This window comes from Rhinolophus sinicus, chromosome 1, assembly GCF_057876585.1.
Source record: "Rhinolophus sinicus isolate RSI-liver-muscle chromosome 1, RSI-T2T, whole genome shotgun sequence".
In the NCBI taxonomy this organism is placed as follows: Eukaryota; Metazoa; Chordata; class Mammalia; order Chiroptera; family Rhinolophidae; genus Rhinolophus; species Rhinolophus sinicus.
This window is the reverse complement of record NC_142501.1, coordinates 66494225-66555172: the sequence shown is the minus strand read 5'-3', so window position 1 is coordinate 66555172 and position 60948 is coordinate 66494225. Positions and strand designations below refer to the sequence as shown.

Genomic DNA, 60948 nt, shown 5'->3' with positions numbered 1-60948 from the left:
GTTTGGTGAATCTCAAGCCCATGTCAGCCCTCCAAATCTCCCCAGGTGGAATGTACATAAGCTGATTCAGTCTCTGAGCCATCACTGCAGTGATGAGTCTGTTACTGCTCATTCAAGTGTTAAAAGGTTCAAGGATTGTCCTAGAATGTTAAAAAGAAAGACATTTCATAAATTCCACTGAAGGTTTTGCCATTCCATCCGATGTGCAGAAAGTCCCTGTAAAGGTCGTTTTTCTCTTTTGGCAACCAAATGTCTTCCCCCTTCCAAGTGGCACTCCTTGTTTTCTTTTGGAGAATCTCATCATCCTCAATATGTGCAATCAGGCTAGTAAATTTGGGTTTCCTGTGCTCCCGTTACAAAATCCACAGGAGTACCAGGCATATCCTTCTACCAGATTTCTTTTTTTCCTAATCACTATATAAGATTGACTGCCAAGTGACAGTCAACTGACCCAACATCAGCCAATATGACTCAGGGTTTGATTCTGGAGCGGGGAGGCAAAGATAGGAACAAAAGCATCAGAGCTTACTGATTCATTCAGAGTTCACTGATTCATTCATTCAGTGCCCTACAGGAAGGTTGAGCAGTTTGGGGCTGAGACATTCTGGCATTGCCAGGTTCAGCTTATCTGTTTTGCACATGGTTCTTCAGCTTTGCCATCCATCCACTAGCTCCTCCATATACCTTCAATAAATTATCTTTTAACTAAAATTTGAGTTGTTTTAATGTTTGACAAACTACCCTAAATGATATATTAAATACGTCAAGCTTTCAGGACAAAAGTAGAGAGCAGTAGCCATTCATGACCAAGTGCTAGCTGGCTTGGTTAGAACAGAGGGTTAAGAGCACAAGCAGAGGATTCAGCCATACCTGGCTCAGTGACTTTGGACAAGTCATTTAATCTCTTCAGAAGCCTCATTTTTCTCCTCTAAAGACTGCAAAAGGTTATCTTCCTTAGATGGTTGTCATAATTAAATGAGGTGATGCACATAAGTACTTACCATGGATAGCTAGTACTTACTGTCGTTTCCCTGAAAATAAGACCTAGCTGGACCATCAGCTCTAATGCGTCTTTTGGAGCAAAAATTTATATAAGACCCAGTCTTATATAATATTATTATATTATATTATAAAGACTGGGTCTTATAGTAAAACAAGACTGGGTCTTATACTAATTTTTGCTCCAAAAGACACATTAGAGCTGATTGTCCGGCTAGGTCTTATTTTCAGGGAAACACGGTGTTAGGTACCATTATTTTTATTGGAAGAAATACTTGGCTACAACACCTCTTATCGTTAAGCTCCATTTCCCTGAGGCTAAATACAGCTTTATTGAGATTTTCTGAGACTTTGTAGTCTTCACATTGAGGTTAGAAGCCTTCAATTTACATACTAGTTTGACTTGTAATGGCCTCAACTAATTTGAGAAATTGTAGCATATAGGTGAGGCTCACCCTTTGGAAGACAACAAAATAGCAATACTGATTACATTTAAGCAATAGTTTTAAAAATCATATCTACTTGTATCAATGTAATACATGTACAGGCATGGCTGCTTTAATACATCTGTTGAAAACCTCATGTCCTGCAAAATCTTAACCTGAAAATAACAGGGCTGATGTTCTGTGGACATCTAGGTTTGAGTCAGTCCGTCTAATACCTCTAAAACTTACAATCAGAGCATTAACAAAAACAACTAACATTTTAATCAAAGTACCAGCATTGTCTTTCGTAGTCTTTCAGCTTGGGCTGCAGCAGTTTTCTGCGAGATGTGGGACCCAAGGACATTTGCCTTTGATGGAGACCATTTTCACCCCAATTAAAAAGCCCATCTGAGGTGCAACCACTTTAATTAATCCATTATTTTTAACCAGCAGGGAAGTCTTTTCAGCTTCTTCATCTGCACTTGCTGCTTCCCAGATCATGGAAAGCTTAGCAATTCTCGAATCCACAAAACCAACCACTACTTGCATTAAAGTCAAAACACTTCTGTTAACTTTTTGATTTTTTCCTTAAGGTCTTCAAATATTGCTAAGGCTTTCTCCTAATGGTGAGAAAACTTGTATTTGAATGTCTTAAAGCATTAACATGCTGGGAAAAATCTAGTATGAATCAAAATGAATTCTGCGTTTTGCCAATATAGTCCTCTTATTTGTCAGTTGGCTATGAAGTAATTATATCAACACGTTACAGCAGAACAAATTATATAAATAAAAAGAAAAAAAATCAAACAATACTGTGCAGTAATGAATTGACTTTGTCCAAAGAGAGATGTGACCTTTTCCTTTACTGCTGAGAGGTAACCTCTAAGCCCTTGGACTCATGCCTGATAAGAGTATCATTGCTTAGCTGGGGGCCTTGGGCCATAGGTATCAACTTGACCTCTGGAAGGGCTGTTGACTAAGGTTACCTATGCGGGCAGTCAACTATGTCTAGGCAACCAGGCCCCAATACAAACTGTGGACACTAAGGCGTGGGTGATATTCCCTGGTTGACAATACTCCATGCATGTTGTCACACATCGTTACTGGGAAAAGTTTGTACTGTTCATGCTTCCACTGGGAGAGGACAACAGAAGTTCTGAGCATGGTACTCTTCTGGACCCTGCCCTGTGTGCCTCTTCCCTCTGCTGGTTTTAATCTCTATTTTTTTTTTTTTTTTTTGCTGTAATAGACTATAACCATGAATATATTGCCTTTTCTGACTTCTGTGAGTCCTTCTAGCAAACTATTGAATCTGGGGGTGGCCTGGGGACTACTGAACTTGCAGTTGGTGTTGGAAATGAGGATGGTCTTGGGGATTCCAAAACTTTGCAAATAGTATAAAGCTCACAATAGAAAACCAGCAGCTCTCTGATCCATTTCCATTTCTTAAACATACTTCTCCAAGGTAATCACTTTCAATTTGTTTAGCTTTGGTTCTTAGCTCAATTTCTTCTTAGTTCTGTATCACTAAAAAATTTCTTAACGTTACATTTTTCCCATTTTAGTTAGCATCTACACACTTTTGACTATAGACAATTGTGACTGGCTTATATTTATATAAAACCTTTAAATATATATATATATATTTAAAGGTTTTATATAAATATATATATATATATATATATAAAATTAAATATATATATATAAAACCTTAATACTTTCTCATTATTGCTGAGTAAAGTTTACATTATTATGATTAGGTAAATATGGCACAATATGTGTTGTATATTTTTACATTTTTTTGGTTGCACAATGTTTGTTTTTCCTGTAGTTAATAATTGGTGTTGTTTAGTTCACTTTCTTAGTTTTCCATATACCCATCATGAATTTACCATCTCCCAACACCAATTTCTGATAGGGGAGAAATTTCTTTGTAGAATAGGCAAACACATATTACTTGCATTTTTTTTTCTTGGAGATATCCCTCAGGGACTCCTCAGTCTTTCAGTTCCAACAAGTGCCGGTTACTTTGTGGGTCTGCTGCACAACTATCTTTTTGGGGCTACGTACCTATGCTGGAAAATCTCCGTGCTTTTTACCTCTGATGGATCCTTTGTTTCCTGAATCCCAGGTCTTTTTCCTTTCATTTTTTAAAGGATTTTTATTAAAATATTGCTAACATAATGTTATATTAATTTCTGGTATACACTATAGTTATTCAACATGTATATACCTAAAGATCATCACCATGATAAGTCCAGCAACCATCTGCCACCGTACCTGCTATCACAGTATTATTGACTATATTTCCTATGCTGTACATTACATCCCCATGACTTATTTGTTTCATATCTAGAAATTTGAACCTCTTATTTTCCTTCACTTTTCCCCACGCTTTTTAATTTTTCAATTAAAGTTGATATTCAGTATTATTTTATATTAATTTCAGGTGTAAAGCTTGGTGCTTGGACATTTATATAATTTAAGAAGTGATCCCCCTGACTAGTGTAGTACCCACCTGGCACTATACATAGTTATGACCATATTATTTACTATATTCCCTATGCTTTCATTTACATCCCCATAGTTATTTTGTAACTACCAATTTGTACTTCTTAATCCCTTCCCCTTTTCACCCTGTCCGCAAACCCCCTCCCATCTATCACCGTGATAAACCTAGTACCCATATGACACCATACATAGTTATAATATTATTGACTGTATTCCTTATGCTGTACCCTACATCCCCATGGCTACTTTGTAACAATGAATTTGTCCTTCTTAAGTCCTTCTCCTTTTTCACGCATCTCCCCAACCCTTCTCCCATCTGGCAACCGTCAAAATGTCCTCTGTATTGATGAGTTTCTGTTTTGTTTGTTTGTTTATTTTGTTCTTTAGATTCCACATATAAGCAAAATCACATCACATCTGTCTCTGTCTGATACACTCCACTCAGCACAATATCCTCCAGGTCCATCCATGCTGCCACAGACGGCAAGAACACATTCCCTTCCCTGGCCGAACAATACTCCATTGTAAATATGTGCCACCTCTTCTTTATCCATTCACCCACTGATGGACACCCAGGCTGCCTCAACATGTTGGCTATTGTAAACAATGCTGCAATGAACATATGGATGCACACGTCCTCTTGAAGTAGCATTTTGGGTTTCTTTGGATAAATACCCAGAAGTGGGATTACTGGGTCATTTTTTGTCTCCTGTTATAGCCTTTGTTTTAAAGTTTATTTCGTCTGGTATAAGTATTGCTACCACAGCTTTTTTGTTTGTTTCCATTTTCATGAACTATCTTTTTTCATCCTTTTACTTTCAGTCTGTGTATATTGTTCAATTTGAAGTGAGTCTGTTGTAGGCAGTATATGTAAGAGTCTTGTTTTCTTATCTATTCAGCCACCCTGTCTTTTGATTGGAGCACTTAATTCATTTACATTTAAAGTAATTTTTGATAGATATGTAGTTATTGACATTTTATTATTCATATTTTTGATAATTTTTTTTTTCTTAAAGAAGACCTTCTGACATTTTGTGTAATACTGATTTGGTGTTGATGAATTCCTTTAGCTTTTTCTTGTTTGGGAAACTTTTTATCTGTCTTTTGATTCTAAATGACAGCTTTGCTACGTACAGTAATCTTGGTTGTATGTCCTTCTAGGTAACTAACTGCTTTTCTCTTGCTGTTTTTAAGATTTTCTCAATGTCTTTAACCTTTGGCATTTTAATTTTGATGTATCTTGGTGTGGGCCTCTTGGGGTTCATCTTGCATGGAACTCTCGGCTATCTGGGATTGCATGTCTATTTCCTTCACCAGGTTACAGAAGTTTTCTGTCATTATAATTTGAAATAGGTTTTCAATTCCTTACTCTCTCTCTTCTCCTTCTGGTACGCCTATGATGGGAATGTTGGTATGCTTGATATTGTCCCAGATGACAAACTATTATTTTCTAAATTCTTTTTTCTTCGTGCTGTTTTGATTAGATGTTTTCTGTTACTTTATCTTCTAAATTGCTGGTTTGGTCCTCTGCTTCATTCAACCTACTGTTGACTCCCTCTAATGTATTCTTCATTTCAGTTATTATATTCTTTATTTCTGACTTGTTCTTTTTTATGTTTTTTATGTCCATTTTTATCTTTCCTTTGTTGCTGTTGTTGTTGTTGTTGTTGTTGAAGTTCTTTCTGAGATCACTGAGCGTCTTTATAATTGGTGTTTTGAACTCTGCATCTGGTAGATTGCTTCTCTCCATTTTGTGTAGTTCTTTTTCTGGAGCTCTGCTCTATTCTATTTTACTTGGGACATGTTTCTTTGTATCCCATTTTGGCTGCCTCCCTATGTTTCTTTCTATATATTAGGTAGGGTTGCTCTGTCCCCCAGTCCTAATAGAGGTGACTTTATGTAGTAGGTGTCCTGTGGGGCCCAGTGGTACAGTCTCCCTGATTACCTGAGTTGGGTGCTCCAGTTGTGTCCCTTGTGTGGGTTGTGTGTCCCCTCCTATTGTAGTTGAGCCTTGGTTGCTATTTGCATGTCAATGGGAGGGACTGACCCTTGGGATGTTTGATTGTGACTACAGTGGAGGAGCTGTGGTGCAGGGGCTGACCCTACAGAACATGATTTTTTTAGCAGGGCTCTGGTGCCTGCCCATTCTGCTTTTGGGTATGTCATCCTTGGAGATGACCAGGTGATGTTCTGGCTTGGTCCAAAGCTGAACTCTGGGCATGCCATCCCCAGGACTTCCTGGGAGAGGTTCTGCCACAGGCCAAGCTCAGCTGAAGACTGTGCCCTGCCTTGGGCCACCTAGAATGAGCCACAAAGGAATCCACAGATGGCCACCTGCTGTGCTGGATTTGGAGGTCCCTTGAAAGGCCAAGCTGTAAACCAAGTCTGGCTGTCACTAGTGCCAGGCTTAGGACTGCTCAGCAGGAGGTATGGGACATGTCAAAGCTAGATGCTACTTGTTTGGGTTTTGTGAACCTTTGAGAGATTTTAGGAAAGTCCACAGCATGAACCAAGACATGCCATTTGTATGAAAAAGCCACTGGCTTGGGTGTGCCTGAAAGTTGGGTGGAGCAGGGTCTCAAGAAATCACCAGGGCTGGGAGAAGGAATGGTGTTAGCCAGGTTGACAGAGACTCAGATATGGCGTCCAACCGCATTTGCACACTGAGTGGGGGGAGGGCTCAACAAAGAAACAATGGCTTCTGTCAGCTCCTCTGTCTGGGAGAAAGCTGCCCTTCTAGTCCTTAACCTGAAGCCAGACAACTCAGTTTTTCCCCATTCTTTGGTGCCTTTTGAGCTGCTGCCCCAGTGCTAGAGCTCAGAGCAAGTGAGTCTGTGCACAGGCCCTTTAAAAGGAAAGCCTGAGATTGCAGCCACTCTTGTCTCACTCAGCCATAATTTCCACTGGTTTTCACAGCCAGAAGTTATGGAAGCTTCTTTCCCTGTCACTGGAACCTTGGGCTGGGGAGCCTGGTGTAGGGTTGGGACCCTTTGCTCCTCTGGGGGCACCTTTGCAGCCAAGATATCCCTCCCATTTTTTTAATGGTCACACATAGGTGTGGGTCCAGCCTATTTCATGTCTCTGTCTCTCCTACCAATCTCAATGTGACTTGTCTGTGTGTTCTTAGTTGTAGGGCTTCGATTCAGCTAGACTTCAGGAAATTCTCAGTGATGGTTTTTCTGCAGTTTAGTTGTAATTTTGATGTAATGTGAGAGGAGGAAGCGCAGTGTTTACCTATTCCACCATTTGACAGGATCATCTCTCGGGTCTTTTTCCTTGATTTATTTTTCACTTTGGTTACTTTCTCAATTTTCAAGATGCTTCATGAGAAAGAGTATCTTGGAAATAAAGTTATGGTATTTTTGTATGAATGAAAAATGTCCTTATCCTAACAGTTGATTAATAGTTTGACTGAATATGAAATTCTAGTCTGGACATTATTTTATTCATATATTTTCAGATGATTGGAACTATTTATCCATCAATATCTAGCTTCCAGAATTGTTATTGAGAAGTTTAATGACATTCTCTTTCCTCATCCTTTGTATGTGACCTGGTTTTCTCTCTTGAACTTTGAGCATCTTCTCTGTATCTCAGATTTCTCTGAAATTTACCCTGAGATCTGTCTTTTTTACTCATTTGGCTGGGAATTCATTTGGCTTTTTACTTTGGAAACTCATATTCTTCAGCTATGGGAGATTTTCTTGATAATTTTCTTCCTTCAATTATGTCTTTTCTCTTTCTGGAGCTGTTATTTATTATTTAGACGTCCTGAATCAAATCTTTAGTTTTCCTAATTTTCTTTATATTTTCCCTGTTCTTGATCATTTTCTTCTTTCTTGGAGATTTCTTCAACTTTATCTTTGAACTCCTCTATTGCTTTTTAAACTTCTGTTGCTATGGTTTTAAATTCTAAAAGATTCTTATTCTCTAAATGTTGTTTCATGAATCTTCTCTTTTTTAAAAATTTTTTTCCCACTGTATTGTTTTTTATTTACTCTGCTTTCTCTCTATTTTTTTTTCTGTATAATTTTTTTAACGTTGTCTTTTACCCTAAAGTGTTTTCTGAAGTGCTTTGTGGTCATTCATGTTTTTATATTTAATGAAGTCCTATTGTTGGAATCTGTACATTATATGCTTAGATAGAGCTTCCTGATTACAAACATTCTAGTAGGGTGATACTTGAAACTGGTGTGTTTTCATTGGGAGAAACCCCAAATGTCAGTATATCTTTTCCTTTGAGTTGGTTAGTTTTCCTAAAGGTGAATCTTCTAGTTACCTGTCTGGAGATAATAATAAAGATAGTATGAAGTAAGTATTTTGGAAGCCAATGGTCTCATTGTTCAGTATGATGACTTTTAATTAAATCCTAATCTTATCAGGACAGTTAATTTCCTCCTCAGCTGTGCTAGATATCTAGAACCTTTCTGGAAAGTAAACTTCCAACTTTGAAACAGGCATGACAGACAGGTAGTGGCCTGGCAGGGATGTAACTGCATCATATGTGTGTGTGTGTGAACACACACACACACACACACACACACACACACACATATATATAAATTCTTATTTTTTATTAGTTTCAGTTATACAAAACAATGTAATAGATATTTATCATTTATATCCCTCACAAAGTGATAACCCCCCTCCACCAATCTACTACCCCTCTGACATCACATACAGCTGTTATATTTCCACTGTCTCTATTCCTAATGCTATACTCCACTTCTTGTAACTATATATAAACCAGGTGTCCTATTTTCAATCCTAAACTTCCTGTTTCAGAGGTTGTTGGTAGACCAGTTACTGAATCTTCTGCAGATCTACAGTGTGAAGTGATTTTCATCTGCTTGAATTCCTTTACTTGGGTACTTATCACAAAAAACAGGGGGAAAAAAAGGAAAGAAAAGAAAATTAAAAAAAAAACAAGTTGAAATCAGTTGTTATTTGTTCATCTCTTTCCATCTTCCATAACTGTATTGACATTTCTCTTTTCCTCCTCCTCCTCCTCCTTCTCTCTTTCTCTCTCTCGCTCTCTCTCTCTGGCTTTATTACCTTTTTATCTCTTTATTATTATTATAAGCGTTCTGAAAGAAAGTAGAGGAAACACATGTACTTGATCTTCCTTTTCTCATATCCTTAAAACATATGACCTCCAACACCACTGCAGCAAGGGAAGAGAGAACTGGAAGTCTTTGCAGTGGCTTTACTTAGCCTTTGGCTCAGAAATAACACACATTATTTAGACTCAAAATAAATTCACCAGTTCCCATTTAATGGCAAGAAGCTGTGAAGTGTTTTATTCCATGTGCCAGGAAGAAGACTAGCCTGGATATTTGTAGACACTAATAATGTTGACCACACATTTATTGAGTTCTTACTATATGTCAGGCATTGCACCATTACACATATTAATCTAACTTACACTCATGAAATCCTTTGAGATAACTATTATTTATGTCATCTTTTTATTTATGAGGAAACTGAAGCACAGAGAAGTAACTCACTTCCACTCAACAAATAATGAGGAGCAAAGTCATGATTGGAACCCAGGTGGTCTGACTCTAGAGCCTTTGGACTTAACTACTGAGCTGTTTTTCCTTATATTTAATTAATCCACACAAGTTTATTAAGGAATAATTTTGTGCCAGACACTGTGTTAGGTATATAAAAAAATATGAGAGAATTTGTGACAAAATGCTAATTCTTTACTTATGAATAGTGAAATCAGGGGTGATTTTTTTCTTTTCTTTTGCTCTTCTGGATTATCTGATTTTTCATTTAAAGAAATCCACATAATTTTATAATCAGTAAAAACTTTCCAGTTTCAAAACAGATGGACGGGAATTTGCTTCAGGTACTTTACGAATTAGTTCAAGGAGTAAGGACACAGGAATAATGGCTTATCAAATTCTGGTTAAAAAATTATTATTTATTGGGTGGCTATTGATTCAGATTTCCTCCTTGAGGCAGCCTGGGAAAAATCTAAATCTACTGTATGGAACTTTTATGATGGGACAATGAAGGGTAAGTCTCCTTTATAAAAATCCACATATTTTGAAAGCTTAGTGCCATTTCAGGGGCCACCTGGAGGACAACTCACTACTTGAGATCATTGGGAAAATAAGCACATGGCCTGAAGGATTAAGTACAAGCTGTAAAGGTTTATTCTTTATCTGACTTTACAAATTATATAAATATTTCCAGGCTTAATTTAAATTCAAAGCTCAAATTCAACTTAAATTCAAAACTCAGGTCATTCATGAAATCCTTCAACTTTTCCATCATTCAGACAATTATTTCTCTTTGAATTCCAGAGTCTGTTGGAGTCGCTATCTCATGTAAACTCAGTTCTAGTAATGTCTTATATTCTTCATAAATCATAGTCATAGACACATAGACTGTTAGAAATGAAAGGAAACACAATTCATTGGATCCAACTCTTTTTTCTAAGATGATGTAGCTGAGATGTAAGGCATAGATAAAGGATTTGCTAAAAATCCTACCACATACTAGTAGTAGATCTAAGACCAGAATTTAGGACTTCTTCCACTTAGGCCAAAGGTCTTTCCCCTATATTACTTCATGGATTGTAATTTTGTTTTTTTTAAGTACTAATATTCTTGGAGAAAGAGATCATGTCTTTTACTTCTCTGTAATTTGAAAAAATTCATTTACCAAATCTATGTAAAGGGCATAGCAACCTTAGCATAGTAAACCTTAGCTCCAAGAGTGAAAATAGATGAATGAAACTTTAATTGATATTATCTTTCTAGATTTCAGTGTTGAAAAGGATTCAGAAGCTACATCTAAATTGGGTAGGAAAGAATGCTGTGACTGACTAGTGACATTTGCCATGGGTATTGGAGGAGACTATGTGATACATGTGTCAAATATATGGGTTTCCCTCTGCTAAATAATCAATGCTCTGCAACTATATGAAACCCCTGGGAAGGATGTACATGGAGAAAATAAGTGGAATATTGATACCTACTCAGTAACCAGAACAGAAGCATCAATACTAGCTACTAATGTGATGATATATGCTCTAGCCAGATTGTTTCAGTGTTAACGTCTTTATAAACCCTAAAGCTATAGGCATATAGTAAGTGCTCAATAAGGACTTACTAATTGATTGAAATTAGGCTATAAACACTCTCACAAAGCTATATACATATAGTAAGTGCTCAAAAAGGACTTACTAATTGATTGAAATTAGGCAATAAATACTCTCACCACACAACTGTCCCATCCTTCTTTGGTAACCCTAGGTCAATCATAATAGTTGGCACTTAGCAGGTGCTTTAAAATTCCGTGTAGAATTAAAAATATGACCTTTAAATCATGACCATGAATTATAGATTACCAATGCACAATCCCATCTGACATAAAATTAAAAATATTATAAGCCGGTGACTGTACTACATGAGTATAGTATTTTCTATATTCTTTGAATCACCTCTCAAAGTTGACCAGATAGCATGAAAGAAAAAGGGGGATTCAGAAAACTCTCCTTTAACATATAGGATTTTATGAGTCAAATTACGGGGAAAAACTGACTCCGCGTGGACTTCCATTTTGTATGTCATTCTTCTTCCGTAGGCTCAGCCTGCGTGATGTCAGGAGTTCCGGAAGTCAAAATAGCGTGGGGGCATGGATCCAATATTGAGTCATACTCGGTGGAAGAAATCTACACCGAAGTCTGGATGAGATAATTTGGTTGTGAGTGTTAGGGATATGACTGCTGATCACAGAGGAAAAAGGGCAACCAAGGTGTAAGTTTTGTCTTACGATTACTTACTCACTGAAGACTTGAGGATAGCAAGAGATACCATCGAAAATCTTGCTGACGCTTAATGCATAATCAGAGCCAGTTTTCAGAAAGAAAGTCTAGCTGAAAAGAAAAAAGAAAGTTTTTAGCCCCTTTAGTTTAGTAATACGGTCACACTTTGGCTCCTGGTGGGTTTGCAAACCTTTGAAAGGATATCTTGGTGGTGAATTATTCTGCAGTCTCAGTGTTGGCTGAACCAACAAAGTGTGAAACCTCTAGTTTGCATGTGCAACCTAAGGTGTTTTACAAGCAGAAAAGAGAGAGAAATATCTTCTTTGGTAAAGTTGACGAGACAGGAAAAGATTGTAAAAGGATATACTATTGTAGTGACAACATTCTGAACCAAAGAATTGTATGTTGAAAGAGGAAAATCTAATAGCATATGATTCACTTCTAGCCTGAGATGCAGGACCAGTTACAAAATTTGCAGGAACCAGTGCAAAATGAAAGTGGAGCCCCTTTCTAAAAAATTATTAGGAATTTCAAGAAGGTAACAACAGAGCATTACACTAAATGTGGGCTGTTCCAAGTTTGGGGTCTGGGATACATGGTGCAGGTCTCATGTCCATGAATTTGGGCCTGCTTGAATGTCTAGTAAGAATTTTAAAACTTTTATTTTCATTCTCACTATTTTGTAAGGAATGTAAGAGTGAGTATTATCTCGCAAATTCTATGGAAAAAAATAAAATCTCGGAAACCAAATCCTGAGAAGATGTGATTATTTGAATTCGCATATCTAGCACAGTTTTAAGGCACATACAATAGTCTTAATGGGTACTGATTGATTGGGGGACAGGTGTATTAGGGAAATGGCCTTGGTTCTAGACTCAGCTTTGCATTATCCAGTTGAATGAATTTCAGCATAGCACTTTGTTTTCTTGGGTCTTGATTTACAAATCTAAAACGTAAGGGATTAGATCATAGATAATCTCTATAATTTCATAATTCTGTGATGTGCTTGGTCATGCCATCAAGAGTTATTAGACCCTGGATTTTAACCATATAGTTACTAATCTAAACATCTGGCCATATTGTAAACATAATCATAATATATATCTATTATTTTGAATAGGCACTCTCAATTTATAAATGCCCAGATAATATGTAATTTCCAGTTGTGTATCTCACTATTCTTAATTCCTTACCTCCAACACCGTATTTCAGTGGATAAATGAAGAGATGGGCAGAACCAATTTTTATTCCTTTCCAGAAAATTGGCAATATTTCTTCCAGTAACTTGGAGTTTGGCCAGTGGTTTCCTGGATGGTATTGGGTGCCTGCAGTGTGTCTTCAGCTTTGATAAGGGTTTCTTGTCACTGTGTCACCTTAAGCACACTGCCTGGGCCATATTTTTCCTTGAGGAGAGCCACACTGGAGCTTTGTGGGCAGTGGCATGTTTTCTACACTTTTCCCTGGCCTAACATGAGGCTTTGGTCCTGCAGATACGTTTTGATCTTGTTTATTCTTTGGGAAGAAAGCTCCTCAAAGAGTGTTCTGGCTTTTTGCACAAAATAATACACGGAATTATCCCAGGAAGCAGGATTTGGCTAAAAACATAGCATCATGTTTCCAACATAATCATAAATCTTATTTAATTAAAAACTAGTTTCTTACAGTTAGAGCTGATAACATTGGAATTAGACCAAACTTGAGGGGAAAAAAAACTCAAAGTAAATCCTTCATTGAGCATTCAAATTCTCATTTATTCAGTGTTGTCTGTGGGCAGATCTCCAGGTTAAAAGTTTTTAGGGAAGAACAGGATGTCAGAGAAGCAATGAAACAATTTCTGATTTTATGGAACTCAGTCTAAAATGGGAGACAACACATGAGTAACTAATTCAAACGTGAGATTGAGGGACCAGGACTCTAAAGTATAAACCAAGTGCTAGGCCTGTAGAGGGGACGTGAGATTAATTTTGAGGCGGACAATTTTGGGAGAAGTGATGGAGATAACGGCTTTTAGGCTGGGCTTGGATGAATGAGCACCACCCTCAGGGGCACAGATGAGGGGAAAGAAAACGCAAGGCCAAAGGAATAGCATAAGCATAAGTTCAGGGTGTGTTTGTATAGGAATGACTAGTCAAGTAACATGCCTAAATAACAATAGATAACTATTGAATGCTTACGACATGCCAGGCAGAATTTTTAGCACTTTATATGTACCATGTGATTTCATTTTTAACAGAAGCCTGGAAGGGGATACTAATATTAGGCCCATTTCTGAGTCACAGAGGAGTTAAGGAGCTTGCTCAAAATCACATAGGTAGATAGTTTCCAGGGTTCAACGTTGCATCCATAAACACAATGCTCTCGTGCCTACAGTGCAGGTTGAAACGCAAGAGCCTGGAACCAGAGAGTGGTGGGCCTTCCGTGCCGTCCCCACATGTTTTACCTCATAAATAAATTACTAAGGGAGGAGGAAGAATCCTATTTCTTTGTATTTGGAAGGAAAAGAAATAAAAAAAGTAAAAACAACTCTCCGTTGTTAATGATTATTTAGAACAATTGATCATCTAGAGCTGTACTATTCAGCACAGTAGCCCCAGCCATATGTGGCTACTGAGCATTTGAAATATGAATAGTCTTAAATTGAGATGTGCTGTAGGTATAAAACGCATACCGGATTGCCAGGATTTGGTATGAGAAAAAGAATGTGAAATAATAATGTGGTGTATTGATACATATGGAAATGCTCTTTTGGACATACTGGTTGAAATACAATATATTTTCAAATTATTTTTATTTAGTTAGTTTTTTACTTTTATTCATGGAGCTACTAGAAAATTTAAATTTATCTATTTGGCTTGCCTTATCTTTCTATTGGGCAGTGTTGGCCCAGAGCAATTTCAAGCTGTGGTAGAATATTGTACTAACCCTGGTGAAGGACTTCTTCCCCACATTGGCTTTTCTTTTAGCCACACTCTTTCCTTGCTTTCTAGCCATTTGCAAGAAAAAATTTAAAAGGCACCCCCTTTGTAAAGGATTGAGAGCCCCTAGAATTTCCTTTTCATTTGCTCCCAACCACAAACAAATGATCAATATGCTCTGTCAACACTTTGGAGTCAGCATTTTACAAGGGCAAAGGGAGGAGGTGCAAAAAAAAAATTCCAATCCCTGAATAGTGTGAAGTAAAAGTGCTTTCAGAGGATCCCACAAGAATGGCACTGGTGGGCATAATGGGTCTGTCTCATCGTCAAAAGACCCAAGGAGTTGAAAGGAAACTCTAACTACAACACCAAAATGCCACAAACCATCGTTATTAATACAAACTAACTAGCATCTCTGTCTATCTGTCACCATCTCATCTTAAAAAACTTGTGAAAATACGTAATCCTGATGAGACTCAAATTAGGTATAAATACCAGCAGCAAAAGGAGATGCAGTACTTTTTCTGATCATCTGTGGATTGGCTATTAGAGGAGAAAGATCAGCTAAGTCCTTCGGATCTGATCAACTTAGTACAGGAGCTACTGATTTCATCAACTTCGGCTTAACTCTCGCCAAAACAATGAATTATACAGGTTATAGCTTAGCTTTTCAGCTTTGCGTGATTTTCGGTTCTTTTGGCTGTTACTGCCAGGCCATACCTGTAAAAGAAATAGCTAACCTAAGGACGTATATTGTGAGTATGACCTTTTAATAATACTTGCTTGTGGGAGAGATGAATGAACATTGACTTGGAGTTGTGTCTATGATAGGCTTTCGTCACAGTCATCTTGAGAAAGCTTGGTGTTATTTTGACTATTGACTAGATGAGTTTTTGACTAAATGATCTAGATTTTGCTTTAGCCCTCTACTCAATTTGTTATAGAGATTAAGAGGTCATTCATAAATCTTTCACAAGATGCGCATAATATGGGTATAAAGCAGGATGATGTTGATAATTTTTTGGTGAGAATCCATTCAATTGTCATGTCAAGTAGTATCTGTATTGAAAAAAATGACTGGCTTTTAGTTTCGGATTTCTCAGACTACCATGATGGTGATAGTAAAGACTCAAGATTAGCATTAAAAATGATAATCTGAAATAATCAATTAAAGAAGGTGAGATCCTTAAAGCTTTGGCTTAAAAAAAATCATTTATAGGTGTTTTTCTCCAAAAAACACCTGGTTTTAAAATTCTACTACTCCATCTAGGTCATCTGTGAATTACCCCTGAACTCAGTCACTTGCTGAGATTCTGTAGGAGTTATAATCTGGCTTATTTTCAAAAATATTTTTTTGTTTGTTTCATTATATGAGTTTCTTTTAAAATTTTACTTAATGGTTAATTAAAATAGTTTTTGCATTTTAAATATTTTATTATTTGTTCAAAATTTAGCTATTATAATTATAGTTGTTATACATATGTTCAAGCCTTCACAAACTATTTTATTCTCATAACATCAAATCAAATCTCACACACACAGCTGGAACTAACTATCTTTTAAAGCTGACATAATATGGTATTAAGAGGACACAGGTAGATGTTATAAAGATCTTTACCATAAGGGGGCAGTATTTTATAGTTGGAAGGCTGCTGGTTTCCTTTCTTTGTTTTAAGTAGGCTTGAGAACACGTTTTTAAAACTAGTTATTTGGGACAATTGAAGTATCATCAATCTTGTTGAATTTATTTGTCATATTGCAATTTAAGGGTTATACTAGAAAATAAGAAAGTTAAAATAGCGTGGTAGTCTTTGGTTACGTCCAACATAATAACTTTTGGGAATACTTGGTAGAAGTAAGGAGAGGGTTGAAAAGAAAATCTGTGAACCTTGTCAGCATCTGAGTGCAATAAAACTTGAAGTACACTTTTAGGGCAATTCATGGACTAATTGTAAACCAATTTTTCCTTTTTTTTTTCCAGAATGCTAGTAATCCAGATGTAGCGGATGGTGGGCATCTTTTTTTGGATATTTTGAAGAATTGGAGAGAGGTAAGCTGATTATTTCTATTTGGCTAATTTTCCTGTTGCTTATTTTCTGATGGATAAATTCAGACTAACGTCTCTTTGTGTTCTTTCATCCCAAGGAGAGTGACAAAAAAATAATTCAGAGCCAGGTTGTTTCCTTCTACTTCAAACTCTTTGACAGCTTAAAAGACAACCAGCACATTAAGAGCAGCATGGAAGCGATCAAGGAAGACCTGAGTGTTAAGTTCTTCAATAGCAGCAGCAGTAAATTGGAAGACTTCAAGAAACTGATTCAAATTTCGGTGAGAGGATATTAATTCTTTCTTTGGTTTCATTATAGAGGCTCTTCAAAAAGTACTTTAGTTCCCCCAAAGTAGAAATTAGCTACTGGGTACAGTTGTTCAAATTGTGAAATACACGCATGGCCCAAACTCCTCCTTACTAAGCTCATTCATGCTTTTAGGTGATTTTGTCAGGTCACTATGGAGATTAATTTTGTGATTTGAGAAAATACTGGCATTATGACTATTGTACAGACAGGTGAATGCACAAATCCAGTGAGGAGGAAGTGGTGAATCAGTTGAGGGAAGTATTGAGAAGCAGTTCTCTCATTGCCCCTTGTTGGTGTGACGGAGAGGCTGCCTGTCTTAATGGAAAGAGCAGTGGGAGGGGAAAGAAGATTGGTGCTCTCCTCCCAGCTTGGTTAACAAGGAACTGTGTGAACTCAGATGAATCATAGGCTTGGCTCAGTTTCTTCATTTTAAAGGGAGCCTATTGGTTTCTAACTTCTATGGTCTCCTTTGCTCTCAAACTCTACGATGGCATATATAAAAAGTGAGAATGAGGTAGGAGAGAGCTATGGCCTTTGACGAGGCATTAGGGGCATTGCGCTGCCAGGCTCTGGTCAACCTCTCATATTGTGCAGCCCAAGTGTTTGTTTGCTTGCTTTTAGGAAAGAAAAAAGTTAGAATTTATATCTTATGAAATAATTGCTTTATCAATTTTTGGATACTAGAATATCTCAGCTGGAGAAATCCTTAGGCTCCTAAGCTTTAGCTCATGAAATTGTCTTGAATCTTTAAAGCTTGAGTCTAGAAGCTGTAAGATAACTTTGAAGCATAAAGACAAGTCACAGTTTTCAAAATTTTATCTAGGCAACAAAGGCCTCCAGATTCCTTTGGGTTTGGCTTTGATATAAACATGAGAAAGGCAGGGGTCCTGGTGTGACCTGTGCTCTCAGGATTTGCACCCAGCTCTCACTATACCTGGGTCGGCCTCTTGTCCCTTTCAGATCAGCCCCTAGGAACTGACATAAGTGCTTGTTCTTCAGTATTTCTCTAGTCCCCAATGTATTAGATCGTGCAAACGTGACTTGGAAAAATTAATGTTAATTAATTACTTTCCATTGATAGTGTTTTCCAGTGTTCAGCAGATCTCCTTTGCCACAGTCTGAGACTGAAAGAGCACTTGTTCCTAACTCAGTGCTGCCTCTGGCTTGCTGTTCAGTGCTGGATAAGTCTCATAGTTTCTTGGTGATGCTTTCAACACTGGAAAGTAAAATTTATCTCTTACAAACACACAGCTGATAGAAACTTTTTTCTACTCTGCTGTAACTGGGCCTTGAAAAAAATCTCTTGGTCTTATCCTTCTGGAAACTCCAAGCGTCCTGCTTCATATGGCAATGTTGAGTGAGCTCTCAATGATTGTCCTCGTTTGCTCAACTGCTAATATATTTAAGGCATGTTATGCCTTTTAGTGATTAGTTCTGCAGCCTAGAATCTCCCTAGTCATTCTCAGAAATGTGGTAAGGTGGAAGAAAGAAACATAGTGGCAAAACCAAGATGAAAGCAAATGGTCCTCATTTTAGTAAGCATGAGTTCATATAAATGTTCCTATTGGTTACAGTGAGGAAATAGTTCAATTTGCTGGAATAGAAGGCAGAGTACAGGGAAATTTGCTGCAATTCTCAATTTTAAATGTTTTTACCAGTAATTAATTATTGCCACATAAAAATGATTCATTTTTATTTTTAATCCCATTATGGAAATGATGATGCTTACCTAATTTGGGGGAAAATTAAAACTCATAGTATTCATTGGTCTTGGACTTGGTAATTTACAAAGCACTAAACCTGTATAAGTGATTCTCAAACTTTGATGGATATCAGCATCACCTGGGGAGCTTAGTGACCACACACTGGCCTAGGCCTCCTCTGATTTCATGCACCTGGGTCTCTGAGTTCTTTCTTAGGTCTCCAGGTTATTCTGCTGCACATAAAAGGGGAGCACCATTGACCTATAGTGACTTATTTGGTACTTACAGCAAAGACTAAAATACAAAGTGATTGAATTGGTAGAGAGCCTAGAAGTCCTCTAAACAATGTCCTCATTGTTGGGATGAGCAAACAGAGACTTCACAGAGGCTCAGTGACTGGTTCAAAATCAAAGTTATTGCACACACAGGATTCAAACCCACAATTTTGTCATTCCACTTCAGGGCTCTTTTCACTATATAATTTTGAGAATTCTATAGCAGTAAATTTAAGGATACATCATGTGTCCCACCATGTTACAGCACAAGTAGCAATTTAATTATCATTTTAGTCTTAACTGCTGCAGACCATTACATATTAAGGTAATACATTGCCAGTAAAAATTATGTTTTTAAAGCAATGCTTCCATTTTCATTGACTATGACATTAACAACAGAATATCCTGATGGCCTGCACGCCCGAAATTAATTTTGCTGTGTTCTTTCCCAATAGGTAAATGATGTGAGGGTCCAGCGCAAAGCCATAAGTGAACTCAGCAATGTGATGCTTGACCTGTCACCAAAAACTAACCAAAGGAAGAGAAAAAGGAGTCAGGGTCCGTTTCGTGGCTGGAGAGCCTCGAAATAATCATCATCCTGCCTGCAATATTTGAATTTTAAAATCTAAATCTATTTATTAATATTTAATATTTTACATTATTTATATGGGGAATATATTTTAAACTCATCAAAGTATTTATAATTGCAACTTTTATGTGATAAAAATGAATATCTAGTAATATATGTATTATTTATAATTCCTGTATCCTGTGACAATTTCACTTGACCTTTTTTTTTTTTTCTGACTAACTAGGCAAGACTATGTGATCACAAGGCTTTATCTCAGGGGCCAACTAGGCAGCCAACCTAACAAGATGCTATGAGTTGTGCATTTAGTACAGTTGACGATAAAGTGAACACTTATAAATTAAATGATGCCATCCAATCACTGTGTGTTTGAAATCATGTCTGCATTCTGAGCCACTACTTTCATGGCATGTCACACAGCACTTGAAGGTGTCAGGTCATACGACTTGTCCCCTGATAAAAGCATAGCATCTCATCTCCTGCCTGGTGCTTCAGAATATCACTGACAACTGTGACTGTACCCAAATGCAGAGTATTTCATTTGTTTAGTTCATCAATATTTAATATATATGAATAAAGTATAATTTCATAACTATTTATGTTGTGTCTAACTTTTTCTAAATGAGGACTATGGTAAATGCACTACGTACTAATGTATTATAGGAGGAAAGTCATTTTCAGCTGTGGAAATCTAAAAGTTGGATTATGTCCCATTAAATGTGGTACCACTGGCAATTTATCAGCTTCCACTGCTCCATTTAGCAGCTGTTTGAGTTATCTTTTCAAAGTATAGATTTAACTTTGTCACCATTTACCTCAGAGCTTCTGCTATGGGAGGTAGTCCAAATTGTTTAGCCGGGCACACAGAGATTTATTTATACCTCCTCCCTCAACTCCCCATTGCATCCCTCATCTTGGTATTCCCCATGTCCTTGTCCACCTCAGACAAACATCACTGGGTGTGAAATAGGCAGTGTGAGCTTTAGGGAGAGAGTCTTGGATTGGAATCTTTGTTCTGCCATTATAAGTAACGGGACTTTTAATGAATTACTTATATTCTCTAAGCTTCAGTCTTCTCATCTGACAAAGAATAATAATTGTGCCTTCCTCACAATATTGTGGCGAGAGTTCATTTTTTTCAGTCAACCAATATTTATTGAGGTACCTACTATGTACCTGGTGCTGTTCTAGGCACTTCAGATACCTTTGTGAACAAAAACAGACAAGGGTCCCTGCCCTTGAGGAATTTAAAATTTAGGAAGGGGGGAGACAGAAAATAAACAATACAGAGTATGTTAGTGAATTGCATGGTGAGTTCGAAAGTGATAGGTGCTATGGAAACAAAGTAAAGCAAGGTGGGGGAATTGGGAAAACTGTAAATGGGGTAGAGTGGGTGGGCTAGAGGTTTAAATGGAGTAATTGTAGTTGGCTTCATTGAAGAGATGACATTTGAGGAAGCACTTACAAGAAGTAAAGGAGGTAGCTATTTGGATTCCAGGCAAGGGAAACATCCTTTCAAAGGCTTTAAATTAGAGACTTGCCTTGCATGGTAAAAGAAGAGCCAGCAGACCAGCATGATTGGAGCAAAGTGAATCAAGAATAACTCCAACTTTTTAGCTGAGCAACTGTGGGGACAGAGTCCCAGAGAGCAGATTCTAGGCTCTCGGCCTCATGTGGAAAGGTGCTGGCTCGAAAAAAATGGCCATCAACTGTGATCGGATGGCCATCAGCTGTGGCTAGTTGGCCGTCAGCTGTAGCCAGTGAGCCACTGGCCACTAATATAACTGCTGTGGCTACACTAGCAGCAGATGGTGGCTGGCAAGCATGGATTGCAGCTAGCAAGTGAGGGGGGTTGGCAGAGAAGCGGACGGCAGTCTGCAGATCGTGTGGCTCCTGCTCCCTGTGTCTCCAACCCAGCTGCCAGCGAGACTATAGTGGTATGACTCCCCTATCTATGGCTCCGTGGGTGTTCCTTTTTGGCCTCGCCATATCCTGCGTTCTTGTGCAGGGAGTGGGACTAGAGACCCCGCATGACACCCCGTGTGACAGCAACTAAAAAGATGAACTTGTTATTAACTGAGGTGGAGAAACTGGACTCAATAGGCTTGGGGAGGAAAATCAGAAGTTTAATTTTGAACATTAAGTCCATTAGACTTCAAAGTAGGGATGTTGAGTAGGCAATTGGCTAGATCAATCTTGAGCTGAGAGAGAAGCTTGGACAGTTGGCATAAATTTGGGAATTGAGGCACATAAAGAAGGTATTTAAAGACTTAATGGCCATTGAACTCATGAAGGTCATGGGTTTACATTGAAGAGAAGGAAAGCACATGGTTGAGTCTTCAAGCATGACATCATTAAGAGGCTAGGGAGAGACCAGCAAAGGAGACTGGAAAGAAACAGCCAGTGAAATAAGAGGACAACCCAAAACATGAACTCCTCTGATAGCTAAGTGAAGAAAGTGTTTCAGGAACAAACCGTGTCAAGTGCAGATAAGCCTAGTCAGACGAGGACTGAGAACTAATCACTGGGTTTAACAAGAGGAGGCCATTGGTCATCTTGGAGAAGAGCAACTCTGATATGGACGGAGGGTGAAAGCCTGATTGAAATGGGATTAAGAGAGACATTAGAGAAAACACATGGGTAACTCTTTTTAGAAGTTATATTGTGAAGGAGAGGAAAGAATGGGGTAGCTCCCAGGATAAAAGCAAGCAAAACAATTTTTAGTTTTTTGGGGGTTTTTGCTTTTAAGATAGGAGAAGAAACAGCATGTTTATGTGTTCGTGGACATGATTTAACTAAAAGAAAAGCAATATATGATGTAGGAGAGAGGGGGAAGAACTGCAGAGTGCTTCTATGAGTAAGTAAGAATGGTCAGCTGAGGATAAACGATGAAATGGCTTTAGGCAGGTACACAGAAAGTTTATCTTTGTTAATAGGTTGGAAGGTAGATTCTGTGAATTCTGATGTTGGTAGGTGGGTGAATGTGGTGGTGAGAATATTCCACTGATTGTTCAAAGTTTCCTCAGGAAAATAGGAAGCTGAGAGTGAAGTTCAAGAAGAAAGTGTTGGAGGCTTGGAAGGAGCAGAAGAATGATTGGGTCAGGGCAGTGTGATGTGGGTTGCCAGGCAGCTTTAAGGGTCCACTTGAGGTCAGTGGTCATGAAGTTAAGGGACACCAGTTGGTGTAGTTGAGTGTTTGTCTCTATCCATATAGAGCTGTGGGTGAAGATACACAGAAGGCAGAGAGTAGTATTTAGCAGACTTTAATTTAGCTAAGCAAGTAGGACAGAGGGAGAGAGGACAAGAAAGTCATGGGGATATACAAGGGTGTACTCGTAATGGTTAGTGAACTGATGAGAAACTCTAAGCTAGTGAAGGAGGGGAAAGAGTATATACAAGGATGCTGAAGGAGGGTAAAGGAGTGTTTGGATGAAAGAATATCTGCCCCATCTCTGGCCCAAAAGATGAAAGAGAGAAAAACAGCCACCACTTGAAAGAGATATAGGGGAAGCAGTGTCCTTACGAGAGAATCAGTTTATCTTTTGAGTATGAGGAAGTTGAGGCATGATGGGTTTCGTTAGTGCTGGATTGTGAATCCCAGACAACCCAGTGAGTGTAGGAAAGAGAGGCGATCATGATGGGGAAGGCGTGTAGGGGTGTGTTGTGAGTCTGGGGCTTCTTATGATCACAGACGTAAACAAGGAAAATGGATGTAACGAGATTAATTCTGCTGGCTTTGGGCCATATAGTGGTGGCAAAATTGTGAGGACAGAAAGGATTAGGTGCCTGGGCTTCCTTTAAACTATCTCCCTTAACCCTTCCATGACAGTTGGGTTAAGTGAAATAGTTCATGTGAAGGAGTAAGTAGAATCCTTGACAATAACCATTTGGCATTATTTTGATTATTGGATAGCTAAGTAAGGGTGGGTGAGACTTGGTTCTTGAAAACTTTTGAATCTTTGATGAGGCAAGTTTGACAAGAAATTGGGCTGATCTTGGCACAACTGCAACTGATATGAGCTGCTGTCGGTGTCACCACTCTTGTTAATATTTAAGGTTGATGCAGATTTTAAGATATCTACAGATGGAGGGCTGCTGTGATAATCCTGTCTGGTCCATAGAATCAGACCATACCTCTGTGGAAGGGATTGGAAATTTCTACTGTTAATTGTCTTGAGAAGTCTTTAATCGTGAAATGGGAAATGAAGGCCCAGGAGGTGAGCCTTGGCCTAGCTACGTACGTAATCCATTCCCCTCTCTGAGAATGGTATTAGTTTGGCACAGGTTTTGAGACATGGAGAGATATAGACCATATTAAGTAAAGTGATTGAAACTTGAATGAGACAGGAAGAAGACCCTTTAAGAGAAATTGAGTTGAGTCTGCCTATGCAGTAGTTATAAATTTTTTTCTATATTGTATATTCCCTCCCTTATGTACAAACTTACTTTCAGAAGAGTTTTTTGTGGGACTTAGGGAAGGAGCTAGGGGACAGCACCAGTAGGGGCAGTTATTGCCCTGGACTCATGAGCAATAGGGTCAGCAGCTAGTAGGTCAGCAGCTAGGGCATGCAGTGGGAGAACCCTCTAGTATAATATCCCACCATTGGTGACTCAGAAATAGCTGGTACACCTTTGCTGGCAGGGTGATTTTGATGATTAGGCAATTGAAACTTGAGCATTAATAGTCAATGAGTTTTCCTGTTTTTTTCTGTTCATCTTTTCATTTTTTCTATCCTTTCCCATCCGGAACAATATAATCAAAGCAATTTGGTGCATCTGAATAAGGTAGGCCACTATGGGGAGTCAAATTCCAAGTAAGGTGTATATGCAGAGGGAAAATCTGATGTGAAAGGTGTCGGAGCCTGAGCAGAATGAGGAGATTGTCCAAGAAGGAATAGAGGGGAGTATATTAGTTTTCTGATGCTGTCATAATGAGTGACCACAAACTTAGTTGCTTAAAACAGTACAAATTTTGTTGTCTTATCGTTTTGGAGGTCAGAAGTCCACAATTAGTCTCAGTGGGTAAAATCAGGGCATCATCATTGGTGCATTCCTTCAGGAGACTGTAGGGGAGTGTCTAGTATTTCCTTGTCTTTTCTGGCTTCTAGAGGCCACCTGCATTCTTCAGCTAGTGGCCTCCCCTTGTTTCTTTAAAGCCAGCAGCATAGCATCTTCCAATCTCTCTCTCTCTCTTATTCTGTCATTTCTGCCTCCTTCTGATAAAGACCTTTGTGATTACATCGGGCTCTTAGATAATTCGGATAATGTCTCCATCTCAAGATTATTAGTTTAATCATTTGTGAAAAGTTCCTTGGCCATATAAATTATCATTCATTAATTCTAGGAATTAGGATGTGAGCATCTATGGGGGGACTATTAGTTAGCCTACCACAGGGAGGCGGCCTGACATGGAGAGTCTGAACTGCAGCGACCGATGAAGTTGTCCATGTGGAAGAATGACCTGGAGGCGGATGTCAGAGTTCACACAAGATGCGGAGAACATCCATGGAGGGGGGTAGCTCAGCATGGGGAATCAGAGTGAAGTAAGAACAGCATTCAGACAGGGGAACTATACTAGTGTAGATGGGAAATTGGTTACTTACAGGGGGATTGATTAAGTACGTAAATATATTAAAAATAATATATTAAAAATAATATATAAAGGTAATATATAAAGGTAAATATAATACATAACACAGTCTGAAGAGAAAAGGCAAGCATCAGAACCAAATTCAGATATGACACAGATGTTGGAATTATCAAGCAGAAAATTTAAAGGAACTGCAATTAATATGTTAAGGGCTCTAGTGGAAAAAGTAGGCAATATGAAAAAGCATATGGGTAATGTCACAGACAGATGGAAATTCTAAGAAAGAATCAAAAGGAAATGCTATAAATAAAAAACACAGTAACAGAAATGAAGAATGCCTTTAATGGGCTTATCAGTAGACTTGACACAGATAAAGACAGACTCAGTAAACTTGGAGACAAATAAATAAAAACTTCCCAAACAAAAATGCAGAGAAAAAGGTGGGGGAGGGGACAGGGAAAGCAAAACCTCAGAATGAAACATCGAAGATCTGGGGGACCATTTCAAAAAATGTAACAAAATCACAGATCGTCAAGAACATCAAGCAGAACAAATTCCCAGAAAACCATGCCTAGGAATATCATATTCAAGCTACAGAAAAGCAAAAAGCAAAAAGAAAATCTTGAAAGAGGTAAAGGGAAAATACACCTTGCCTATGGGAGAACACAAAAAAAATACAATGGACTTCATGTCAGAAGACATGTGCTATTAGTTTCCTATGGCTGCTGTAATAAATTACCAAAAACTTGCTGGCTTAAAACAACACAGATTTATTATTTTACAGGTCTGAAGGATGGGAGTCCAAAATCAGTCTCAGTGAGCTAAAATCAAGGTGTTGGCAGGGCTGTGTTTGATCTGAAAGTTCTAAAAGAGAATCTATTTCCTTGCCTTTGTTAACCTTTAGAGGCTGCCTGCATTCTTTGACTCATGGCCCCTTTCCTTTATCTTCAAAGCCTGAAACAATGGGCGGAGTTCTTCTCATTCAGCCATCTTCCTAGTTCTCTGTCTTCTGCCTCCCGTTTCTGCTGATAAAAACCTGTGCTTACATTGGCCTATTCAGATATTCGAGGATAATTTCTTCATCTCGAGATCATCTGACAACCAATCTTAGTTCCATCTGCAACCTTAATTTTCATCTTTCATTTAATCTAACAAATTCACAGAAGGAGACAAAATGTATACAGATTGGAAAGGAAGAAATAAAACCGCAGATGACCTAATTGTCTATGCAGAAAATCTTAAGGAATTAGCAACAAACTCCTGGAACTAGTAAGTGCGTATAGTAAGCTTGCAGAATACAGGTTAATATGCAAAAGTCGGTTCCTTTTCTATATACCAACAATGAACAATACAATTTTGAAATTTAAAATAATACTATTTATAATAGCACCTCAAAAATGAAATAAGTATAAAGCTAATAAACTATATACATGACCTATATTAGGAACACTATGAAGCACTGATGAAAAACATCAAAGATCTAAATAAATAGAGAAATATTCTATGTTCATGGATTGGAAGACTCAATATTATTAAGATGTCAATTTTTCCTAACTTGATTCAACACCATCCCAATCAAAATCCCGGCAAATATTTTAATTCTAAAGGTTATATGAAAAGGGAAAATACCCAGTATAGCTAACACAATCCTGAAGAACAAAGTTGGAGAACTCACACCTGATTTCAAGACTTACTATAAGGTAATAGTAATGAGTACAGCATGGTATTGGTAAAAGAATAGACATATATAGATCAATGGAACAGAATAGAGAGCCTAGAAAGAGACCCACATAAATATAGTCAACTGATCTTTGACAAAGGAGTAAAGGCAATTCAGTGGAGAAAGAATAGTGTTTTCAACAAATAATGTGAGAACAATTGGATGTCCACATAAAAAAAATATCCTCGACAAATCAGCATGGGTACTCATAAAAATGAAAAATTTAGATTCAATGTCAGACTTGTTATTTTTTTCTCTCTCTTGCTTTGTCTGTTAATTACATGAGACCTTTTCTTGGACACTAGTTTGATGCTCCTTTGGAGGGAGATGGGTGCTTGACTAATAGTGATGGGCTGGATCATCTGGATGATGCTGACTTGGCAGCCAACTCGGGAGGATGATACTGCAATTTCCATTCCTGCCCGAAATGACCATATGTAACATGGCACACCAACACCAATAAAAGAAAAATTGGATTATAAACTCTTGCTTATGAGAAAAGGAAAATAAACAATTAAGTTGGAAATAACATGGAATCATGACTTAAAAAAAGATCGATAGTCTTTCTGCTCTCAGTACAAGGGTCATTTCTTTGAAGTCGCTCTGTCCTGTCCTAAGTATTCATCTAAAACAATTCATTATGCACCTCTAGTATCTATTTTGGTGTTTTTCACTTAAAAAAAAAGAAAAGAAATAAAAAGAAAGAAAATCAAGGGCTCCTTGAAGAGACATTTACACCATATTTGGGATGGAAAATGTTAAGTTGAGCTCAGGATATTTTATAGCCTGTTATTTGTTGCCTAATATTTTGTTGCTATCACTATCATTCTTGTAACTGCTATACAAGTAGATTTTATGCTGCCTCGTCTATTGAATATTTAGTATATGCCAGACTCTGCACTACACCCTGTATTATTATTGTCAACTCTTGACTGACCCAGAGGAAAGTGATTGTTGACTAACCAAAGCTAAGTTCATTAAACTCACTGCAGTAAGGGATTGAAATCTTGACAAAGTCTTACTAATGTCTCAGAAAGGAGAAGTCAAAGGTGGATATTAATAGAACGTGGAATGGGGTATGGGATGTATGGAGAGTCTTTCAATGAAGGGAGATTGAGCTTGGGAAATTTTGTGATATTTGTGTGTGATGTGTTTTGGTCTAGTGGAAACAGCAAGGCAAGATTCTTGAAGAAAGTCTTGATATATAAGCAGTTATTTGATAATCTCTTTACTCGGCAACATATTGTCTTGAGAAGGAGGTTGCTTGTCCAATTAAGCAAACTTTTTAAGATAAATTGATTTTCAATAATTTCCTGAAGCAAACACTGAAGTGATGTACTGTTTAGTCTTATTTTCCTGGGAAAGAATTTCCTGGAACAAGTCGTTCAGTCACCTTGACCCAGGAGGTTTCAGGTCTCAGTACTGCTAGGTGAGCTATGTGGATGCAGGTGGTCTGACTGTGACCTAGATATCAACCTGTCCTATGACCCCTGACTCCTGCGTTGATGTGTGAGGTCTATTTTTGACATATTCGAACCCAGACATAGAACTTCGCTCCTCAAAATAACACACTCACACCAACACATTAATACTGATTAATTTGGAATGCTTTCTAAAGGTTTCCTAGAGCGTTAAAGGCAAGATCAACTGTCACTGTCAAGAGAGTTCTGTTTTCTGAAGTTTTTCATTAGCTATACAATCACAGAGGATTGATATTTTTCTCTTTTCTCCACACAGTACCCAGTTTCTTTCCTCTACCAGGATATCCTTCTAGGAAATTCCCATTACCTCACTCTTTTATTATACAGAGTGGTTTCCCCTTTTCCTTTAACTTTGACTGGAATGGAATCCATTTCCTGGGACTCAGCTTCCAGTCTAAGGTTTATCAATCATTCCCAACAAAGTCAGGCTTCCCCATTAAAAAAAAAATCAAAAAAAAAAAATCGCTATACCAGCTACTAAAAAGAACACATTTTTTCTTTTTTAGTTTTATTATCTTCTTTTATTTTTAACAAGACTTTTATGTGTTAGATATTATCAAATAGTTTCACTGAATGGATGGATGATTGAAAGAATTGGAGAGGACTGAGATAATCTTGGTTTCTTTAGAATGGATTTGGCATCTGAGTGCTGGGAGGGGAAGAAAAAAAATTTTTTTTTCTCAATCCTGGACAGGAACACCCCCTGGTTAACAAAAGACAGATTAACAAGAGAAAAAGCATACACATTTATTTAAATTTTATGTGACACAAGAGTCTTCATAGAAAATAAAGACCTGAAGAATCTGTTATACTTGAATGTTTTTATTCCAGGTTTGGTGAAGAGTGGAAAATCCTGGGAAAATATCAAGCACAAAGGTGAGTTAAGTGTAGTAAACTGGGGGAAACTTAGGAAGGCTTGTTCACATTCGTTTCTGTGTTCCTTGTCTTCAGAGATAAGGATGCCTTTTCCTCCATGTATAGGGTTTTACGATCTGCTTCAGGAGAAGGTCAGAAAGTCCTTCCTGCACATGCCTTCTCAAATTCCTTCAGCATGAAATATTCAAAATATCAAGGTGCTATATTTTGGGATCACATGTCCTGAAACTTGTCATATAGGAGAAAATATAAGGACAAAAGTTTCTCATCCTGCTCTTCTTACCTAGAATGAAAATCTGGCAGCCCTATGACAAGTCTTCTTTCAGGCAGATGTTGTTGGAGGATCAAAGGTGAAAGTGCTATCACCATCTGAGCTGCAGACATAAAGCCACATCAGAGAGCCATTGACATCCTGGGTATGGCCACCCTGTTGGATGTGTAATGGACTTGTGCAAACTAATACTAACGAGCAACTAGTGAACATGTGCTGTAGTTAAGAGCCCTTGTTCAGAATTCAGTTAGACCTAGATTTCATTAGTTGCAAAACTTTAGGAATGTTATTTACTGTCTTCAAGCCTCATTTCTTTCATCTGTGAAATAGGTCATTCTGAGGATTAAATTTAAAAACACATGTAAGATGCTTGGGAGAGAGAAAATGCTGTGTAAATTGTAACTATTATTATTATTGCTATTTTTGTTGACTAAATCACTGAATCATTGTCATTAGCTTTCCCGTGATGACAAGTGCTCTTTAATTTTCCTTGATCAGAGAGCTATTCCACTTCTAGAAGAAGAATGGAGAGAGGAAGCTATATTAGCAAAGGAAGTCAGTCAGTCAGAAGCCGTTGATACTGCTTTGTTTTCGTTGTGATTTCATTGGTGTCACTTATTATTACTTAGGATAATATGTAAGTTTCGTGAGGTTTTATGTATCGGGTTCATCGGAGAGAAGTGAAATTTGGGACTGAGGTGTACCCGGCTTGTAAAACTGACCTAGCTTCAGGTCTTCAGGTCAGGAGGTGCAGAGCATTCTGGAAGTCAATCAGCGGCTGTGACATGGCAGTTTGGGGAGGAAGGCTGTGTGTGTGTGCGTGTGGGGGGGCATCTAGACTATAATCCAAACCTTGGGGATTGGTGTGGCAAGTGTTATTTTCAGAAATCTGTCCATAAAAGACTGGACCCCCACTGGTGAGCTGGGTCTCCATGGCAGCATCTAGTCCTGAGCAGGGAGCTGGCCTGTGGGTGTAGGGGGTCAGGACCTCTGGTCAAGTGCACTAGAACAACTAGGAAAGGTGAAGGGCCAGGGAGTCTTGGGGCTTGAGAGGTCAAAGGGGTATCAGAAATCTTTGTCACATCAGCTCCCTGCTAAACTGAGGTCAAAGGGTATCAGAATTCTTCTGTCACATCAGACCCCTGCTAAGCTGTTGGATGTAAAAATGATATGGCTATTAAATCCTATCAGTATTGGCCAATGCCCTGGGGTACGGAGAGGCTGAGACTGAAACCAGAGAGCTGGAAAGGGCCAAGATTGGGACCTGACAGCATTCTTTACATCGGAAAAGAATCATGAATTGTGAAGAGCTTTGTAAGAAGTCCTAATGAATCAGTGGGTACTTTTGGATAAAAACTCTATCTGACTGAGGTTATGATCCTTCTTGGAGCACTCACTTTTCAGAAATAGCAAATATTTTTGAAGATCTGGTATGGTCACTCATCAGCTGTGTGACCTTAGCTAACTCAGAAGGTACTGGGGAAGATAAAATGATGTAATGTTTGTTACTGTCAATTGCAAAGTTCTATGTGAATGTGAGATATTATGAAGCTAACACAATTCCTGGGAGGAGCCCTGTAATATTCTGGGTGCCAAAATTCAAAAACTGTATGAGATGAGGAAATATAGTAGATTTTTTGACTCCTTGAGTTTCTTTGGTGCTTAAATGATCAATTAAAGTTTAATTTCTTGAATCTCTTCAAAGCTTTTCCGCTGTTACAAAACTTGCCTTAAAAGGAAAGGATTTTGTGGTTCATGTTAAGAATGTGTAGTGGAATTGTTTTGAATCTTTAACTGATTTGTTTTCTCTGTATTTGTTGACTTTGAACCTTTTCCCTTGCATTGAAACAGACCATTCTGTGCTGTTGTCAAAGAGAAGTGATGTAACAATGGAAAATAGAGAGAACCTAATCTTCACTTGAGTTTCAAAAGCCTAGGACGTTAAAAAAAAATATAATAGAGACAAACAGCTTGAGAGGGGAAGCATCATGAACTAGAGGAAGAAGTCTTACCTCAACCCTGAGACCCATCAGGGACTCCCCTGGCTAGAAGGCATAGGGAGAACGAGAAATAAAGTGAAGGGATTGGAATTGGTGAGCTCTGGGATTACAAAGAATCTGAGTAAACCATTTAACCCAGACCAGAATCTCTATCTATAGGTCAGCCAGATTCTGCTTGAACAAAGTAACCACACATCACCTAGACTCACACAAATAGCATTTTTTCTAAGGGATCTTTTCCTTGAATTTCACAAGGGATTCTGGGAAGCTAACTCTTTCAGGCTAGAAAAATCGGTCGACGTCTCACCAAATACTAGTATATGATTTTGTTTTCTATTTATTTGTTTATATTTTAATGAGTATTTTTGACATACTTCTTACTGATTGCCACAGCAGCAGTTGAAAAATAGTACAATGAATGCAAACATGCAAGACTAGGAATAATACACTTTGCTCTTTAATCAAGAGAAAAATATTAATGATTAATGAAAAACGAAAACTGAAATTTCTGTATGTGTATGTAATGTACACATACTGCTGTGAGTGCATCAAGACATTTAGCAGCATAGATGGAAAAAAAACCCAAAAAAACAAAAAACAACCCAGGACAGCAAACAGCAGCAGAATTGTGGATAGAAATATGATCATTCTTCTGCCTGGTAGAAGCTTTTGTGGGCTGAAGTCTGATTTTGGTAGACTCCATGGCAATGTTTATAAATCTGTCTCTTGTCATCCATCCTACCTGGGGACACCCACTAGCAGATTCTTCAATTCACCATTACCTGCAAATCTTTAGTGTTAGGAAAGTGAGCGTGCTGCTCTCTAGAAAGTACTGGTTATTAGCATATTCACTGGGACCTGGGCAACTCAGCATCCAAACATATTACTTCCGAGGCTTTACAAATAGGCTGATCCTTTTGCTGCTCAAGTGTGCTGAGGATTCTGCCTAGACTAGCAGAAATCTTTCAAAAAAATTAAATCATCCATTGGTGAGCTAATAGAGAGCTAATAAACGATCTACAATGTAGGCCTTCAGGTGCAGGGAAAATGAGCCACTATTGTGTATTGTGGGAAACTTTAAAAAAAATGCTAAACAAATTTAAGGGAGCAAGTAGCGTTCCATGGTTACGTGGGTGGTCCTACTTTATCTCAGGTTGGTGAAGTCAGAGTTGTCTTTAGCTTTGAAGAGGAGACCACATAAACAAAGAAGTCTCAGCAGAATAGACTTCAAACGTGGGAATGTGGAGTAAGCTGATTCAAGGGAAAAGCAAACTCAGTTTGTTGCTAAGGTGAGGGTACCCAATCAAGCACAGACCTCATACGAGGAGTGAGAAGAGCACCAATCAATTTAATGGAAGTTGTTTACTAATTGCTGATATAGCAATTACCCAGTTCACTTTAGTTACAATGTTTGGATATTAACATACATGTGGGTAAGCAGATGCCATTTTTATTTCTTTTTTTCAAACTTACATTATTTTTACATGACTATGGAATTAAACACTTTGACACCATGCTGCTTCCAAACACCCAGGAAATGAGAAAATGTTTCCACTGTAGGTCATTCAAAGACCACAATTATTTGTGGTTAAACCAAATAGGACTCAATATTTGTCCTAATACATATGCTGTCATGAAAACAATTTACCTGGGCCTATTATTCACATTTGTTCCCCGAGGGTGGAGGGGCACCAGGGAGCCCCGAGCCCCGATGGACACTAGGAGACGTGGTGGTCGCTCCCTCTGGGCCTATTATTCAATGCCTAAAACCTACCACGTGCAAAGAAAGGAAAGCTTACCAAGGTATAGCCTATTTATTCACATATTCATACAGTTAAGAAAATAGGAACATTTTAAATTGGTGGGAGGAAAAATAAATGCATCTTTTGTATCTCACAAAATTTTACCTTGTGATTTAAAAATAAGTGGGAAGTAGGAAGAGTGTTCCCGGCGCCTCACAAAGGATAAGGTATGCCAATTGGATAATGGCTCCAAATTACTTTAACACATTTGTGAGCTTTCCATAAACTTCCAAGAAATTTTCTCCGATTTTACAAAAAATATATTTTTTCCACTTGAAAATAACATGAGTAATTAATCTTTGAGTTTTTCTAGGAGGTTACTGATGTCCAAAATGATTTCTGACTACCTTAGGTGGTGAATCACCTTTGATATATAGTGAAGTTCTCTAGAGAGAGTCTTTACATGCCCGGTGGTTATGTGAAGCCAAAGGAATCGAAAGAGGGATACTATCTGGATTCGTTGAAACAGAATGATCAATTCTAGGGATAGAGAGTTTAAAGCAATTAGGGACAATCAGCCTCTTCATTTAGTTTGTCAGATGGGGATACAAGTAATAGCTATAGAGTCATTGCATAAATTAAGGGAGATAACGTAAGTAAGTTGCATGGGACATGGGGCAATTCTTCATTGCACAGAACTGTCTCATGCACTGCAGGACTTCTAAAATCCCTGGTCTCTCCACCCACGAAATTGCAGTAGAACCTCTGGAATCATTGTGACAATTTAAATAGCCTATGTACATTTCCAAAATTACTTTGGCCTTGGGGAGGAAAGCAGATGGGTGTGACTCATTTAGCCCTAGATTGTTTGAACTAAGTGAATTTTAAAGAGACTTGCAGATCTGTGCATGTATGAAATCACAACTTTACATCATTGCCTTTCTCTTGTTGCTAATCAATGATATATTATTAATACTCCAATGTGTTTGGCAAGAACATTTAAAATATTTCCCATTCCATTTTAATTCATTGACAGTACTATACACTGAGTAATACACATTGAAGTTACCAGACACTGAAAACATCACGGGAAAAGGAATCGTGAATATGAGTAACTGCTCTTGGGTTAGTTGGGCGACACCAGAAATCTTGGGTAACTGAGATAGCTATTTTTGTTTTTATCATTAAGTTGAAGAATTATCACCAGAGTAGAAAATGCTGCACAATTGGAAAATGACAGGCTGGAAACTCTGGCTCAGGAGTCAGGAAATCCCCACTGTGAGCTTCCTTAGGCTAACACACTGCTGTTGAATTGGCCATAATTGAAGAGGCCAGACCCGAAAGCTGTTATCAGTATGCAAGTGTGCCCATGTCTATATGACAACAGGACAATGTGACACCAGTCAGTTTATGGAATAACATCAGTGAAATCAGTTTGTTATAATGTAGTTACAAGCAATGATTGTTTTTCTACTTTATTTTCTACTGAGTTCTTTTTCTACTTTATTTTGATCCCTGACTCCAGGCTACCGCAGATGAATCAGAAGAGCGGAAAACACATACTCAGAGAAGTCAGCAACAAAGAGGAACACATCATGAATCACTGAACAACCACAACCCTCCCTCCCCCAAAATGTCCATATCATTTTCAATAAGTCGTCGAGACACCTGGTACTTCGCATTTTTCCAAGGACATCAAATTAGTCAATTTTAACCTATGTGCCTGTCAGAGAGAAATAAATTGTCTCATTTAATTCTGGTTTGACTTCTGTATGAATGTCATTTTTTTTAGCTTTTAAAGATGTCTTGTGTTTGTTGCTGCTGCAGTGTTGCTGGTTCATCCCCATTGCCCAAGAGCTCAGATTGAGTGACACAGAGAAACCAAGCAAGGTGTGAAACCTAGAGAAATAGTTATTGACCAGAAACTACCATTTCCATAATGGGACAGTGACCCAGAGTCCTTCTTGAAGTGGGACGAAGAGAAAAGAGGTGCTAGGAGAAGATTCCAGGGCATAGCCAGGGAAAGGATCGTTTCCAGGGGTCTCCATTTCTGAAGTGAGAAGAAGCTGAGTTGGGAAAGAAGGTTCTACTCTTATGAGATACATTTTTTTCCCTGCAAAATATCTTAAAGGTCACATAGCTATTAGTATAAGAATGTTTTTAACCACACAAGTTTCAGTAAAATTAAAATCAAATGCTACTAAGGAAACCAGTTTTTTTTTTTTTTTTTTTTGAACACTAGGTTAGCAAATAAAAAAATTACAGCCTATTGGGCTGAATGATTTAAAGTTCTGAATGGCATAACACTGCCAAGGAAACCACAGATTGGGTTTTCTACCCTAAAATGTGGAAACATGTTTTTCATCTTTTTCCTATCTCAAAGACTAGACCAGAATGTTAATGTTAAAAACCAATTCGCATACTGCTCACCAAATCAGTAACATCCCTTCATAACATCCAAAATGACAAAATATGAAGGGACTTTGTTCCAGCAATGCAGAGATGTCAGGTGTGGCTAGAATTTTCCTGATTCTGCTGACAAAGAGGACTAGATGTTTGCTCTGTGCTTCTCACTAGAGACAGTCAGTGGGAAAGAGACAGTCTTTGAAGAGACGACAGGAAATAGCTTCTCAGAAGTGACATGAGAGGCCATATCTAGAATTATTAGATGGGAGTGGTAGGGGAGAGAGGAAAGCAGACTGGTAGAAGATTCAAGAGCAAGTAAAGGAGGGCTATAGGTGCTTTACTGGATGGCAGTAGGACGGGCGGGACAGTGCAGTAGGATGAGGTAGATCTCTCCCAGCTCTGGGAAAGACCTTGCAATTCAGGGGGAGTGAGTGGGACTTGGTGCAGATTATGTAAAATGGAGAGGCTCAGAGTACATCCCACTCCCCCACCTGCTTGTTGCTTTGGGAGAGTGAAGAAGATAACGCAAGTCACTAAAAATCTTTAGCACAGTGTCTGGCACAAAATAAGCACTCGTAAGTGAAAGTCATTATTTTAGCATTATCATTTTCCATTTTAGTGGAGTGTTATTCCCAGCCCTTTGGTGGGTACAAAGTAGCTTCTTCATTGACACTTGTAGGCAGGATGATTATTGGAGTAGCCACAGAGGAAATGACGGTAGTGTAGATTGTAAACAAAAATCAACCGGGTATTTCATCACCAAAAAGGATTTTTCAGGAAAAGGAAAAGATTGCAATTCTCTATGTGTAGACATGGCGAACCATGTGCATGCAGAGAGAGCGAGAAGTAGGGAGCCCCTTTTACAGAGGGGAAGAGGAAGTTAAGGGGAGGGGCCGTTACAACCATAAAGCTCTGTTGTAAACATGGTTCTTCCTGTAGTGTTTTAGTGATTGGCATAGGATGTGAGAGTTCTTCCCATAGGCCCTCTGCTTCCTACCTATGTTAAAGTGTCTGTCATAAATTTCAACAGAAGCAAACACTTATTTTGTACTTACTATGTATACATGTACCTACTATGTGCTAGAAGTGGTTCTAAATTCTTCACATGTAGCTCTGTGAGAGGGGTATTATTACTACCTCCCTTTTACAGATGAGGAAAGTGAGACCCAAGGTTGCTCAGGTAGTAGGTGGCAGAGCCAGGGGTAAAACCCAGGGAGCCTGGCTCCAGAAATCATACTCTCCACCAGGATATATTGCAGGAGAGAAAGAGCAGCTAGTCCGGAACTAGAGGATTCTGATACCCACTGTGGTGTTGTGTCTGGGCAGCAAATCTTGGAAATACACATGAGGATGAGGAAATGGGTCTTCCTTGCATAGCAGAGAAGCCCTTAGCCCAGACAGAAGGTGTGAGCAGAGAGGGTCTCAGGGCCAAAGCCAAAGGTAGGGCCAACAGCCATTTATTCTGCTGGGGTGTGCCCTCCATACCACCGTCACCACCTTCTGCTCACTGCTGGGGCCTGCAGCTCCCTGGCACCTCTAAGCAATGATGAGAGGAAGCAGCTTGGCCAGATATTGCAGTAGCCACAGCTGCAGGAGAGCAAGCAATACAATCGATAGAGAAGAAATGATCATAAGGGTCTCGAACAGGGCTGCACAGGACCGGACACAGAGCCCCAGAGGCAAGCTAAAGCTAGGCGAGAAAGCAAGCACCTTGGGTAAATTTGTCAAGTCAGAAACATGTATGCTGTGCCCTCTCAGTTCCTATTTGTGATTCTCCTTCCTCACACCCCGACCTGTTCTGCACCTCACAGCCCTTTGTCTACCCAAGACCTACTAGTATAATAATTCACTTAGGTCAGCCCTCTTCCTTGGCCTAGAGTATGTTCTCCTTGTTTCTTCCATCATACCTTTCACTTGTTCTGTAACTCTCCCACCTGGCTGACCCAGCTGGAAAAAATCCAATAAGCAAATTTTTCCTAACGAGTCAGATTGCATGCAGGCTATTGAGTGATTTATACTGGGGATATTGTTTTCAAGGAATATTCCTGATTGTCAATTTTGAAGTTCGAAATGAATCATATTATAAGGGAGGAGCTTCAGGCCCTGTAACAGCAGGTAGGGGGGTTTTTGCTCATCCCATAAATTGCAGTTCACCGGTAACTAATCAATCTGGTCATACACAAAGTGGTGAGGTTTCTATGCGAAGCATTTTAAATAAGATGCATGGTCTATAATGCATTTTATTTTATGCTATCTTGTGCTCTTCTCTATTTTATCTCTCAAATGGGTTATCCGTTTTGTGGAGTAAGGACCAATTTCACATACATTTGTTTTACCACTGTGGGGACAGAGTCCCAGAGAGCAGTTTCCAAGCTCTCAGCCTCACGTGGAAAGGTGCTGGCTTGGGTAGTAGATGACCATCAGCTGTGACTACTTGGCCATTAGCTGTTACCGGTTAGCCAATTAGCCACTGATATAACTGCCGTGGCTGAACTAGTAGGCGCGGATTGCAGTTAACAATTGAGGTTGGTTAACAGAGAAGTGGACGGCAGGTTGTGGATCGGGTGACTCCTGCTTCCTGTGTCTCCAACCCAGCCGCCAGCGAGAATATAGTGGTATGACTCCCCTACCTATGGCTCCTTGGGTGTTCCTTTTTGGCCTCACCATGTCCTGCGTCCTTGTGGGGGGAGTGGGAGCTGAGATCTTGCATGACACCCCACGTGACAACCACATACTGCATAAGGAAGATACTCAACAAATATCTCTTTGTGTATTCCAGTGGGAGTATAGTGAACACTGTAAAAAGATTCCTGAAAAAAAAAGTCTAAAACGAGCTATAGCCCAGGGCAATCCCACTACAAGACATAAAGCTTTGGAAATGCCACAAATTCAATTCAATCAAATCCAATTACTGACACTATCACCCTACAACTAGATTTAGGCCTCTAAGAAAATAAATTAGGTTATCATGTATTCAACAAAAGTTTATGGAGCATCTACATAACCAAGAATTGTTATATACACTGGTGATGTTGAAACTTCCAAGAAGTGATTCCTATCTTGAAGGAACTTTTAATTTAATGGCAAGGCAGGCAAGCAAATGTATACTGTAAGGCTCCCACAAAGTTCACTGACAGTTCAAGTGTTACAGAACAATGTTATCCTGGGAGAGCTTCATTTTAATAGCAGCTTCTTTGATTCATAAATCATTGTCATCCAGAAGTCTCTGCCAACTTCTTTCCTTCTAAAGGAAGCTTTCTTTTCCTTCCCTCTCATTTAAAGAAGGAATGGTGCCAATAAAACCCTGTATGACTATCATTTTCTTTAAAAGATGAGAAAGACCTGTGAGAATGACCATAAAGTTGTATGATAAAAATGGTTATTCAAGAAAAAATGCTCAACTTCACTAGCTATTAGGGAAATGCAAATCAAAACCCCGATGAGATATCACCTCACACTTGTTAGAATGGCTGTCATCAAGACAAATAATAACAAATGTTGGGGAGGTGTGTGGAGAAAAAGGAACCCTCATATACTGTTGGTGGGAATGTAAATTGGAACAGCTGCTATGGAAAACAGTATAGAGGTTCCTCAAAAAATTAACAATGAAATTACCATATGACCAGCAATCCCTCTCCTGAGTATCTACCCAAAAAATCTGAAAACATTTATCTGTAAAGATATACGTGCTCCGATGTTCATTGCAGCTTTATTTATGGTGGCCACCCAGAGGTGGTGGCCACCCAGAGGTGGTGACCTCTGTGCAATTTCCTATCACCTCACAGCCAAGCAGCTTCAGCCCTCCCTTACATATCCTGCCAACAAATTTCTTTTCACTATTTTTAAAGATAAGGCCCGATGTTTACCTTAGTATTTCTTGCTTTATTATGAATTTAATGTTAAAAATGATGTTGCTGTTTTTAATAACAATTAAAATTGTTATTATTTTTCTTGGCACTCTGGTTTCAAGGTTTCACGGTTATAAGTTGTTGCTCTACCACTGTCTTTCCTCCACAAATACTGTTAGTTTTGGAGTGTGATTTGAGATTCCTTTGATATTACATATATTGAATTATCTGTATCATATATTGAAAATCTGTATTTCTTTAAAAAGCTTTTTATTATAGAAACTTTCAAACGTTTGCAGAAGTATACACTATAGTATATTGAACACTTATGAATTCATTATCCTCTTTCAACAACAACTGGCTGATAGCCAATCTTGTTTAATCTCTCCTCTCCTGTCTTCCCACAATGTTTTGCCACAAATCCCAGAAACAATATCAATTTATCTATAAATATGTATCTCTAAAATATAAGGAGTCTTCCTGTAGCATAACCACAATTCCATTATCACATCTAAAAAGATTAAAATGATTTCTTTAAAGAGCCAATTAATACCTGTACTTGTAATACATGTGTACGTATATATACATATATGTATATATTTGACATAAAATAAAATTATTACTATAGGAAAACAAAATATGTTTGAATTGAAATTTTAAGTTGACTCCTCTTTCATCTCCAAACTGAATTATTATTTCTATTTAATCCAACTCAGAAGGGTATCTCCTTACTCTCTGAATATATTGGGCAAGAAGTATTCTATCAAGACCACGACTATGCACACGGATGGCTCAGACGCTGGTATAGTCAGTAATAACTGTGACCCCGACTGCCAACCTTCCCAGAGACCTCAGGGGATAGTGGCAATCTCTCTGTGAACCTCCAGCCACCAGCTTGCTTCTCAGCAGCTTTGCTTGCCACTCTGAGATTTCTATGATACTTTCAATTTTACAAAAAGGATGACCACCTTCGAAACAAAGCCTTTGGGTTCCCCTGCCAGATAAAAAGCATCCTTGCTACTCTTACTTTTGTGAGAAACCTAGAGCTTAATTTTCAATTTTTCCTGCATCATCTCACTGGTCTCATCATTTTCTCTATCCAAAGAAAATACAGACAAACCACTAGTCAGATATGATCTCTCAGTATTTCCTCATTCTCCTTCTTAGTATTTCAAAATCCTGGTGTTTTCTTTATGGAGTTGTTTTTATTTTGTTTGACCCTTATTCAAAATAAGCAAATCTATATCTATATTTATATCTATATCATCTAAATCTATATCTAATATATATCTGTATTATCTCTCTCATATATGTATAATATCTAATATCTATCATCTATCTATCTGCAAAAGTCTGGTTTTAAATTACAGACATATCATTTACCAACCATATGAGCTGAAGAAAGTTACCTAGTCTCTTTCTCATTTGTCAGATTGGATAGGGTTGCTGGGACGGTTACCTGAGTGAACACATATGAACTGCTTAGTATGGTGACTAAATATTTGGTTGGTGCAAAAGTAATTGCAGTTTTTGCAATTATTTTTAACCTTTGAAACTGCAATTACTTTTGCACCAACCTGATAATAGTATGTGCTCAAGAAAAGTTAGTAATATTATTAATCATATTTTAAGTGCCAATAAATAAATACGGTACTTTAATAGCTACTTTTTTTTAACTTTCAAAGTTTGTCAATATTGATTTCTCCTCATGTGAAAACTACCAATCATGTAGTACTTTCATGATTCACTTATTTTAGCTTCCATCAGTGGATGTTGCCTGTGATAATTATTACTGTGAAGTTCTAATAATGTTTTTTTATTTCCCTTCTGCTTATTAATTATTCGTTAAATTTTTTCTCTACAGAAGTTGTCTCTTCTCCCCTATTTATCTATTACTTTAGTTATATATTAATATCAGTATAGATTCATGAATACTTATTTTATATTTTGGGTTATAATCCAATAGCATCATTTATTTTGTTGCTATTGTTTTTCTAACTTTGGCCAATGGGAGCGCTTTCAAGTTTTCTCTTGCTGGACCCTTTAACATGCAGACATCTAAGCACACACACACACACACACACACACACACACACACACACACACACATACACACGGTGCCAAAAAAATATATGCACATTTTAAGAAGGAAAAAACTATTAAAATTACACTGACGGTAACCACTTTGAGCACCTCTTGTAATTGCAGAAGTCAAACGTGACTTGTATTCCTTTTTTGTTATCAGTATATATTGAGAGTTGCAATTTTAATATAGTTTTTCCGTTCTTAAAACGTGTATACATTTTTAGGCATCCTCTGTGTGTGTGTGTGTGTGTGTGTGTGTGTGTGTGTGTGTGTGTGTGTATGTATATATACATATATATGTTAAACCATTTTCTTTCTGGCACCACAAGATGCTCCACTATCTTCTCTACACCAGCACTGGAATCAACCATGGCTATATCTCTTCTCTTGGAGAATAATATTTAGAAACCAAGATCTGGGTGCTAGGTATGCTAATTGCTACTGAGGTATCACCAATTCTAGTTTCTCTCGATGTATACACATGCATACATATTTCTGTATCTATCTGAATACATATTAAAAATAATACCATGAGTCATATTCTAGTCTTGACACTTTCCTTATTTCTAACTTTTTTTCTCCAACAGTGAGAAATCTTCCTTTCATTATCTGTAATATGTTTGTTTTTGTTCAAACCTAATATACAAACAAAGTAGTAGTTTTACAATTGCAAATCCATACCCTTGTGAGGAACAAATTCATCAACTGGAATACAATGTTTAAATTCTTTTTGTTTTGAGTCTAACAATATCTGTCAAAACACTGTTTTCCCTTAGATCAGCTCCTTTTTACTCCAGCTTCCTTCAGTGTGGTTATGCTATTCATATGTAATGCACGCAGTCTGAGTTCTCTCTTTCCCCACGTCCTCATTGATAGTTTTTAATTTATGGAGGGAAAATTTTTCTCTCAGTGATGTACAACTATGGGTTTTGCCCAATGTACAGAGTTGTGTATCTTCTACCACATTTCCATTCTATTCCCTTGGCCCCCAATTCCCTGGGCTGTCCTTCTCTCACCCCCTCAATGACTGGTAACCGTTTCTGTTTCCCATCCCTATAGTCTCAGAGCATTAGAAGAATGGAATTATAAGTATGTAGCCTTTTCATCTGGCTTCTTTTACTTAGCAAAATGCTTTTAAGATTTATTCATGTTGTATGGGAGTCAATAGTTCATTGCTTTCATTGCTAAATGGCATTCCATTGAATGCACGTACCACAGTTTGTTTATCCATTCACCAGTAAAGAACCTCTGTGTTGCTTCCAATTTTGGATGATTATGACTAAAGCTGATATAAATATTTCTGTACAGATTTTGTGGGAACATAGGTTTTCATTTTTCCTGGGTAGATACCTAGGAGTCGATTGTTGGATGATAGGGTTGGTGTGTGTTTAACTTCATGAGAAATGGGCCAAACTATTTACTGAAGTGGCTATACTTTGAATTCTTAGCAATGTATGAGAGTTCCATAATGCACAGTGTTAGTCTTTTCTGTGAACACCTCATGGTCTTTGTGGAGAAAGAGCCTCCTAGACGGTGAGCATTTTCTCAACATCTGGGACCCCCAGGGGCTTTACATTGTTCCACTCGCCCTCCCTTGGCCTTCCCCAGATTGTCAATTATTCTACTTAAACTCTTCTTGCATTTGAGAACAAGTATATATATAAATATGTGAAAGCATGAAAAAGTGCTTGAAGTAACAAACATCAAATGGAACATAGTGATTATCTCTGCTGAGAAGAAGTACAGTGCAGATGGGAATTTGGAAAGCTTCATTGTATTGATATTGTTGTAGTTCCTGATCTGGCTGATGATATCATTTTTTTGTTATCTGTAATGCCCTTGGGCTCATATAAAATCACATAATATTAAATAATAAATAAATACAACAAAATCACTAAACTATAAATCTTAAGAAGCCAATTTAACAAATAGATACATGGCATATTTTTTTCTCCTTTATATATGCTGTATGATTTTAATTTAAATATTCCTATATTATTTTCGTACTCAAAAACAAAACTTTGTTTTTTAAAAAATACAAACAGCCTTATTTTGTAACTATTCGTCTTCCCAGGTTTCACACATCTCAGTGACTTTGTTGAATATGAGAGGTCTCATAAAAGCTTCCCTTGTTTATAAAATGATCAGGAGAAACCAATTATAGTTACAATGAAAGGTTGAAACAGGGGCAGAGTTTGGGGTTAGACTGACACAGAAAGTTCCAAGAATGTCACAAATCTTGTGTTTACTTGAACCATCTCCCATGAGAAAGCAACATGTTTTGGAGTCAGAGACACCACCAAGAACAATCTGGTCTTCCTTTCTCACTGCATAAAGTTAAATTTCTCCTAACTTTTATTTCCTTAGCTTTTAAGTGAGCATAATAAAATCCCCTTATTTTGAAGTTTATGGATCTCTGATACATGTGGCCCAATTACACCCTTTGCCCACAGCGTTCCAACCTTTATTTTTCCAACTGGCCCAACTCATTTCTGCCTTAGGGACTTTGTGCAAACATTTCTCTTGGCATGGAAACCTCTCGATCCTCCCATGACTGCCTTCTCTTTATCATCCAGGTTTCAGTTTACATGACATCCCCTTAGAGAGACCTTGCCTGACTCCCAGTGTAAAGTAGCTTCCAGGTTATTCTCTGCTATAGTCTGTATAGCAGCACCTACTCTTATCTGGTATTCATTTTCTCATTTATTTAGTTGTTTATCATCTGTTATTTACCCCACCCCAGCTTGACCCATTTGCACTAAGAAGAACACCTAGAATAAAATATAGAGTCAGTGAAAATTTGTGGAAAGAAAAAAAATGAATAAATAGTGATCATTCTTCTTTTATTATTGAGAAGTTCTTGATATTGGTTGATTCCTACAAGATGCCTTCAAATCAAGGAATAGGAGTTATTCTTTATTCTTTCCTATCTACATTTGTCCCACATTCTTTAAAAATAGTTTTGATCGAAGTTTTTTTCCGACTAGTATATATTAATAGAAGTTGAACTTTTTCAGGAAAAGAGACTTTGAATGACGTACTGTGAGGCAGGCAAACTAAGAGATGATCTTTCTAGACTCTGGAGATAAGAAGCAGGTGCCTCCTGCTCCCATATAAATTATAGAGCCAAGTGAGGCAGTGGATAGAAAATAATTTTAGGAGCAGAATTTTTGTCATTGATTCAAAATAGCAGCTTAAGGGATAGGGAAAATCTGAAGAGGTCTTGAGGTTTCTGATTTGGGCCACTGGCTGGATCGTGGTGCTATTTCACAAGACAGGAGTACAGGAGCAGACAGAAGAGAAGGGTTAAGAGATGACTAGATGGGGAGAATCGGGCGTGGATTTCCAGGATGCAGCTGGATCTGTTAGGTTTGATGTTCAAGGTCTGGACTGCAGATTTGGGGTTTCTTATGCTCCAGGTGGTAGTTGAAGTCAGGTGAATAGCTGAGATCACTGGGAAGTATATGCAGCGTGAGAGGAGACAGACAAGGGTGAAACTTGCAGTTCTAGGTAACACTGAAGAACAGAAGGAGGAGGCTGAAAAGAGGTGGCCCAAGTGTCAGGAGAAACAAGAGAGAAGCATCATAGAAGCAAAAGGAAGAGGGTGAGGTGTGGTCGGTGATGTCGAAAGGCGATGAGTCCTAAGATTGGAAACGAGTCCACTGATTTGCCACTTTGTGGTCACTGTGACCTTTGGCAGTCACAGTTTCAGAGGTATTACAGGGGGTGGTGGTGCAGAACTTAGACAGCAGTGGGCTGAACAAAGAAATGACAAAGAAGAGACAGATCTAGTTTGTGTTCTTTAAGCTGTGGTAATCTAGTATACATGAGCTCTCTCTCTCTCTCTCTCTCTCTCTCTCTCTCTCTCTCTCTCTGTCTCTCTGTCTCTCTCGCTCTCTCTAAAACCTGGGCAAGCCAAGTGTCTTTCTGTCCAGAATGTGTAAAATGGATTAGTTTTTAAAAAACCTGATGGTGGTCTTTAAAATTCATCCTTTTTAATAGCATCTTGTTAGTTAAAGTCAAATTTTCTAAACTCATTCTGAAACCCGATTTCATCACTTTTCACCTTATAGTCCTGCCCCAGACCCTCCTTTTTGAACTTTCTGGACCGCTCACTCCCTTAGGAACTGGAGATGGAGGTACTACTATTACTAGAACCTTTGCACAAGAAAGAGAAGAATTGAGCTCTATTTCATTCCAGGGGAGAAAAAAAATAACAAACACAAAACAACTTTATTAGCTGAAGTATAACATTTAACTGGGAACAAGATGACCATAGGTTTTTCAAGAACTTAATTTTGAAATAGCAAATGATTGCATACAAATCAAGACATGCACTATTTAATGCCTTGACTGACTTCAAGATCCCAAGTCCTCAAAACAAAACTGCCATTATAATGTACTTATTCAACAGGTGAATATATTTTAGAAAAGTTTTTAATACAAGGCTAGAAACAGACTTAAATTTGAAAACCAAGGCACAGTCTAGCCTGAGCATCCATTAATTGAGATTTCACGTTTTACTTTCTTGGTTTTAACTTTTCGAAGTACCATGAAATTGTGATAACTGTGAAGCAGATGGACTATTTTCATTTTCCTTGTGAGAAGACTGAGGTGCAGGTAGGTAAGTAATACTGGGGGGGGGGGGGGTGCCAAAAAAATGTATACACATGACTTGTATTCGTCTTTCGTTATCGGTATATACTGAGTATTACAATTTTAATACAGGTTTTTTTTCCTTTCTTGAAACATGTATACATGTTTTGGCACCCTCTGTATGTCCAACGAAGATAACGCAGATCTTCTGATTTCCCACCAAGCCCTCTTCCATGGCCTTCCCAGCACTCTCGTTAGATATCTTCATCCACAATTTTAAAAAGTGATATGTTCAGTTTCTCAAGGAGAAAAAACATAGGTGGGAGCTGGTAGACACAGTTTTGTATATAGCTCAGCTGATTGTGTGAAGTTGGCGGTCATGAAACTGTGGGACTTGGAGCGCTGGTTACAGCAAGGCGGAATGTGGGCAGAAGACGCTTCCTCTAGGCAGCTGGGGCGAACTGTTGGTGCATCACCCTTGCCTTTTCAGTTTGTTTCATAGCAGACACAGGACCAAATAGCCATCAGCTCAGTTTCTGCACATAAGGAAACCTGGGAAGGTGCATGCATACCAGTGTCATCCTCCCCACAGCCTCCCACCCCCCACCTAACCACCCCCGCGTCCTTGGTGTGCTGCCAGCAAATGTTTACTGGAGCGGCAGCTGAAGTCTGTTTCGGAACCTGCAGCCTGTGTACATTAGATGAGTGACCAAGGTGCTTGGGTGTGTGCTGACTCATTTAAGAACAAGTGATTTAGAGAGCTGCTGGGGCGTGGGTGTTAGAGTGAACTGGGGTTGATTTTCCAGCGTGCTACCCAAAAAGCAATAGATGGAAGTGTCAACTGATGAAGTCCAAACACAGTTAAGTCCTGTTCAGAATTGAACTCGTTATTTCCTTTCTAAATCTGTCTTTTTGGATGCCCCAGTTGTTAGCAGCTGAATTCAGCAATATTTCAGAAATATTAAAATATGAAGACTTATTTATTGAGCACTTACCATGTGCCAGGCATTTTCCTAAATGTTTTATGTGCATTAAATCACTCCTTACAACCACCCTCTGAGGTAGGTACTATTATCGTGCCCATTTTAATAGTCAGGGCGGCTGAGTCTTAGGGATAAGAAGTAACTACCCTCTGTATGTATGAATCTGTTTCTGTTTTGTTTGTTTGTTTACTATATTCTTTGGATCCCACATGTAAGTGAGATAGATGATATGGTATTTGTCTTTCTCTGTCTGACTTATTGCACTTTAGCATTATACGTAAAATAATATTGAATATCAACTGTAATTTAAAAAAAAAGGAAGAAAAAAGTAACTACCCTGAGGATACTAGGGCATCCATGGTAGAGCATGACATTCAAATCTGTTTTTCACCATGAAATGCTACTGAGGGGTTAGTGCCATTTCAATAGAAATAAACGTATTGTTCTTAATGTTCAGCAAATGTGATTTTTAATACTTCTTCCTCATTTTTGGCACACACATATGTACAAATAGAAGACGAAAGTTTGTTTCTTTGCTCTGAAAATGTGCAACAAATTGTGATTAAATTCGGAGCATGATGAAGGGACTGTAATCTTTATACATGTGATGGATAGCTGAGTCCCTTTCATTTTTTCAGGTGGTTGATCCCCGCTCAAGGATGTTCCAAAGTTCACCTCTTGCTTCAGGAGGCAGAAGCAGGTCTCTATGGGCTGCTGCAGACTTGACTGGGTCACGATTCCGGGGAGACCCAGATAGGCCTCAAGACAGAGCCTATCAGAGAGTCCTAGAGGCATCGCGAGAGTAAGTAGGAAGGAGAGACAGCTGACGGTAAGTGAATTACTCAAAGCTGCATGATTTAGTATTTCAGAAGGGCATTTGATCATCTGTATTTTGTTGACTATCTTAGAGTTATGGAAATCTTTTCTTCATGGGCACATTGCCCTCATGCAAACTAAGGGGCAGGGAAGTTAGGTGCAGAGGGCTTGACCCACATGTCTGAGGCCTCCTAAGTGTGATACCAAAACAGAGACACCTTTTTAATTTTTTAACTGTCTGCTCTCTTTTTGGCCCAAATTCTGGAAATGAGCGCCCCCTGCCTACGTTGTTCTCCCACTACACTGAGAGCTCTCTGAAGGCTCTCATGCCCTCTACCCTACCCAGCCCCGGTCCTTGTCCTCCTCCCTGCTGCCAGCGACACCCTGGGGCCTGGGCTGCTCTGATCACACCTGTCACCTTGGGGATCAATCTCACACTCCCCGTGACCCGTGCTGTCCTATTTGCCAGCCGGTCTGAACTGTGGGGTAGGCCCTTCTGTAATTCCCTATAACACAACTGAGACAAAACACCTACGTAGTAAAATTTTAAATCACCCCTCCTCTAACTGGTTTTACTTAGAGCCCTTAAAATCGCTCAGCTTCCAGTTGACCTTCACCTAGCAGAGATCAGCTTCTTTTCATCACCCCACCTGTCAGAAGGTCCCATGCATCCAAAACCACGCAAAATTCCCCAAGAGACAGGAAACAGACTTCCCCACATTCTGTCTAAAGTCTACCACCCTGATCACACTCTCTGTACAGGAATTACTATCTGTCCACAATGACCGACTGCGTCATGTCTATTTCCTTAAGGAAAAACCCTAACCCTACTTGTCAGGGTGTAGGTGTAGCCTCCAGCTTCTGCAAATCATCAGAACACCTGAATCAGACATCAGTGCTTCCCAGCCTCTGGGATCTTTTTTTTTTTTTACTTACAGTTGGCATTTAATATTATTTTATTTTATATTAATATTAGGTGTATAGCGTAGTGGTTAGAGAATTATATAATTTATGAAGTGATTCCCCTCACTAGTCTAGTATCCACCTGGCACTATACATAGTTATTACAATATTACTGACTATAATCTCTATCCTGTACTTTAATCTCCGTAACTATTTTGTAACTATCTATTTGTACTTCTGAATCCCTTCACCTTTTTCACCCAGCCCCTTAATGGGCTCTTCTTGAATAAAGGTTTCAGTGGGACTCTGCACGCTAGCCTGGCTCATGTGGCCCCGAAACCCGTCACTGTCCTTTTCATGGTCTTCAGCACAATGACATGAGCGGAGGTTCAAGCCTGCCCTTCCTGGTGTAGGTCTCTTCCTCCCAACATCCCAGCTCCTACAAAGAACTCAAACATCAACACACCCTACTTTGCAAAGAGGCCCAAATAGGATATAGGTTAAATAGAGCAGACAAAATACTTACTGGAAGGAAATATTTCTCTCTCTGAAATGCAATTAGCAGGAATAAAGTTTTGTTAAAAGACACTCCCAGTTTACACTATCCAATGGTACAGAGTATCTCATCATGAGCAGTGACCAACACACACAGGTACCCAATAAATAGAGTAAATTCAGGTAGCATCAGTATTAGGGACTGCTCACTGCATTCTGATCTTCTCCAAGATGAAGGCATACTCATTATTTGCACAACAACAGAGCACCTCTCAAGTTTTTTTTTTTTTTTTTTTTTTCATTTTCTTTTTCTTTTCCCAGAACAAAGGGACTGTCTGCCACAAAGATACATTTAAATCTCTAGTATAGAAGACAAAGCAGCTTGCTAATCTTAAAATGCATATTCCCCCCATTTATTTCAGACATCAGCATTTACTAATATTTTTGTTATTTTAATGTAGTTGAAGTGGAAAAAATACTGGATGTGGAATTGTGAGACCTGGGTTTGAATCCTGCCCCCCAGTTTTATTGGCTTTGTGATGCAGGACAAGGTATAATCTCCTGAGGTTCAGCCTCATTATCTTAAAATGGGAACAGTTATAGCATGAATACCAAATAATAATAAGTGTATGATATTATTTTGGAATGATAAAAAGCTATAAAGATGCAAATTGGAGTTTTGAATGATTATTGTTGTTGTTATTATTACTCAAGCTTTTATCCATTTCGGGGCTTCCAACTTCATCATATTTTGAGACAAACTGCTCCAGGAAGAATGTAATGAAAGATTACCAATTTCTATTTTCTCTTCGTAGCCTCCTTGCCTTTTGCATTCTTCATCGCAAAGATATTTTAAAAAGTAGTTGCTGTTCTTTTTCCTCCATTGAACAACTATTTATTGAGCAGCTACCATAGACTAGATATTAATCTAGGTGTCGGGGAAAACATGAAGATGATAGCAACTGTTTCTGACTGTGTGGGGTTATAATCTAGCTGGGAAGACAGACTTTAACCATGTAATTACATAATTAACTAAGTGCAGTTGAGACAATTGCTCTGGAAAAAGAAGAACTGAGGCCGGTGTTGTCAGTTGCTAGCCTGACCAGGCACAATTGCTGCCGTGACCATTTCTGGGCCTTGTCAGTGTCCTCTGCAGCTGGCCTTGGAAGATGCCCCCAGTCTTTTTGTCATGTGCTCCTACCATCGGCTCCTTGTGTCAGAAGCTTTCAGGAACTTCTATCAGTACCAGCCAGCCCCCATTGAGTCTCTGATGTCTCTCTATTTAAAATGGCTTCTGGGTCCATTGGGACTTGGACAACTACGTGTTTCCTATGCTGCGAATGTGAACTTGTTTCTGAATCTTCCAGAAGCAGCAGTGATGAGTCTGCAAATGGTTTTAGGGAACTTGCTTAAAGCCCTCTACTGTTACATTGGGAATGTCTGCCAGCGTAACCTTCTGTAGTGTCTTGGAATAGGTATTGGGTTCTTGACCTCTTTCTTGGAGTTGTCAGACTCCCAGAGGTCAGGAGTGTGGAGCAGAGGGCCCACCCTTCAAACTTTAATATGACCCAGGGTTATGACATGGCTTTATTTTTAGGCTTTGATGCTGGTATATTTTTTCACCATTCCACTTCCCATTTTTTCAAATCATGCTGGGGATTATAAAAGCCATGTGTAAGCAAAATTTCATAGCTAATTTTCAACTATGAGTGAAGAGAAGAATTGATCCTTTGATCTGCATTCTTTTCCTTTGGCATAGTAAGTTTCATTTTAGCAAGGGAGAAGCAGGAAAATAGAAGATGTTGACTGATAAAGCTTTTGGAGCTCCAGGGAGTGATGAAAAAGACTTTGCATCCAATTTCATGGGCTTCTCAAATTAGAACCATAAGTAAAATTATGTGCTTTGAGTCTATTGGCATTTAAAAGTTTTCTAGTTTACATTGAGTGTTTGTTGAGAAGGGAGTTAAAATAATTAGTGTATGCTTCTGATTTTTATTAATGGATGGCTAGGTTTTTCAGAGAGTAAGATGAATGAAAAGATAAATGCATAGATACCAGTCATGTTTAATACAGTATTTTCTCTACTTTCCCATATTCTGCATTTTCTTCAGTTATTGAATTTGACTTTATGCATACTTCTTTCTCTTTTCTAAGTCTTGGTTTGTGATGTAAATACCAACCTTATAACAACAAAGGAAACTTTTTTTTTTTTGCAATTTTTACAACCTGGATTTTTAGTTAATCAAGGAAGAAAATGAGAACTCTAAGACCTCATTTCGGATAAGAGTTAAATTTTGGATATGTAACTTAGTTAAATGGCTAGTGGTGGAAGCTAGCCTGTTTCAGATAATCACAGATTCTGAAACTATACTTGATATTTTTATGCGCATAGCTATTTTCTCCCCAAGAATTGAATGCTAAGCTGCCAGCACAATTCTAATCTCATATGGGGTGATCAGGTACAGAGAAAGAACTGTTTCAGGGTTCGCTTTCTGAGTCAGACAATCAAACAACAGAAAACCTCCTTCCTTTCCAATTCACCACAGTTCTTACCAATTTATTATAACAAGGCTCTACCACCCACACCTTATTTACATTTTTATGTACATACAAATGTAAAGGTAGATTTTGGGGTGGTTTTCAATGTGGAAACATCTCAATCACTTTTCCTTTTGGGAGCTCTGGACAGATCCATTTATGATATAATATCAGTTATGTTTAACAAAGAAAATATTCTCTCACTTTCTTTATGGGATTTTTATAAATGTCTTGCCCCCACATTAGCATCTAACTTATTTTTCATTAACATCCATAGTTCTCTCTCTTTTATTCGTTTATATTTGCTTTCTGTAGTTTCCTTTGATTACTATCTCTGCGTGGTGTATCTTATCAAATACATGAGCACTGAACTCATTTACCAGTATGGGGAGGTGCCATGTCATTCAGAGCCATGCTTCTCAAAGGGAAGAGCAACTTAGAACTTTGATTTTCTGACATGTAGCTGCTGAAAGGATTTCAAATCCTTAAAATTCTGATATTTTCTCCTTTCATCCATGTCAAATGACTTTTCCCCTCTACTATTCTCCACCTTCTTTTTCATCAACTTTTCCCTAGCCTTTAGTTGTCTCTTTGCATCAGAAGCAGTTTATCAATTTAGGAATGACTGTCTCCTCCCCTGAGTTAAGATCCTGAAGTGAAATTTGGATCAGCTTCTTAAACCAGCTGAAATCTACTCATGCTCATTTTGATCTGAGCTGGAGCTTTAGACTCTCACTGGAGCTGGGATTCAGTAAGTATTTATATACTAGATATATAATCAATACTATATACAGTGGGAATCAGACAGATTCTCATATCTTCATGTGACCTTGTTCTGGTGAGGAAGCCAGATAATAAGCAAGTGTGTAAATGTATACTGTAATGGGAGGTAGTGATGAGAGCTGGGAAGAACAATCAAGTAGGGTCAGTTATTACAGAGGAGGCCAAGTCTGTGTGAGGAGATGACCTTTGAGCAGAGCCTGAATGAACTCGCAGGTAGTCATTCAAATATCTGGGGGAGGAGTATTCCAAATGAGAACAGCACATTCAGTGCGTGGGCAGGGACAAGCCAAGAATGTTTGAGAACCAGCGAGATCAGTGTGTCTGTAAGGCAGTGAAGGGGAACGTGGACAGAAATCAGGTTCTAGAAGTAGCTCAGGGCCAGATCTTACCCTAGAAGAACACCATATTTGAGAAAACAAGCAGACTTAGAAAATTAAAAACAGGAAACATTATGTATTACAGCATAATATATCACCCAGGACAAAATAGTGTCATAAACAAGAATGCAATTAGATATTCAAAAAGCGAAGTCTCCTTATGGCCTGGGCACAAGTGAGGAAGGATTCCGGAGAGGATGGCTTGGGCGCTTGTCATTCATTTATTTACTCAGCTTATATTTGTTGAATGCAAAGTAGGTGCCAGGCTCTGTGGTAGGCGGTAGAGACATAGTGACGAGCAAAACAGACCAAAACCTGCGTCCATGAACTTACTATGTAGTTGGGGAGACAGACGTAAAGTAAAGAATTACACAAAATCACAAACCGTGAAGAATGTTCCACAAGTACAGTGTAGCACATGATACTGGAAGAGTCTAAGACCTAATATAGCTTGGGGGAGGGATGGGTCATGGGGAGGTGATGCTCAGAAAGTGACTAGATGGCTAGGAGTTGGCTAGACAGGCATGTGCAAGAGCCATCTGGGCAGAGGCAGCAGCCAGTGGGGAGGATCCAAGTGGAATGGGCCAGGCCTGCTCAGGGAGCCAGAATGCAGCCGGTATGGCTGAGCACAGGGAGCACGGATAGGGAGGTAGGGTGGGACTTTCCCAAATGGGGTTGCATCAGATCATGTGGAGGTTTGGATTTCAAATTTTATGCTAAAAACACTGCGAAGCAATGAAAGGTTTTAAGGATGGGAGTATCATGATCAGATTGATGGTATAGGATGCTTGTGCTCCAGTTGTACAGGAAACGGTATTGGAAGAGGTCAAATGAGGAAGCAGGGGATCAATGCAGAGGCCACCACTGTAGGAATCTAGGTCAGGATGATACTGGCTTATATTACAGTGGTGACAATCACTGGTGAGATGAAGAGGAAGGGCAGGTAACATTTTAAAACTAGTTTCATCAGGTAGATCTCGGGTGACATGCAGAATTTTCATTTCTCTATGTTGTGGAAAAATTAGAAATACAAAGCAAACAAAAGCCCCAGATTACGCATGCTAAAATTCCAACAATAAAATGTACTTTAGCTAGAAAACCAGGCATTCTCACGGTGTATCTTGCATGCCAGCAATTATTGTCCTTTGTTCCTGGAAAGTCTTTGGGAGTCAGATTTGCTGCTCTCATGCAAATTGCAAAATAATGATGCAGTTATTTATATAAAAAATAGAACACCTACTATGTAGCAGGAACAGTTATGGGGCTGGGGACATAGTAGGGAGTGAACAGGTTAGATCTCCTTTCTCAAAGAACTGGTATTCTGGTAAAACTTACATTCCTGTGTATTCTTTTAAGAAATATATATTTTTGACCAAAAGAAAATAAATGAGTGACATGTTTCTTGAATACTTCAATTTGATATAGGAATTTTTATAAGAAGGCCTCCAAAGCTTCTGTTAAAAAATATTTAAAAAGTAAATGTATTAATAGGCTAACAACTTACTGGGGAAGCATTTTCCATCCAACTGACCAAAGAATAATATTATTACTATATAAAGATCTTGCATAAACCATTAAATAAAGCAGAGTCCCCTAACAGAAAAAAGGTTTTAAAGACACAAGAAATACTGTTAAAATAAATAATACCAATGGCTTCCAAAAATATTGACTTCAGTAGTAATAAAAGAAATGCAATTTAAATCAACCAGATAGTATTTGCTCCTCTAACATTAGCAAAGATTTTCCCTTTTTAAATCATAATACTCCATTGTGAGGGGGTATGGCTGAACCAATGTGAATTGGCAAAACTTTTCTGGAAAGCAGTTTAGCAATATGCATGATGAGGCTTAAAATGTTAAGTCTTCTTACTGAATTATATGTCTAGGGATATGACATAATCAGTTATATCAACAAAGATTTCCATATATATAAGTAGGTAAATGGTTCAAGATAGGGGCACAGATATTGAGCTTAGGAGGTCAGAAAATTGACTTTCTGATCTGAATCGCAATTAGGTTTTTCAGAGCTTTTGGAGATCTCAATTTGACTCTACTGTAGCTGGACTGAGAAGCCTCAGCAAAGACTTACATCATATGAGTTGGAATCTCCATCTCTTTCCTGGTTGGGAGAAAACGTTATATTGATTTAGCCCCAAAACATGACTGCACAGCTTAGAACCTCTTTATGCTCCTGCCTTCAGAGAGCTGCACAAGTCTTTTAGTCAGCAATCAAGGCAGAGACTAAGTGTACCTGCTAGAAGCTCTCTGCTGCCATCTCCTGTCCTCTCTTCTCTCTGGGTTCTGCCTTCCACCTCCATCCCAGATTTTAGAACAACACACACACACACACACACACACAGTAGGGAGAGTAGGGAGGTGGGGGTAGAAGTAAAACAGTGGATTTGGAATCAATAATAATACTTGGTAATGCCTCCCTAGTGCATATGTCAGACACTGATTTATATATATTAACTAATTCAATCCTTACAATAACAATAAAATAAAATAAAGTAAAATAATAGTATTGCGAGGTAGATGCTATTATGATCCCCATTTACAGATGAAAAAACTGAGGGACAGAGATTTGACCAAGGTCATACAACTAGCACGTGGCAGAGCGGGGATTTTTGTGTAAGCAGCCTGGGTCCAGATTCCTGTTTTTTAAATCACCATATCATTCTGCTTCTTTAACGAATGGAGTTCATGTCCTGACTCTCTCGCTTATCAATGTGTGACTAGGAGAGACACGAAACATCTCAGAGCCTGGGTTTCCTACTAGTATATGGGCATAAGAATACTAACCTCGCTGAAGTATTGTGATGATGGAGTGAGATGATGTACTTAATAAGCCTCCAAATATGTATGGCATTATTATTCATAAGTACATTATAATTCCATGAAAGTCTGTGCATTGACTTTGCCATAATATTTAATTATCACTTGAAAATGAATTGCAAAGACAAAGCTGTACCCTCTTGAAATGCTTTTGGGCCCATTTCTTGCGTTGCAGCATTTGGTGGTTCTGCAGCTCACCGGAGTGCTAATCCATATCTCCACTGAGTTGTCGGACCATCTGTGTCTCCTGGACACCTGATGACAATACACCAGGTCTCTGCCAGTGGTGGAGTCCACAGCAGTGAGTTTGACAAAACTTTCGGCAGTTCGCTATCACTGTGGTGGAACAGTAGCTGAGGTTGGGTACAGAGGAAGTCACCAGTGTGCTCCAATACAGAACACCATGGGGCTCTGGGTACAGAGTTTAGCAGTGGGCTTGCCTGCTTGTTTGATTCTTTGAATTGGCTTCCAAGGAATGGCTGTGGTGTAGAATTTTATGCCAAACACAAGAATGCAGTTATAAGCATATCTTGATCCACCTTCTCAATGATGTGGTCATCACTTGCTCATTTTGATCCTGCAGAGTAAGGGTTCTAAGAAAAAGAAAAATAGATTCTTTATACACCCCAGAGTATAAGTGGAAACAGAAACATTTTCCTTTTTCTTGGGTAACTCTGTCTGTACAATATTTAACAAGTTTCTATGTTTACTATTCAATCAAAAAATGCATCTGCTGGTTTTCTTTAATTTCCTCTTTTTTAAAAGACAGGGGTTAACTTTATACTTAAGTCCTACCCTGATCTCCTACTTCTTGTGTTTTAGAGCCTTACTGCTCTGGGTACATCTGGTCCCAGCTGCACATCTGGCTCTGCAGTTGGCTGTGAGATTTTTGAACCAGTTACTTACCTTTGTGACCTGAGATCTCACCTGTAAATTTAAAATAATAATGCCTGATTCATGAGGTTGATAGGAGGGTTATATGAGATAATATGTGGAATGCATTTTGCAAAATGACTGATTTATAGTAGGTAAGTTACAGGGATAGGGAACATAACATATAAAAGAGGAAACATATGTAGGCATGAAAAACAAGAGACTAGAACAAAGGAAAGGAGCAGAAAGTTTAGGAAATAATCAAATGGTATACAGATAAAAGAGAAACAGATATTGTTGTGGAAAAAAGATGTAGGTTCAGAGTTCAAAATAAGATTTTGTCATTTACCAAGACCTGCATAGACAGAAGCAGAAACTGGACTATTACACAACCACATCTACATTCTGTAACAGATCAAAATCACAGCCTTTCTTTTGTACATATTTCAGAAATCTCAGACATCTGCTTCCTCCAGGAAACTTGCCTTGAGGTCATCGTGGGAGAGGGACCCTCAAGAAAGTCGGGTAGAAGAATAGAGACTTTGATGCTATCCAGGGGAGAAGGTAGACATGTTAGCCAATTTTGAAAGGCTATCTGAATGGAGTATTGGTAGTAAACTTTTGAAAGGGGACACGGTGTTTGTCTAGCAAGGATTTATCTTTGTTAGGAATTAATTTTCTTTCTCTAACTTGTTGTACAGTGTTATATTATTATGACGAGGCATATGTTTTCATCATAGTTAGGTAGGTATTGCTTTAAGGAAGTACTGAAGAAAAAGGAGACAATATTCACTCTCTCTCAAGCATTTACTTATTAGGTACCTATCCAGGTATTATGGATACATAGATGACTGAAATATGGATCTTGACATGAGAAGCTGTTTAGGTTAATTTACTATTGTTCTAACCAAACCAATCCCAAACTTAGTTGCTTAAAACAATAGCAATCTTTATCACTTATCATCATTCTATAGGTGACCTGGTTGTTCTTCCGCTGGTCTTGGTTGATGTCTCTTATGTGGTTGCAGAGAAATGATGGCTATGGCTGGAATCATCTGAAGGTTTATTTGGGATACTGGGATGACTTGGCTTTTCTATTTTTTTCTGTATAGTTTCCAAGGATTTTTTTCTCTCCACATGGACCTGTTCAATGCCCATCTATCAGGTAACTGATCTTTCTACACAGTGGCAAAAATCAGCTTTCAAAAGAGGGGAAATGGAGGCTGCTAGTTCTCTTAGAAGCCAAGTTCAGAATTGACACAGCATCATTTCCACTGCATTTGTTACTGTAAATCAAAATCAGAGGTGTGTTGGGAAACCAGCTCTCTAAACAAACAAAAACTCCCACTAATTTTTATTGTTTACTGACTTTCCTAGTGTCAATATTCCCACCTTGCCTGATTTCAAGCTACCAACGTGACATCATTGACCACAGAATTGGGAAGAGAAGTGCACAGCTGGCTCTTGAGAGCTGGTATGAGCTGGCTACAGCGTATCATTGGCATCTACCAACCAACCAAGGTTCAATGTGAGCGAGGACTAGGTCAGGGCAAACGCACCAGAAGAGGGGCCATCTTTGGAGACTACCACAGAAGCAAACGGTCTCATGGGAAAGACAGATTCATAAGTAGATCATTATTAGCATTCAGCAGGACAGGGTAAAATATCCTAGTAAATGTATGATCAGAACTACAGGAGCGCAAAGAAAGTGACTGCCAGGCATGTCAAAGAAGATTCACAGTAGAGATGATGATTAAGCTGAGTCTTAAAGAATAAGTAGGAAGGAGTTCACCAGGTAGAAAAGGGGATGAAGATATCCAGTGAAAGGAGACAACATGTACAAGTTCAAGGATTGTTACAATAAAACGATTTGGAGAATGGCAAACCATTTTCTTTCTCATGTGATTGTAGTGGAAATATATCTTGGCTATTCACATATTCTGTCCTGTTGTTTATATCAATCAATTCCTAATACTTTGATGTCTAAACTATATCTCCCCCCCCCATTTTTATATGTAGAAGTGGCACAGGATTCTTTATGAGAACTTGTGGGCCAATTTTGAAAGGAAATTTGGTTCATATAAGTAGAGGGTCCTTAGAGGACGGAAAGATTTGTCTCCAGTGATTTGACTATGAAGATTCTTGAATATGCTTTAAGAAGCCAAGAACTTACTTTATAGGTAGTGAGACTCACCAGACAGTTTTGAAAGAAGGGTGGCATGAATGTATTAGTTTCCAGTGGCTGCTGTATAAATTTACAGCATGCTTAATGGCTTAAGACAACCCAAATTTGTTATCTTACTGTTGTGGAGTTCAGAAGTCTAAAATCAATCTCACTGGGCTGAAATGAAGGTGTCAGCAGGGCAGCACTCCTGGGAGTTCTAGGGAAGAAACTGTTTCTTTGCTTTTTTCAGTTTCTAGAGTCCACCTTCATTCCTTAGTTCATGACCTCTTCCTCACATCACTGTAACCTCTTGTTTCCATTGTTACATCTTCTAGAACACACTTTGACCCTCTTACCTCCCTCTTATAAGGGACCCTTGTGATTACATTGGACCCATGCAGGAATAAGGGGAAATCTCTCCATATCAAGATCCTTAATTCAATTATATCTGCAAGGTCCCTTTTCCTTGTAAAGTAACAAATGCACAGGGTTCAGAGATTAGGATTTGGGCATCTTTGGGGAAACCATTATTTAGCCTACTACACATGATCAGATTTGTGTATTAGAAGTATCACTCTGGAGATCATATGCTGAGTTGGTTTAACAAGTGTGATACAGTTCAGGAAAATAAACTATAAGCCGTAGCAATAATCCAGGTACAGCCCTAAAGTAAAATGTGACAATGAGGAGAGAAAGGTGCATATGAGTTTCAAAGATATCTAGAAATTGAGATTAACAAAGATTTCATGACGAATAAGAACTAGAGAGTAAAAGAGAGGAAAGAATCAAGGTTGACTTTCCTGTGATATAATTAAACCAGAAGGAATGCCTGGAAATTAAGGGTGGAGTGGGGGTGGGGCGACTGTTTCAGTTTGGACTGTGTTGTTTGAGTAGTTCTTGGAACATTGTGGTGGTGAGGCCAGATGCCGTTAAAATTCAGACCTGGAACTACCATAAAAAAGAGATCATCCATAGAGAACACACTGAGTAGGAAGAGAAATTCAAGAATAGAACCCTAGAGACTCCAATATGTGAGAAGAATGGCCAGCTAAGGAGGCAGAGAAGGGAAGAAAGAGAGGTATTACTGAAGTCAAGAGATACGAGGATATCAAGAAAGAAGGAGTTGACATTGATGTCAAGTATCTTAGTGTCAAGTGAAATAAGGCCTGAAGTTTATTGGACTATGCAGGCAGATAGAAAGTAATATTAGATTCCAAGAGCAATTTTAGAGGGTCTGTGAAGGCTGGAGCAGATAAAAGGGATGAGGGTGAGCGGGTAGTAAGAAAGCAGAAAAAATGAATACAGGCTATTATTTCATTAAGTTTGGCTGTAAATAGAATGCAAGAAATTATACAGTCACTAGAAAGAGAGACCTGTTTCCCCGGTAATGGCAGTGGCTTTCACACTTTATAATTTAAGAGAAAGAGTCATTGTGGAGAGGAAGACAATGAAAATAGAGGTACAAGAGAGGTTATGGAGATATATCAAGTAGAGAAGAGACAAGAACACATGTTCAAGGGTTAGGTTGATGGACAGAAGTGGCGAAGGAGATACATATATGATAAATGAGCACATATATAGCTACATTAAAGGATGATATGGCAAAGATGAGTAAGTTTAAGCTTGACAGACTTCATGTTTTCTACGATGTAGATGGATGAACATTTCTCCCAACTCAGAAATCCAAACCTGCGCTTACAAGTTCTGTCTGGAATAAGTATGCAAGAGTTGGGTCCCAGTCTCACCATTTCCCGCATGGGTGACTTCAGATGAGTTTTTAACTCTTCTCAGTCTCAGTTTCCATGCCTGTACATTGTGGATGCTAAGATTATTTACCCCAACACAGACTTATTATAAAGATCGAATTAGATAATCTATGTAATGTGCTTAAATAAATGTTGGGCATTATTATTATTATTGGCACAAACTTGAGTTGCTTTTGTCTTTTCTTTTGCTTTCCATAAACATTTTTAAATGTCTATTTGATTCATTTCTTTAGCATTTCAAGAT

The 60948-nt window shown here is 38.5% G+C and overlaps 1 protein-coding gene across 1 annotated transcript; it reads left to right on the top strand.

Annotated features, from left to right (window-relative positions):
- The first annotated feature begins 15177 nt into the window (after positions 1–15177).
- On the top strand, positions 15178–20107 carry IFNG (interferon gamma). The gene is made up of 4 exons (XM_019748932.3): positions 15178–15388; positions 16615–16683; positions 16779–16961; positions 19424–20107. Exons 1-4 carry the CDS (start codon positions 15275–15277, stop codon positions 19556–19558), a joined length of 501 nt encoding a protein of 166 aa, XP_019604491.2. The 5' UTR covers positions 15178–15274; the 3' UTR covers positions 19559–20107.
- The last annotated feature ends 40841 nt before the right edge of the window (positions 20108–60948 follow it).

Excerpts from the sequence above, each read along its gene's own strand:
- IFNG (XM_019748932.3), top strand. The coding sequence starts at position 15,275 with ATGAATTATACAGGTTATAGCTTAGCTTTTCAGCTTTGCGTGATTTTC. Across the intron at positions 15,389-16,614 it reads CTAACCTAAGGACGTATATT|AATGCTAGTAATCCAGATGT; the intron begins GTGAGTATGACC and ends TTTTTTTTCCAG. Across the intron at positions 16,684-16,778 it reads TTTTGAAGAATTGGAGAGAG|GAGAGTGACAAAAAAATAAT; the intron begins GTAAGCTGATTA and ends TTTCATCCCAAG.